Source organism: Castor canadensis, chromosome 3, assembly GCF_047511655.1.
Source record: "Castor canadensis chromosome 3, mCasCan1.hap1v2, whole genome shotgun sequence".
NCBI lineage: Eukaryota > Metazoa > Chordata > Mammalia > Rodentia > Castoridae > Castor > Castor canadensis.
Window position 1 is genome coordinate 152,403,203 of NC_133388.1, and position 72,089 is coordinate 152,475,291.

The 72,089-nt window shown below is 36.6% G+C and overlaps 1 long non-coding RNA gene and 1 pseudogene across 1 annotated transcript; both read left to right on the forward strand.

The window, feature by feature from the left end:
• Window positions 1-15,029: 15,029 nt before the first annotated feature.
• On the forward strand, window positions 15,030-34,994 carry LOC141421684 (uncharacterized). The gene is made up of 3 exons (XR_012446354.1): window positions 15,030-15,243; window positions 33,296-33,589; window positions 33,719-34,994. It is a non-coding gene; the product is annotated as an uncharacterized lncRNA (long non-coding RNA).
• Window positions 34,995-56,629: 21,635 nt separating this feature from the next.
• On the forward strand, window positions 56,630-56,729 carry LOC141421801 (small nucleolar RNA SNORA51; annotated as a pseudogene).
• The last annotated feature ends 15,360 nt before the right edge of the window (window positions 56,730-72,089 follow it).

Here is a 72,089-nt window from a genome sequence, read left to right on the forward strand (position 1 = left end):
TTATTATTTCTTTTCTTATCATTAATAAATCATCTTTGTATATGTAATTTTGTGTGATGTTTCTTAAAGTTTCTACACCCAAATTACATGTCTCAGGTACCACATAAATTGGATATGTCCTTGGTTTTCCTGAACATGAACAAAGAAAATGAGGGCCCGAGGGTACAGACTATTATTTCCAGCTCAATCTTTTTTCTATTAGTCTTCTTGGCAAGGTCCAGTTAAAAAGATGCTATGAAAGAGGCAGGAGGATTGTGAGGTTGAAGACAACTCAGGCAAAGGTAGAGAAACCATATCTCAAAACAAAACATGAAAAAAGGGGGAATTAGGGGGCAAGGTTCAAATGGTGGAGCACTTGCTTAGCATGTACAAGGCCTTGGGTTTAATTCCCACTACCACAAAAAGAAAATGATAGGAGTCACAATCACACTGCTAGCAGGGATATGAGGAACCTGAAGAGAGGAGACTTCATTTCCAGGTTCCAGTCTCCATTGAGACTATTCTTAATGTTGGCTTCTCCTTACTCCACAAATTACATTCTCTGGATTGGTTCCTTCACCATGGTCTACTTTTGTTCAACCCACAAATGATATTGAAAGTAATGTAACATTACCAGAAAACAATGAAAATGTAAAGTGTTGTAGAAGTTATGACATCTTTTTTTGCCCCAAAGTTTTCTTTATCTGCCTGCTATCTGCAATAAAAATAGGGGTGGTGCCACCCATCAAGAAGCTCTGAGTCTAATAAAGATGCAGAAAGAAAAAAGGCAACTTCCTCAAAGTCTTAAGCACGCACAGTTGATACCTAAATATACCCTAACTTTATAATGGTTTTCAATTTTTGCTTATGCAAAGCATATTAATTGAAGGCACATTTTGTAGATAGAATTGTACCTTTAAATAGGAGATGGATGAATGAAGTGTTCAAATGTGACCTTTGCCAAAATAGTATCTGATTTAAGTTGGAGCCAAGAGATACCTATAAAATGTTAGTTGACAGTCTTCGGGCAAATCTCACCATTGCTAATTAAAAGCAGAGAAACAAATTCAGTTTCTGCCAAAGAGCCTTAGTGATAGTAGTGTTTAAATAAGTCAACATGTATAAAATTATCTAATGTTGGAAATATTCTGCTTCATAATCAAAGAAAATGAAAAAAATTCTCAGAGGAGATGGAAAATTGTGAGCCTTCTGCCACCTTCACTAAAGTGTAAATCCAGTTTCCAAATAAGCAATTGGCTACTTCATGTTATTCCATAGAAACACCACTGTTTTCAGCAGTGAATGAATAGCCAGGGAGAGGGAATATTGTCATTGTTTTTAGGAAAGCTCAGGAATGTAAAGAAAATATGCTCTGTCTTAGCTGTAATTAGCTCCTACACCAACTTTCTTCTCCTTCTTGTCTGATTCTTCCCCTGATGGAAAGGAATGTTTTATAAAGTGAAGGAAAGAAAATGATGGTCTCCACAGTGGAGGTCCCATTTATTGAGGATCTGTTGTTTTCATTTACTACCACATTTAACTCGTATAAGAACCCTGCACAATAAATATCATTATCCCCATTTTACAAATGAGAATTCAGCTAGAAAAAGTTTAGTAACAAGACCAAGACAACTAGGAAGTGGTTGGGTCATAATTTAAACTCATGTCTTACTGCACCAAGCCATGCTCCCTCCTATACTGAAAAGTGTTTAGTTTTAAATGTTGAGGATTTGCTTGTTCAGATGTCACAGGGAGTGGGTCTACCAGATTAGGAAGGAAGTGGGGAAGAGCTGGCAACATGGCTTTGTGGCTGGTTCTGAACACCATGGGGCATAATGCATGTCTACTGCATAGCATTGGCTCCTACTTCTGCCAAAAAGGGAGTCTAGAGAAATGATGCAGGAGATGTTAAGTGGTTTCTCTGGAAAACATGGAAGAATTAGGAATAAAAGACCTTTTATTTTCCACATTTCAGACACCCACTGAAAGAAATAACTTTTCTCCTAAAGTCATCACATAAATATACCTAATGCCATGCAAAATAAGAAAATTTCATCCACATCCTTCACAGGATTAGAAGGTCTTCCTTAGCCCATCCATGTTTCAATTCTTAGCTATCTTTTGGCTACAGGATAAATTCAAGCTCCCAAGGATAACAAATTTTCAGATAATTATTCCTTACTCCAATTCATGTGCCCTCTTCACACAAGAAACAATTCAATATTTTCAAACACTTCTTTGTACAATCATCGTTCTTAGTGCCTTTGCTCACTTTATTCCATCTGCTGGATATGCCTCCCACACCTGCCTCTCTGGTAAACACTCTTGGTTCTCCAAGATGCACTCCGTGTGTTTTTGAAGTCTCTCTTGACCCTTTTAGGAAAAATTGATTTTAGGAAAAATTGATTTTTTCAACATCTGAGACTCTTCAATAATTAGAATATTGATGACAACACAGGGCTGGAAGTGTGGCTCAAATTGTAGAGTGCATAACCTAACAACCGTGAAGCCCTGAGCTTAAACCCCAGTACTGCTTAAAAAAAAAAAGAAGGAAAGAAAGATTATTTAACTGTTTACATGCCTTAATCCCCTACTGAATTACAACTAATTTTATTGATTTTGCTATGTGAGTTTGATCAACAAATGGGTAAATTAATGTCCTGATTTGCTAGGTTTCATCTCGTTTAATTTGAGGTTCTGTGGCATATTTATCTTCTTTTCTTTTGGGTGATATAAACTCAGAACCCTGGATTCCAGGGAAATGTATAATTATATTCCAGAAACCAAAAGAGAAGAAGTAGGAACAGAAGTAGAAGGGGTGGTTAGAGAACTAGAGGAGGCATTCTGCATGGGAATCATCTGTTTTTAAACAAGTGTTTTTTTAGCCTCCCCTGTCAGAATGCAGTTAGACACACCACATTTTAAATGTTACCAGAAGAAAATGAATTCAGCACATGACAAAAGGTCTCTTTCTAAACCATCCAATATTCTTCAGAGATATTTTAGTTCAACCAAGGTCAGGGTAAGCAGAGATTGAAGAGCGGAGTATAGCATGGCACCCTTGCAATAACATGAGGTTAGCAGCTAGCAGTCCTGAAATTTCCTGCCAGCTCTGCCCTTTATTCACACTGTGTAACTTACATAACTCCTCCACGACTCACTCTGCTAACAACCCCATGCTGTAGAACAACAGTTCCGAATAGCGTAGAACACTCCAATGTCTGGTTCAAAGTAAGTGCTCAGTAATGTTACTTCTCTTCCTTTGAAAAAAGTACAAGGTGCAATTTTGCATTAAGAATCAAGCAACTCCAGTAGTTCTCTCAAAATTTTAATGATGTAGCTGGAAATTTTCTTAGTTCCTCCAACTGCTTAGTTTATGACTTAATGTAGAGTGCTGCTATCTGGTTGTACTGTATATGAGATGGAATGTGGTATCCTTGGTAGGAAAGTAATCAAAGTACTGAGCTAGAATGCTACTTAATGAAAAAAGAAAGGTCTGTTGCTTGGATCTTGGCTAAAAATGTTTTCAGAAAGAAAACTGTACACATTTCTTATGCTGATGGTATGACTGTTCTCCATTTAGGTACCAAAGTATTATTTAAATACAGGCCATTCTAGGCATTTTCTTAATATTTACACAATTGGAAGATTTCAAACAATATTTGTGCAGTTTTCCTTTTTCCTTTCAAGATAAATAAATACATGTGTAGATAAAACTGAAATGCGTCTGCAGTAAAATATCTCAGATTATTAGTGAATGAGTCTATTCTGAACTTTTCCATTTCTAAATAGTAAATGATATTGCTGAGTGGCAGTAATGTTAGAATTTACCCTAGAAAAATGTTAGTGATGATATAACTTGAATATCATCTTTATGTATATAATGTTTTATTAAGGCAACACTGGCAAGAATGATATTAGGTGGTTTTCTTCACAATTCTGAAAGGTTAATTAAATTGTTGAGCAATATTTTAATTTATTCTAATTTGTCTCATTGGGATTCATCCTTCTAATAGTTTTGAATATCTTTGCATGCATTAAAGTCTGTTAAGGAAAAGTCTTTTTATTTTTACCAAATATTCATTTATGGCCAGCATTTAAAATTTGAACCCCATTGTAGCCAAATGTCAAACATTTTAGAAATCTTTGCATTAAAGGTCATTTTTCTGATAGCTGAAGTCATCTTATTTTCCTGGAAAAGAAAGTGTTTGGTTATTCAAAAGTCCTATTCCTATCTTCTAAATAGGGTGCAGATAAAGACTATAGTGCTTTTATGGCTGTGGAAGTGTTGCCAAATAAATTCCTAGGATTTCATTTTCATAAGGGCTAGTCAGACCTCATTTTACCTCCTAAGAGGAAAATTTGCTGAACTGCAAATGTGGAATCAGAAGGCCATATGTTAAAATAGATTGTTACTCTATAAGCAAATGGCACACTGCCATCACCATGGACATTTTCATTATTTCTCATTCACTGAAGACTTCATGAACCCCTGCCCCAGTTTATAAAGTTAATTTTAAGCAAAGAGCAACACTTTCAGAATGATATGCTTTAAAAACATTTCATGCCATTATGCCAGAGCTTAGTGGATGAAAGAAATATCACAGTGAAGAAAGAAAAGAAAGTCTCACTCATGAGTTGTAAAGTCAAGTCCATGTCAACAGTCAGCAGTTGTACTTTTTCTTTCCTTAAGAAGTACAAACATCAGAAAGTTTCAACCAAAGTACATTTTTAAATGTCAAAGTATAATTATCAGAGGATAAAAATTATGATTCTACAAGATTTTATTTAATTAATTAATTAACAAGGGAACAAATAAGATATTATGAGTGATTCAAAAGATGCTGAATTCCACAAATTGCTAAGATACTTATGGATGATTTAATAAAGAAATGTGGGATCTGATTGATGATTCTGATTGTTTTAAAGAGGGTTTCATTGTAGTTTAACAGGAAATAAGTCTTTAGCAACTCTTTTTTATCAATGAGCAAAAATTCTTTTCAACTTTACTAGATAAAAATCTATCAGTTAAGTAACTTCATCGAGTCTGAGACCTCTAATTAGTAATAAACAATGAGGAGAACTAAATACATTGTTCTAAAAAATCCCTGAATGGCCTTTGCCCCATATGATATTATATAAAACCATGCTGCAACACTCTTTTTTCCACATTCCTGACAACTGTTCTGACAAAAGTAATGAATTGTGCAATATATACTACCTCCTAATTTTAAAGTAGTGCAGTAAATGGGTATATATTTTCATATATTTTATGAGTAGTGAATCCTTGTTTTGTTTTCCTGCTTATAAAGAATGATGGAAATCCTGCTGAACATGCTCCTAGCATATACACAGTTGCATTTCAAATGAGCAATCAGCACAGAACATCTGACAGACGCTGTATTATTTATATACTGTGAAGCACTACATGCTTTCCAGACTTTGAAAAGTGCAGAGGCCATAGACACTTTCTAGACTATATATCATGTACATGAAATGATCTTCTTCTGAGCTACACAGACCTACTAGTATTACATTTTCTGTAGGTTAGGGAATTATTCCTGCAAGGCACATGTCTGTATGCTGTGCCATTGTCTATGTATAAGAAACTTTCCATGTGTCCCCTGAAAGTGCTTGTCTGAAACTTTTTACCACACATGCCTGGCTGAAGTATGACAAGATTTCTACTGCATGAAGATTTAGGCTCTGAAAGCTATATTCATTGTTTTGAGTCTGATTAAGGGGCTCTTGGACAAGTTACTCAACCCCTCCAAAAATCTTCTCATTCCTAAAGTAATTCAATAAAATTACCTTCAATAGGGCTGGGCATGGTGGAGTGTCCCTGAAAAGGTAGAAAATCCACAATCTGAGGCTGGTCATGGGCAATTGTGGAAGATTCTGACAAGCAAACTAAAAGCAAAAGGATTGGGTGGTGTGATGCAAGTATAGAGTGCTTAGTTTAGTAAGCATGAGACTCTGAATTATATCCCCAGTATTGCCAAAAAAATAAGAAAAAAGAAATTGCAAAATATGATATATTTGATTATTATAAGAACGTTTGTAAATGCCGCAATGTACCCTTACCTAGCACAATAATAAAACTGTTTCTAAAAAATTACCTTCCACAGTGAGTTCCTATGAGGACCAAATGAGTAAGTTTTTGTCACTTACATAGAAGATTGCCTATGACATAGCAAGTACAACAGTTGTAATATTACATATTAGTATTTAATACTAATAAATATAACATCATGTTTATAATAATAATAATGAAGTATCTGTTCTTTGTGGTCAGTTCAGCCTCATCATCTTCTCTTCTGTGTTTCCTTCTTTTTCACTTTTGTCTCTCTTCCCAACTATAAAATTCTCTCAGTCTAAGACTCCCTTCAAAACTCTACCACACTCTGCAGTTTCTCTCTAAAACTTCTAAATGGACATTGCAGTAACTATATGCTGCCAAACAACATTGGCTGCTACTTCACGTACCCAGCTATTACTGCTATTAGACATATGCGTCTTGACGTCTTGAGAACTGAGTGACTTCCAGTGTGTACTAATTTTAGAAAACCCTTCTTCCTAGGAAAAGGGTCTCTGGCCCAAATGTCCTAGGCTTAGAAGGAATTAAGATGAGGGAAAATTAGGTACAGTGCCATTAAGTCAAATCCCTCTTTCCATCTTCCCTGATTGTAACTGTGTTTTATTGACTTGCTTATGAGCACAAGGTGTGACAAGGAATCAGTGCTTATGAATGCTCTTGGCATTCGATTTTGCTCTTGGTGTAGTGTCATGAAGATCAGCAGAGGAAAGCACAGATTTATAAGATCATGGGGAGAGATAGTGAAACAAGGCACACCTTGCATCCATCTTTAAGGAAAGCTTTGGATTTCCCCCTGAGCGCCAAACACTGGGGACCAGTGGTGGATAAGACATTGTCCCTTCTCTCAAACCACATACAATAACAGTTTTACTAATTTGGCTTTTTGTAGATCCATAATCATTTCTGTGATCTCTGCTAATTTTAAATATGAAACATTCAATCTCAAATATGGATTATTTATTTGGTTCCGCAGCCTTCTCTACTCTTTAGGTCTTTCTATTGCATGGTAAATGTCTGAGGAATTTAAATAAACTCTCTTACTGCCCTCTTCAGCAAAGCTCACACCACAGCCTGCTGAGGCCTAAGCAGTACTTAGGGCATGTTCTGGGCTCCTCCCCTAACAGGTTCCACTGCTGCTGTTTTTGTTGCTGCTGCTGGAGTCACAACTGAAGTCATGTCTGCCCTTGCATTTGTGTCACGTTCCTCTGTGGAAAGTGATAGTGTGTATAGACTAACCAACTGTCCAGTTTTGCCTGGTACAGTCTGAACTTGAACATTGAAAGTCCTGTATCCTGCACTCTGGGAAAACTGGGACAGTTAGTCACCAGGACATTTTTGCCTCAGTTGGATCTTCTCCCAGGAAATGCATCAGAGATTCTGCATCCACCAGTGCCTATGCCAGGCTCTAGGTTTACTCTGTTTCTTCCTTCATAGCACTTCACACCAGCATTTGGGTCAATTGCTCATGCTAGAACTCTGTATCACTCACAGACAGTTTCCTGGAGAAAAGAGTACAGGGCAATGGTTCTTCTCTGCCTCACTCATGACACCTTGGGTTATTATTCCTTCCTCTTTCCTCTCCCCATCAGCAGCTTCAACCCTTCCCTTTCTTTCTCCCACTGTTCCTTCCCCCATATATTCAGCCTTTTGAAAAGAATCAACCATTACCTCTCTGAAAGTTTGCATATTTAAGCACAGCTCATTAGTTTCTTCTTATCACCTCGGAACCAAGATTCTTACCTTGATGTCTTTCTCTAACCAGAGATGAAAAATACACCTGTCAAGAAGGCTTTATTTAAACATCTGAGGCTGGAATCAAGGCCAGTTTTCCCTTGGCCAGACAGTGTATGTTTTTCATTTGGTTTTATCAAATGCTATATTTGAATACAAAAAACAAAGCTACCTTAAGAGTCTTAAGAGTAAAAGATAAAAGAAGTTGAAGAGCGTCCCTGATTGAATATAATCCTCATTTGGTTAATGAAGAAAAATCAAATAGTAATATAGTCCTTCAAATACCTCTTTTTCAGAATAACAGCCAGATATACGTTTGATTCTCCTAAAACACATTTATCAAAGTTCTAATTTACTGAAAATATGAGTAGGTAATGAGCCCTGAAGGATTCACAATTATAACTCAGCAATAGTTGCACAACAATATGCTCAAAACCAATGCTTAGATAGTCCTGAATGTAATTGATAGCTAAGCATATGCATTTTGTGGTGGCTGAGAAGAATCACACATAAACATTTGTATCTTGGCTTAGTTGGAGGGCTAGGAGGTAAAATGATTATTTCACAGGAGAAAGAAGACACCCTCATCCTACATACCATATATCTGTCATATCCTATTAAAATCCTTGAGGAGTTTCTCATTATTCTTCATATGAAATATTTGGAGCCCAAATCTCTATATGGGCTAAAGAGCTCTGCATGACATAACCCAGTGGTTGTCACCTAGAAGAGATTTTGTTTCCCTTTGCCCATGCAGGGGACATTTGGCAATATCCAATATTTTCGTTGTCACAGCTGAAAGGGAAGAAATGTTACAGGCACCTAGTGAGTAGAGACCAGGGATGATGCTAACATCATGCACAGGACTGCTCTCCATAATAAGAAATCATCAAGCCCCATGCCAAGGTAGAGAACCTTGCATCTAGCCTATTGCTACATCCCTGGTTTCCCCTCACATCCCCTGTTGTCTCCTGTGTTGTATTCCTATTGTACTGGTCTTTTCTCCATCCCTTGAAGAACCCCTCCCTATGCTTCCCATACCTGTGTGTGAGGTTCTGGGTTTGATCTTTAACAGTGCAAAATTGACAAAAGATTCTCTAATATTGTATCTTATCAAAAGAAAGGCATTTTTTTGGACAAATGAACATCTAAGCACATGCCTGGGATGAGTAAACAGAATCATAACAAGTAGTAAAGGGTGGCCCATGTTTTTCTTACATTTTCACTTGCAATCTCAAAGGAACTAATTATTAAAGAATGGTTGTAGCTTTGAAATTTGTTACATATTTTCAAGCTTTGTTATAGAAAATGGAAAGATCAAACTTTTAAAGTGGTTAAACTTTTAATTTGAACCCAATGACAATATGGACTGGAGAAATTCTACTCAACTTCTCAGCTAGTTTTTAGCATCATAGATTCTATGACACTAATGATTTCTGTCCTACCTGCATGATGCATCAGCCTCAAACATCCACGTGCTATTCTGTCCATAGCAAGATGAAGGCTGTATTGAGGACTGGCAGCCAGCTCCCTACCTGGAATCACACACTATAAAGGGAAAGGAGATTTGACTCCACAGGGAGCTCCTCCCCCTGAAAACCTGCTGCATGCTTATGGCTCATAAGCATTCTTCTCAGATGGAAGAATTGGACTAGCCACTACATGGACGCTAGACTGCCACATTCTCTTCCTTTCTGCCTTTCCATGGGGATTGTTTCTTAAACCAAGTAGAGGCAGCACCCACTCCCAGTGTTATCATGTAATTGAGGGCCAGAAGATCAGTCTGGGAGAGGGGCTTAGACCATGGCTTAAGAGAACTTAAAGGTCCTTGCATTTTGGTCTGGACTTTGTCATTATTACTGGACATACTTGCTGTATTTCTGACATCAACATTCAATGAAAATGCCACCTCATGTCTTTCAACTTCCAGGCCTCTCATTTCGTAGTGGAGTTTTAGTAGAACAACAACAAAAAAAAACCAAACCAAAACAAAACAAAAAACTTACCTCATGGCTGAATAAAATGTGAGCTACTGATTATAAGTCTGAAAGGACAGGAACAAGACCTCAAGGAAGAATCTCTTTGATTTTAAAAATGTGGGTTACATTTAAATATGATAAATTAGTTAAACCAAATAAACCAATAATTCTTGGAATTAAGTAACAGTGGGTGAGAGAGTAGGCAGTGATAGCAACTCTACTGGCTGATCCTAATTTGAGGGAACCTGGAGCAGAGGGCTTCCATCAACTCTCTCTGAAGTATCTCTTTTGACCTCACTTCTCATCATGGCCTGAAGTGACCATTAGCAACACTTTTGGGTTAATCCAGCAATTTAATATAAGAGAATTGGCATTTGGGGCAAGAATTTCCTTGCTGTTGGAGCTGTTCATCTTCATAGCTAGCCCACTTGTGACTGTGACTTAAACTCTCCTTGGTTTCCCATTGCTGGTATTGCTGATGCTCAGGAATTGTCCTTAGCACGTCTTAGATTTTTTTCCCCATGTTTTAAGGATACTATTGCTTTGGTTCCATGGCCACATGTTCATATATTTCCCCTATATTATGAAAAATATTTAACATGAAACAGCACTGAAAGAATGTTAGAGTGGACACTTGGTAAACCCACCATTCATCTATCATTAACATTCCATTTATCTATTCCTTTTTTCTTTCCTCACATCAATCCATTCTATTTTTTTCATCCACCTCACAGTAAATAACAGACATTATTATGCTTCCCTTAAGTACTTAATTATATATGCACTATACAAATTTTTTCCTATTGAGGTTAAATTGATGCATAAATCTTGACAAATGAAAATGCTTGCATAACCCATTCTAGAAAGTTTCCTCACTCCCTTTCCCAATCCTTACCCTCAGAGTCCACCATTGATCTGATGCTTTTTTAATCAATAGATTTGTTTTGCTTGTTCTAGTACTTCATATAAATGGAATGATACAGTATATGCTGGTTTTGAAAGACCTTTCATTCACTCTAAGCTTATTGGGTTAATTTTTTCTTTTTTATCATACCATTGTTGAGCTGTGGATATATTGTAACATTTACAAAAGTGCTTATAATATATCTTAGTAAAATTCACTCCCTCCATCATTCTCTTTCATACCCCCCTATTCTTAGAATAGTTTCAACAGGTCTTATTTTCATACATGAGTACCTAATATTTCTGCCATATTCTCCCTCCTAAAACCCTTTCCTTTTCACCCTTTCCTTATATCCTCCCCCCTCCCACTGATACTAGCCTCCACACAGGATCTACTTTACCTTCCTGTCCTGTTTTTGGAAAAAAAGACATTTTTGTTTGATTAACATATCTGTACAGAGAGTTTCATTATGACATTCCCATATGTATGTGTTATAATTTTTTAACATTTTCTGTGAAGAAATCTAAGCAGGTCAAAACTATGTGTCACTCCTATACTATGAGCCAATATTCTTTTCAACTGGGGCTGGAAGGGGTGGGTGAAGGAGCACACTCCTGACATTTACGTAGCCAGCTTCCAGCTGGCATTTCCTCACTGCTGAGGAAAAGTGAGTATTGGTATGGCCAAGCACATTAACAGTTCTTCCCTCTGTCCCTTTCAGAAAGTCCTATTTTCATGCTTATTTAATATCATGAAAATTTGTAAGTTAAAACAAAGGTAGCTAATTCATAAAATGTTGCAGAGATGCTTTTGCTGAGTGGAGTGCAGCCCACTGTGGGAGTGTTATGGAAAGTTTATGTCTCTCAACTATGTGTTGTACACTTAATCTCCAATTCAGCAGTTTTGGAAGATGAGACCTAATAGGAGGTGATTAGATCAGGAAGAAAGTCTGCTCTCATGAGTGGATTGAATTCCTTCTCTTAGAACCCAGGGGGAACCTGAATAAATCTTCTTACGTCATTCATCACTTATTTTAGAAATCACTTAGCTAAACAATAAAGTAGTAGACTCCTACTAGCTTTCCTACAAACAATGCTTCTGATATGTGGTTACCTTGTTAATGTTGGTTTAAGTTGTTTTTCAAGACGGGCATAGACTTGTCTGTTTCAAACCTCTTGAAGTCACAAACCCCTTCACTTGAACCTGCAAAAGGGTCCACTTTTGATGTAGGAGAACAGAAAATAAAAACACAGATCGTAACACTGCCATGTTCTGAATATGTGTTCTCTGAAGAGCTATAAAATCTGATTGTGCATGAGTAGGTCACCTATTACTTCACGTTCCCTACCTCCAATCACCTTTCCCCAAGTCCCAAAACCACCTGCTCCTTAAACCATAAACTCTGGAGGTGGATTTGAAGCTTCTCCATCTCTACCTAATTCACATCTCATGTATAAACTCTTCCTCTTTTGTAAAAACTCATCCATTCAATAATTGGTATACTGTGTTGTAAGCAAAATGAATCTGGTTTAGTAACAATCTCAGAAAAGAGTTAATTATGGAGAGAGTGGGTTGGTACAAAATCTAGCCTGGTGGCTTCTTCCTCTCATAGCACAGGATGCCTTCCAAAATTATCTCATTGTTATTATCGAGAAGCCTCACCAAAGCTGACCTTCCATCTTGGACATCTCAGCCTCCAAAACTGTGAGCAAAATAAACTTCTTCTGTTAGCAAATTACCCAGTATCCGGTATTCTTTAGCACTTCAAGATGGACTAAGAGAGAGGACAGTTACCTGGGTCCTGCCCGCTCCTTCAAGCTTCACATGTGATTTGTAGGGAAAAAGGTACAGTGAATCTAAATGTCCTCTTAGACTGTATGGGGCATATGTACTGTAGTCAGCTGTCCCTGGCAGAAAGCATGGCCAATGCTTGTGTTTTAAAAGTATTTTGTGATGAGAGTCCATGTCCTGTGAGTTTATGGAAAAATCCCCAAATCATATTACTGAGAGACGAAGACCAAAGAAAATGTACTCTATCATCTAAGTGCCTGAGTAGTGGTATAATGAGATCTATTTAATATCAATAGGAAACTAATGAGCTTATCTAAAAATATAGGCAGCAAATGTCATTTTGTAAACCTAGATGATGAAATGCAGGCTGAAGGAATGAGGCTGGTGGCAGTAACCCACTGCTTCCTTCAGTCTATGAAGGAGTTCTGTAAGCAAATCCCTATTTAGTAAATTGGTGTGAACTTTTCTCCTGCATGTCCTTGTAAAGAAACAACTTTACACTTGAGGTGAAGAGGGTAGTCCATTGGCCCCTTCAGTTTTAAATACTGAAGAAATTTATGATAGCATGCTTGTTTTTACAACACAATTTTTATATTTCAGGATTAATTTTGCTTACATGAGATAAAAATAGGGACACTGATATGATATTAAAACCAGAAAATTATAGCTTAATTGAAACTCTTGCCCCTATCATCATCTTGCTTTAAAAGAGGTGTTATATGAACACCTGGAATAAAATTACAAAGATTAAAGTTATATATTTTTTCTGACATACTTAGCTCTTTTGTAGCTGTTTGCTTCGGTACTTGAAAAGAATGATCTCCAGAGTTCACTATAAAACAATTAGAAACTTCGCCTTGGGTGCTGATGCCCAGCTTGACTTGCAATAGAAGCAATAGAGGCTCTTTCAGTGACACATAATTACCTGTTTTTAAAAGCTCTTCACTCTTAGTATTAAAAAAGTTATTATTTTTCCTTGAAGAAAAATTAGACAATTCACATTTGGAATTGATGCTTAGCTCAGCTTGCAATGTAGTTTTAAGCTGTTTGGTTGAAGGGACTAGATTTTGCTCAGAGACAAGCTGGAGACAGTGCCTTAGACTGCACATGGGGATGGCTCCAGATTCAGCACTGCCGGAATTAAAGGTTGGATTTAGGTGGTATCTACCCCCTCAGCACCTTCTAATTCAAGTGATTATAGTCATTAGGATAATTGCCATAAACTACTACTGATTTTATATCTTCATACACAGTAAAGGACCTGGAAAAGTCAGCCTTCAGTACATATTCACTAGCTGGCTAAGGTTCATCTGCAGATGTGGATTGTGACTTTTAAATTGTTGCAGTTTATGGACTCCACAGATTTGAAACTCCATAATGGATTACATTTGCTTCTTCTTATCAAGGTCTATTATTTGAACTTGGGACTCTTTATCAAAATCATACTTGTATACCATTTAGTTTCAAAGAGAATTCTCCTTTCAAAGAATAAAACCATTTCAAATCCTGTATAGTTCTAACATACAGCATCTTTTAACACAGATGGTTGCATTTTGCATCGTGGTCTCCCATAAATAACATACTGTTTCCTAAGGTCTAAGAAAAGTTGCTGCTCTACATCACTAAGATTTCCAAAACCAATGAGGAGTTGCATTTTTTTGGACCTGAGAAAAAAGCGTATCTCCAACTTCCCTAGTCTATCACACCTGTGTCTTCCTCTTTTCTTTAAGAATCTCCTGGGATTTGCATTGTGTATAAATTTATCTTTTACTTCACCAGCATCCTGTGGCTGTGGATTCTTGTGGTTTCCAGTCAAATCTTCTCAAATTTGCACAAATCCACAATGATCTTTGGGGTGAATTCCTGAAGGTGCAATTGCACATTTGTGTGCGTGTGTGTATGTGTGTGCATGCACACACACACACCATGTCTTTAAGATAGATTACTTTCCCAAAAGATTATGCCACGCTACACTCACTGCCATCAGATTTTGAGAAGAGTGTCCATTTTAATGTTCTTTCTTCAAAACAATAGCAACTCTAAAATCCACAAACCTTGTTCAATTTTTAAATAAAATTTTCAATTTCATTCAGTTTTGGCTGACGTTATTTTGGGGGGGGAGATTTAGTATTGAATGCTTCCCCTTTAAAATGTTATATTTCTTTGTGAATTAATGAACATATTCTATATTCATTTTCCTTTGCAGATTTGTATTTGCTAGAGATTTCCACCCACTCTTTTTAAATAAAGGATATTAACTTTGACCACTATTGACAGCAAAATGTTTGATTCTTTGTTATTTATCAAGAGTTGGAACTATGAACTCATTTTAGTAAACACTGAGGAGAACATAACTTGAATTTTAATGCTAAATAAACATAATTTTAGGTAGTTACAAAGTTGTTTTCCTTCATTTGGTTAATTACTAAGTATTGGTTAGTCATTATAAAACATCAGGGTTCTTTGAGGTCAGAGTTCAAAATAGCAGTTTTTACATTCTTGGAACTTTTCAGGTGAGTGGTTACAGTCTAGCATAAGGCATAGCCCATCAGATATTTTGAGTTCTTACATAACAATATACTCCTTCTTCTTAAAAGAATTAATGACTTGGGGTATGTTTTATGTAAGTTTTTGTTTTTACTATATTTATTTATTTATTTTTGGTGCCTCCAGCTTTAGTTATTTTTTGAGTAGGGTCTTGCTCTATGCCTGGGCCAGACTGGACAAAGACTGTATCGTCTTCCCACAAAGCTGGATGACAGGTATGCACAACTATACTCAGCTATTGGTTGAGATGAGGGTCTTAAAACTTTTTACCTGTACTGGCCTCTAACCTCAATTGTCCTGATCTCTGCCTTCTTCATAGCTAGAATTACAGGCTTAAGCCACCATGCCCAGGGAGTCTTGTTTTCAGATGCTGCTGTTTCTTTTGCCTCTTAGAAAAATCAGGGTGTGAATTAAAATATTTTATACTACTCTATTGATAGAATCCCAGTTATACTTTACAGGAAAAGATGGAGAGGGAGATATTTATGGTGAGATTTTTGACCTCTAAATTTGTCTTCATGGTTGAATTTGGGGATCAGTTATAAAGTCATATTTATCTTTGGTCTGGTATATATTTAGATTGATTCAGATATTTATTAACCCAGTTATTGGTGGAGGTTATTATTATTTTAGTGCTCCTTTTGAAAACATGCCATTTTAAAATTTAGACACTTTGTTTGAAAAAAAATGTGTAACATAGAAAACAATCTTTGTCTTAATATTTTCCAAATGAGTAGACTAAGAGTTGGAATGACTATGGATTAATAGGGAGTTTGTTTTATCAGTTTTCCATCACTGTACAAAACACCTCAGATAATTTTTAAGGAGAAAAGATTCATTTGACTCACAGTTTTGGAAGCTCCAGTCCATGATTGGTTGGCCCTATTTTCTTTGGCCTATGACAAGACAGCAATCATGTTGGAACTCACAGCAGGACAAAATCACTCACCTCAGGACCAGGAAACAAAAGAAAGACGACAGGGCCTGGGACCCCCATATACCCTTCAAGGGCATACCCCCCCACCACCAAATGACCTTAAGACTTTCTATGAGGCCCTACTTCTTAAATGTCCCTTTGCCTTTCAATTGTACCAAGGAAGGGACCAAGCTTTAACAAGCCTTTGGGAGACATTCAAGTTCCAAATGATTGCAGAGTAGCTGAAAACTCATTGTATGAGAATTTGGGTGTACTTTCCCTCAACACACCCACAGCTTGGGTAGGAGGAAAGACACAAAAATAAACAATCTCCTTGGGATTTCAACTCCAGAGAACATTAAGATCCCATTCTGTAGACTTTAGTGTTATTAGCAGAGCTCTTCTGGACTGACAATGGAATCTGTTGGGATGACTTCACACATGGATTTCATGTCTTTCCTTAACAAATGAAAAAGTGGCTCCCATCAGCACTGAATTTTATTTGAAAGGATAAAGAATCATTAGTGTAGAGGGTAGTTTCTTGGATGATACCTTCAGCTCTCATATTTAGCATTATTGGCTCATACATGGTGGTGGAGTAACTTTTATTATATGTGGACTAGGATCCTAGAAACTCTATTGCATCAGTGTTTTTTGAGGGTTCCTCCCATTTGGTCCTTATTTTTGTTCAGTCTGAATGACTAATGGTGAGGAAATTATGAGTTTCTTCATACGAACCAGTCCTATGCTTGCCACATGACCCATTGTTAGCAATTTCTAACCAAAATTGTGTTCTTTCTACCTCTTGGAACCATGGACCCAATAACAAAACTAAGACCTGATTGTGCAGTAAAGGGAAATTTATTCTTTTCCCAGAGAAAAAGGAAAAGTAGGAAGAATACCTAACAGATAATCTTCTCATCTGAACAAAAATAAAGGTTCTTTTTAAGAATAAGGGTTTCCCATCCCTCTCACCCTTATTTTTCACAGCTTTCAGTGAGTTGCCTCGTGCCACCTTCATACCTACATATAATGTACTTCAACATTGTTCCCTCCCTATCATCCTTTTTCCCTCTTTCTGATCACCATTGTCCCCAGACATTTCCCTGATTATAGTCATATTTTTGTATATATTTTATGTATATATATGCATATATATTTTAAGTCTAGATTCTGCATATGAGAGAGAACATTCAACCTTTGTCCTGAACCTTACTTTACTCATTATTTTTTAAATTAGCTAATAAAATAGATTAGATGTGCAGAGAATGTCTGCACCACTCTCTTATAGTGGTGCTGCTCTCAAATAATGTTTGTGGGGATAACTTTTTCCAGAGTCTAGGCTCCTCTATCACTCTATTAAAGTAGTGCTCATATTAGGACAAAATAACTTGTTGTGGAATAGAAGGTTGCATGGGGTGGGGATTCCAAATGCATCTGGAAAACTGGAGTTTTAGTTTTAGCTCTACTACTTAGTTTGGTTCTGCACTGTAACTTTAGGAGCTATTTCACCTGAGCCTCAGTTTACTCATTTGTAAAATGAGAGTACCAACCCCACTTTCCTCACATGACCATAAAATTACAGGAGGTAATGCTTTGGAAACTTGTCAGGTTCCAAAGAGTAAAACACAAGTCTTTGAAAAAACTGAGAACACATTACAGGCTTAGGCCTCTGTGAGCCCACTTCTTGGACTTTAGAGGTTGTCTGAGCAGAACACTGTTGGGGGGGCGGGTCTTCTATTTATTGGGTACCTGTTGGGAGGTCTTAAAGCTCAGCTCAGTTTGCCAGCAGTGTGGAAAGGACCAGGTGGTGGTTCCTTCCCTGCTGCTGTGTTCCAGTTTGTCTGCAGGCGAAGCTTTACCACTTGAGCTTGCCCCTCCTACCCCAAGCTTGCCCTCAATCATTTTAGTGGACAATAAGATTTCCCTTGTGAGGTGCCTTCCCTCATTTGTTCAGCTTTACTGGCATGGTTTGGGTAAGATGGAGCCCTTTACATATAGGGCCTCTTTAGAATCCATGCCGTTAGAATGAAAGCAGACACAAAGTAATTAAACTCAGCAGTTGCTTTGCTTAAGGAAAAAGTGGTGACATACTACAGAGCACCCTATGAAGTTCTGGGTTAGCCTTTCAATCATTATGAAGAATGCAAAATTCTGGTCTATTTGGGAATGACTTACTGATAAATAAAAATTCCATCTGCCCTTGCATTTCTGTGGTCATTGACTCACCATACCCCAACCTTCCCTCTACCACTCAACAGACTGGAGAACCTAGGACTGTGTGTTGCAGAGCACTAACCCAGTGCACATCTCCCTGATAAATGCTAGGAAGTAAGGCATAAGCAAATATTTTTAAAATGTTTAGAACTACTTATGGCTTTTCCCTGGTGTTTTTCCATTTGTGCCATTGTAGAATAAACCATTTAATTTTTTACTTTAAAATAAGCCATTTAATTCTTGGCAGAAAAGCAGGAGCTGAAAAGTCGTTGGAATTATGGATTAGAGCAGATGCTGTAGGTCTATGAGTAACTTTCTAGAAGAGATCTAACTCTAGGGAGAGAAAGAGATGCTGCATCCAACAGAAGAAATGCACAGCCTCACATTTCCACATGAACATAGGCAGATGGTGCCAACAATCTGTCCTTCTGGAGTGGGATAACATGGTAAACGATTCAGTGATTGACATTATGGTCCAGCATGGTGGAAGGCATTAGATAAAAATGCTCCTTTAGAATTGAATATGTGGAAGAGGTGAGCTTTTGATGACAGGAGATAGTAGTTTGTAGGATCCCAAAGGAATCACAGAATCTTAGTGTTTTATAGCTGGAAGAGGCTTAGATAGTCAAATTCAGTTAAAGAGAAATAAGCTGAAGTTCACCTAGCCTGTCAATTCAAATATAATTTTGCTTATCTTGAAGAAGGTGAAGACAACAACCAAACATTTGTGTGTGTGAAGTACATTATCTTTCCCACATGTTTTTACTTGCTAATTATTGATGAGCCCATTTATACTGTCATTGATCCTTGGGATCTCAGCTGTTCTACTTCACTTGGATTTACAAAATGTTTGTGTGTCTCTTGGTTTTACTGGCAATATGCACAAACACATTCCTCCACCTTCTTAAAAATTCAACATCCTTTTTTAAATATATTTTTTGTTTTTATATATTATATATATATATACACACACATATATATACACACAAAAAAATCACATATATACATATATATAAAATTCTCCTTTATTGTTGTGCTGGGTGGGGGTACATTGTGGCATTTACAAAGGTTCTTACAATCTAGCAAACATATCATGTTTGCATTAACCCCCTCCACCACTCTCCTTCATCTCCCTCCTGTGATTCCTGAAACAGATTCAACAGGTATCATTTTTGCATTTACATATATGTGCACACATTATTTGCACTGTATTCATCCTTCTATCACATTTATCTGTGACCTCTCCCCTCCCACTGGTGCCATCCCCCTCTCCCAGAGCCTGTTCTACCCTCCTGTTCTCAGATATTGCAGAAGAAAAAAGATAAAAAGAAAAACATGAAGTTTTTGCTAGTTTGAGATAGCTACACATGGAGTTTCCTTGTGTTGTTTCCATCCATATATGTATTACAACCCCAATTGGTTCCTCTCCTCTAGTCCCCTTCACTCCTCCCAAGTCCCCTTCCCATGATGGCCCCAGCCAGATTAAGATTTCTGTGTTCATTCCTATACAGAGAGCACATCAACCACACTCAAGATTTCAGTTTCTGTCCCTTGCTCTTCCCTCCTGTGCACAGCCCTCCCCTTAGTGTGACTTGTGTCCCACAATATTGCTGCATTTGTGCTAGGTCTATAATCCACATATGAGAGAGAACATGCAACTTTGGGCCTTCTGAGCCTGGCTGACTTCACTTAAGATGATGTTCTCCAGTTCCATCCATTTACCTGCGAAAGACAGAATTTCATTCTTCCTCGTGGTTGAGTAAAACTCCACTGAAGCATGTCCCTTACGTCTCAAGTCTGCCAACCTGTTTCTTTCCCTTAATAAAGAACCTACTGGAATTTGTAAATTGATCTCTTAATCCTTCAATGCACCTCACTTTCAGCTGTTTTCTTGAGGACATGAATTTCTTGTTGCCTGCATGGTGAAACCTACATTTCTTCTTTTCTTATGCCTTTTAAGTCTTGTGGGGGAGGGGGCAGAATTCTCCTTTGTCCCCTCAATCCTTTCTTCCAGCAACTGTTGCGTGGATGGTGGCTCTCTGATCTTCTGTCCCACTCAGCCCACCATCAATATATGTGGCCATCTCCTACCATGGACTGTTGCTGCTTGTTTTGTTTCTTTTGTGTTGATACTGTAAGGTGTAGACCTCAGGTCTTGGATTCTGCCTGTGTCTTTGTCATTCCTAGATCTGGTTATGCCTGGAATTCTCCATCCTTCTTTAGAAAATCAAATAGCTTCTTTGCTTTATGCAATTATGAAAACAGAGGGTTACTTATAAACACAAATGGTTCAGGAAAGGACCAAAAAAAAAGTAAACTGTCATTTGAAATCACACTGCAAAGTGGCTCTTCTACTAGTAGTTTAGTGATTATTTGGAGTTTAAATCCATAGAAGTATGAATATATTTAAATATGTACATGCTTTATACAATTTTAGCTAAATGAACTCACACAAACTGTTTCCTGACATTTCACTCAACAGTTTCTCATAGGCATTTCACCTAAACAAATACAATTTTAAAAACTATTCTGGAACATTTTAGACAGAGACATGGAAAGATTACACTGCTATTAGCTGTTAAGTGGGGCAAACTCCTTTATTAACACATCTTCAAAGCATCCTTTCCTCTTGTTTCAGCTAAGACTTCTTGGAGAAACCAGAGAAAATTCTGTGTACCATTTTAGCCTTTTGAACAGATTCGCCATGACTTGAACTGAATATATCCAAAGTTATGTCCCCTACTTTTCCTTCTTGAATTATAACCTTAAACCAATCATTCTCAAGAAGGCAGTCCTTAATTGAGCCTGCTCAGGAATGTGCCCACCCTAAAGTGCTTTCCTATATGACTATGTATGTGCTTTCCTATATGGTTGTGTCTATACATATTTCCATGCTTTGTTTGGGGGGCATAATATCACATTCTCCTTACCTGGTGCAGGTAATATATCTTTCTCCACTCTTATTTCTTGACCATGCTTATTTTTGGCTTTCCACTCACCAAGATGCAAATCTATTGCAAAGAGCACTGGTGCCCCTTGTTGCTGTCACCATTTTGGATAGTTAACCATTTAATTAAATGATCCTTAAATATTCTAGGATATATATCTCAAGGATAAGACTTTCCAAGGTTTTTTTTACATATTAACTACTTTGTGTCTTTTGTGTATTTTCCTTTTAGGTCTTTGTCTTTTAATCAAAGTATAGTTCTTATCCAAGGACAAGGTTTGATGCTCCTTTTGGGTAATAACTTTCTACACTTTTTAAAAACAATATAATCTTCAGGAAAGTTTTGCAGCTTCATAAATGTATACCTTGCATATAGGTTTATTCTTAGGTATTACATATTTTTTAAAATAAATATTGTTAATGTGTTTTTTACTCACTGTATTTTCTAACTGGCTATTATTGCCTAAATGATATTTGTTTATTTTTTCCAGTATTCTTACATCTTAACAAATTTAGAGAATGATAACATAATACAATTGAGGAAAATAAAACATGGAACCAGTTAAATTTAACAAAATTTACTTGAGCAAGAAAAGGCCCTAGAACCAGGCAGAATTCCAGATCAAATATAGGTCAAAATAACTCCACCTGCAGCATGGTAAGCTGTATTTATAACCAGAAAAATGAGAAGTGACATTCAGAGATTACTTGCTTAGTGGCACTGTTCCTTCAGCCTAATTTGAACATGATATTGCAGCTTTTCTGGGTTAGCTGAGCATTTTGCTACTATGATTGACTTAAGATCAGGCACTTGGTTATGAGGGATAGATTACAACTTGCCTGCACATCAAGCTATGTTGTAATTCACAGTTTATGGAGGTTACTTTGGGCCAGATTTTATCACCAGGATGTGGAAGCTTATTTAATACTACAAAATGCACAAATGCTAAGTATTCAGCTGAACATACAAACAAAACATACACATTTGTGTCAGTACCACCCAGGTGACATTATAGTCCATACAAGTACCTCACTTATACCACTATGAGTAGTGCTCTCCATCTATGGGATAATTTGCTTCTCACACTTGATCTTAGCCAAAAGACTGAGAAGCAATGTAATTTGGTTCTCAAGCTCAAAGTTAAGCCAATTATACTGCTAGTAGCAAGCAATACTTTGTTCCCAGAACATACCATCATTTATCTGTTCTACTATTAATGACATCTGGTTATTTTCCATTTTTGACAATTATAACTACAAATAATTTTGAGCATCGTGCACAAGTCTTTGGTGTTCATCTCCATACAGATCTGGAGACATACATAGATGGCATAGGGCGTCACAGAGTAGGTGTTGTACTCACAGGGTCTTGGTCCTACTCCTAACAGTTTCCCAAAAATGATTGTGTCATGCTTCTTCCCATCAGTGTGTCTGAGCATTCTGGCAATTCTGCATCCTTTTCACCATGTAACCACACAAGGCTCACTTCCCTGCCATCCGTGAATAGAGATGCAGAGTGACAGAGAAAGAGAGAAAGAAAGAAGGAAGGAAGGAAGGAAAGAAGGAAGAGCTTTATTAACAGTAAGCCAGCATGTTAGAAGATGGTAGTTTCTTGTCTGTCAATGACCATCATGGCCATCTTCCATATGACTTTTCAAGGGAAGATATGTGGGTTCCAAACAGGTAGGTGTCTTAGCTGTCCAGTATTTCAAAAAGTAGCCTCTTCTGGACATCTTACCTTGTTCACAGACGTCAGCCAAAGTTGCAGAACAATAGCTCTAAAGAAGACATAAATGATCAACGTCTCAGTGCTGCTTAAAGTCACTTGTGTATGGTTTTTGCTGTGATCAGCACTTCTGAGGATAACCTTCTCCCATAAGCTGGGACTATGGCATGCTCAGAAAGGGAAGGTTTGTGTATTCCTAGCTAACTTTAGTGTGCAGTTAATTAATAACGGATAGACATGAGTGGACAGTTAATCCTCAGACATAGACCAGGCAGGGCAAGGAGAAACTTCTAATAATTGAGTCTCAATATGGGGGGAGCATTCAGGTTTGCTTTTAGTGTCATCATTTTGCAACAATTTTTTTTTTGGCTGTTTTATTGGATGTGTGTTGATTAGCATTGCGGTTTCAACATACATTTCTCCCTCCCACCTCCTACCACATGGAACTGTGGTTTGAACCAGGGCTTTTTACCCAACATGCATTTCTTTTTAAAATTATTCAATTTTATTTTGATTAATGATACATTAATAATATGAGGGGGGTTTCATTGTGACAATTCCATACATGTGTGCAGTGTACCTTGCACACACAAGTTCACCCCTCCAGTATATTCCCATTCCTCCTCCTCCTCTTACCTTTCCAAACAGCATTTGATGGATTTTATGATGCTGTGTTCATATGTATATGTGTAACTTATTTCCATCCTCTTCACCCCTCAATATCCTTTCCTTTCCCCCTCTCTCTCCCTCTGATCCCCCCAAGCCAGTCCCCCATATTCATTCATGTCCTATTATTATTATCATCATCATCATTTTAGGTCTAGGTTCTACAAAAGAGCAAGCATATGCAGTATTAGGTCTTTTGAGCTTGGTTTATCTGGTTCATCATGATGGTCTCCAATTCCATTCATTTACTTGCAAATGACCTAATTTCACTTTTCTTTGTGTTGTATATATATAATAATTATATGTAATAGTATATATATAATAATTATATATACTAGTATATATATATAATAATTATATATAATAGTATATACATATATAGCATTTTCTTAATCCAGTCATCAGTTGTTGGACACTTCAACTGATTTCCCAGTTTGGCTATTGTGACGAGAGTTGCAATAAACCTGCAATGGTTGTGCAGGTATCTCTCTTGTGCACTGATTTACGTTCCTTTGGATATATGCCCAAGAGTGATATGGCAGGCCATAATGTGGGTCCATTTTTAGTTTTCTGAGAAAATGCCATACTGATTTCCATGGTTCCACTACTTTACATTCTCATCAACACTGTCTGATAGTTCTCTTTTCCCCTTATTCTCACCAGCAGTTGTTGTTTATTTCCTTGATGATTGCCAATATGACTGGGGTGAGATAAAATATCAGTGAAGTTTTGATTTGCATTTCCTTTATGGCTAAGAGTGTTGAACATTGCTGTATTTATTTTTTATCCCTTTGTGTTTATTCTGAGAACTATTTAATTCATTTGCCCATTTATTAATTTGATTATTTGTTCTTTTACTGTTTTTTTTTTAGTTCTTTGTATGTTCTGGATATTAATCCATTATCTGTTAAATAGCTGGTGAAAATTTTCTCCCATTCTGTGAGTTGTCTTTTGATTTTGGTAACTGTTTCGATATTCAGAAACTTTTTAATTTGGTGCTATCCAGTCTGTCAATTTTTGGCTTTATTTCCTTGGAAATGGGGATCTTATTCAGAAAATAGTTACCTTATGCCTATATCTTCCAGAGTTTTCCCTACTTCTAATTATTATTAATTTTTTTTGGCAGTACTGGGGTTTGAATTCAGGGCATCATGGGTGCTAAGCAGGAGCTTTACTGCTTGAGCAACTTCACTAACCCTTTTTTTTTTTAATTATCATTATTGTTGTGCTGGGTGGGGGTACATTGAAGCATTTACAAAGGTTCTTACAATATATCAAATATATCATACTTGAATTCACCCCCCGCCACTGCTCTCTTTCATCTCCTCTCCCCCCTTCCTGGAAGTTTCTTTTTTTTTTATATTATTATTCATATGTGCATACAATGCTTGGGTCATTTCTCCCCCCTGCCCCCACCCCCTCCCTTACCACCCACTCTGCCCCCTCCCTCTCCCCCCTACTCCCTCAATACCCAGCAGAAACTATTTTGCCCTTATTTCTAATTTTGTTGTAGAGAGAGTATAAGCCATAATAGGAAGGAACAAGGGTTTTTGCTGGTTGAGATAAGGATAGCTAGTTTCAACAGGTATCATTTTTCACTTACTTATATGTATATATGTTATTTGCACCATATTCATCCTCCTACCCCTTTCCCTGCCACCTCCTGCTCCCCTAGGTCCTGTGTCCTCTCCTCACAGCTCCACACCTCCAATCCCCCTCCTCCACCCTCCAGGCTGAACCTGTTCTTCTGCCCTCCTGTTCTCTGATTTTGTAGAAGACTAACCCTTTTTTGTAATGGATATTGTGGAGATAGGGTATCAAAAACTATTTGCTCAGGCTGGCTTTGAACCATGATCCTCCTGATAGCTGAGTTTTCCCTATTTTTTTTCCTATAGTAATTTCCATCCAACTTGCATTTCCTTGTGTCTGAGTTTATTGAACATTTTTTCTTGTACTTGTTGTCCTTCAGAATGACCTCTTCTGCTGAAAGACTATTCAAGCCTCTTCTTTAGAGAACTGGGATGTTTGTCTCTTTATTGTAATTCTCTATTCTGGACATAGTTCTGGGTCAGATCAATGTGTTGCAAATATGTTCTCCCACCTGGCTTGCTTTCTCAATTTTTTAATGGTATCTTTTGATGAAGAGAAATTTTTATCCTATTGATTTCCTCTTTAAATGTTGCTTCTGCCCTATTCTCTTTTCCTCCTTGGATTCAAATTTCACATTTGTTAGGTTTTTCAGTGCTGTTTGCCTAGTGAGTTTTTTGTTCCACTTTATTTTCCATCCTATTTCTCTTGCTTCAAACTAGATATTTCTTAGTTATGCCTATGATATTATATTTTTATTTTATTTTTCAGTTCTAGAACTTCCTTTTGGCTTCTTTTGTAGTGTTTAGTTCCTTGTTGAAATTTTCATTATTAAGTTTCAACTTCTTATAGACATTAAACACACTGTTTTAAAGTTTACTTCTGGTGATTTCATTATCTTGATCACTGTGAGCCTGGTTCTGTGATCTTGATTTTTAGTTAGACTAGACATCTTTTCTGCTTGGATAATTTTTCATTGGACAATTTTGGATAATTTTTCATTGCCAGTTGGAACTTTCTATCAAAACCTGTACAGGAAATTTGAGGCTCTAGATGACAGCCTCATTCATAAAGGAGTGATTTTGCTTTTCTCAGCAGCTGGGCTGTGCACTATGGCAATGTCAGATCCTTCAGTCCTGAGATTACAACATCTGGGCTGCATTCTTGCTGAAGGTCCATCTCTTTCCAGTTTCTAGATGGGGAGATCCCCAGCTAAGGCCATTGCATGGAGTCCTTTTTCTTGAGGAACCTCAACTAGCTTAGTTTATTAGTGCCTGCTATGCTGGCTTAAGGCTGGTGAGCTCCAGGGGTTGAAGTGCGGCCCCAGCTCATTTCTCAGTTTCCATCCCCTCCTTCTTTCTCCCTGCTTTGTTTTTAGCATCAGGCTTGATCTGAAGCTACTTGTTCTATCATTGCTAGCTTAACCTTTTTTCTTTTATCTAACTGGGATATATTTATGTGATAAGCCTTAGCTGTGTTTCCCATTTCCAGATACAAAACATTCTTTCATGCATAATCTAGTCAGATCCTATTCCTTTGTAATGGCACTGGTGAACTCTTCCCTAAAGCAGAGACTATGTTAGTATTTGTAACTGAGAAGGGCAAGGGCTGGACTACCACTAAGTTTCTTTCTACTCTGAAACTTAGTAGTTTGAAATAACACTTCTCACTTCACAGTTTCTGGCATTTAGGATTCTGGGCTGCAGTCCAAAGCCTCTCACATTCTGCATGGAAGGCATTGACCTGCATGTGTTCACTGCAAGCACCACTGCGCAGTTCATTTGCCTGATATCTGGTGGAATTTGGTCTCTCTCAAGCTGTTGGCTCAAGGTTGCCCTTAATTGCTTATGGCATGGAAGAGAGATAGAGAGAGAGAGAACAGTCCTAATCTCATTTTTTACCAGATTTTGGTGTTTAGAAGCAATTCAGTAGGTCTTACAGGATAAAAGCAGGTGTCTGTGGAAAGTAGTCTAATTGAAGTTTGAAGTGTACCTTTAAGTGAGCAGTTCTTGGGAGAAGCTGGCTTGACCACCATAACAGAAATTCAAAACAAGAAAATTCCATTAATCCTAGAACATGGTGTTGATGGGTAAGGTTTAGAGATTAGCCCTCAGGTTAGCAGGATATGGACCTGTTACCATCTGAGCTCTCAAAAGTACCTGTCAAGCTGTTGAATGTAGGATTTGAAGTCTAGTAGTTTAGGTCAGTTTCTCACATGTGAGGAGTTCAATTTGGTGTTACATAATATTCCTAAGAAGAGAATGAGTTCACTCCACATTGGGGATCTCATGAGAGGGTTAGCAGACTATATGCCAAAATACCAAACTATCAAGTGTTTGGGATAATTTCAAATCTACCTAACAACTCATCCTGTGATTTTGAGTTACTTACAATTTAAATTACATTTTTTACATGTTTGCCCTCAAGCCAATTTAACAAGAAAAGTACCCAGAATCAAGCAAATAAGCATGATAACAGATTCTTTGATATACTATTTTATGCATATAGTCAGAAAAAAGAACAAAATTGATTTCTTGACCACTAAAATAGAGTATCTTGCCAAATTTTTTCCAAGTGAATAATCAGCTTCCCAACATTCCTTGGGGTAAAAGAACTCATTGTACGATTCAAAACATGCTCAGTGAACATACTATCAGAATTTAGAGTAGCCATAATTTTTGAAAATTGTGTGCTTATTTCTTTTCTAGTATTTGTAAAGATTTTGTAATTTAATATTTTTCTGACTAAGGTGTTCATTAGTTTAATTTAGCTGGCTTAAGGTTTTATTGATATCTGCATTTTTGATACTGGGTGTTTTCATATGTTTATAAATATTTTATTTGTAATTTTAATGATTCCTTTATCTTATAAGGGTTATGGTATGCTCTAGTTTCATATAACCATGTAACTCAAAACGTTTGTATTTCCTCCATTCCAATTTATCACATCAGTGGGATTTTTAAAGTATGTAATCAGTGATCTGTTGCAAAAATTATAATTGATAGCAGCATAGGTATTAGTGCTGTGGTCATAGGTACTTGGACTATTGATATTTTAAGAGGTCTTCGGGTTAAATTTGTATTGTAATTACATGAAATTAATAGAAAGCACAGGGACATTGTATCCATTACTGAAGATAGAAACTTGAGTTGTCTGCAGACTCCATTCTCCTTTTTGATATTGGGGAACTGGAATGTTATGATACCCCAATGTCACATCACTTCCATTAAGTGTTGGAATTCTAATTTTATATGCAACTAAGAATTTTATATGGACTTAACATACATTTAATGGACTTAACATATCCATTAAAATATGTTGAGTCAAGTTTTGGTCTTGTGAAATTATCAGACAGACCTGACTGGTATGCTCCTGTGATCATTGCTTATGTTCTACTTATATCCCTCAACTAAATCTGGAGCATGTGACATTAATTCCTAAAATACAAATCTATAAGCAACTGCTTATGGTTTATAGCATTTTCTCTAAAAACTTCATAATGGGTATTAAAGACTTTCAGAATTTCTTGTTCAGAACTTTGCAGGTTGGCAGTGGAAATTTGAAGTGGTATTAAGTTGGATTGCCACATTTGATAAAGCTGTCATTGTGTAGATATTAAAGTTTCTTCTGTTTTCTCAAAGATTTTAAAACCAAGAGTCAGATCACAAAAAATGAGAAAGCAGTACCTTGTAAGCCTTTAATTAAGCTACCCACAATAGCACCTGGAGTGAATTACAGACCGCTCCTTCCTTACAGAATCAATTCTGAGAATAGGTTGTAATTCAGAGATAAAACTAGGGTTAGAAAATTGTAGACATGTAGGTGCTATTTTCAAGGCTTGCAGGTCTGCTTCATGGAACCTTAGAACTTGAATTACAAGTCTCAGAATTTACTCGTAGTCATTGGTTTCCTAATCCTTGGATTGGAAATAGATAGAGTCAAATAATAACCTACTGTAAAACACTATGGATAATGTTAGGAAAAAATAATTTTTATCACCAATTTTGACTTTACAGGTTTTACAAGGCTAACCAAATCTTTTAAAATCACTTCCTAAAGCCCATGAATTTACATTTAATTTTTGATAGGAGAATATAATTGAACATTGCTGATTATGAATGAATTAAATGATCAATATCTAGTCTATGTGTCACTAGAGATGCTTCATTCCTCTTTTTCATGTGGTTGTATGGCCATTACATCAACACCAGTGTTCAAACTGTACTAATGTCATTTGGTATCTGATACATTATGGAATGTGAGATAAGTTCGTATGCCTGTGTAAGCAACAGAACAGAAAATGTATTCCACATGCTATCAAATAACCTACTATATTTCTTTCTAGGGTTCCAATCAATAAGGTCAGTTATAATAAAATTCTAAATCATTCAGAAAGTATTTCAAGGGAGAATGCTACAGAGGTCATTTTAGCCATAAATATCTGTGCATGACGTACTGTGAAAAATATTATAGTAGACTTGTCTGACAATATTAAGTTTCATGCTTTAAAAGTGTGCTGATATTAGAATACATGCCTTAAACAAAATTAAAGCATCTTTTGGCATGCTATTAAAGACTGTTCCATGTGTAAAATTTAAAGTTGTGTAAGACACAAATGTAAATGGCCACCAACATGTTTGAACATTGTAAGGGTTAGTCTTTCAATGATGAAGTAAAAGTCAAGAACTATTTGTACCGCTGATTCAAATGTATTGATACATGTTTTATTATAATACCACATGTTTATGACCACTATACTTAGATATAAAGGCTCCCAGTGTGTCAGGTCCTAGGGAAGCATTTAGTACAGAATCTTGCCATGTAGAAGCAACTGATTCTTGTTCCAGGAGATTTATAACAAGTATTATATTCACAGCTGTGTTGCCAAAATCAACTTTCTGGCACATGCAATATTTTAGAATCCTAAACTCATTTTGTCTTGATCATATTATGTATGCTATATATGTATGTATGTATATGTACATACACAGGTGGATTAAGATACTGTGCTTAATTTTGAAAGTGATATACCTGTGGGCATGCTATGGATATCTTGCTAGGCATGCTTAAGTGTGGCATTGGTTAGAAGGGGAAAAGATCTACTTCAGAGTATAAGAGAGGATGTTTAGATGGCAAAAAATGTAGAGGGGGTAAAGTAATCATCTGTAAAAATGACTAAAACAGTTGAGAAAGCAACTGAGGCCAATAGGAAAAGGGGACCAGGAACTAGAGAAAAGGTTAGATCAAAAAGAATTAACCTAGAAGGTAACACCCACGCACAGGAAATCAATGTGAGTCAACTCCCTGTATAGCTATCCTCATCTCAACCAGCAAAACCCCTTGTTCCTTCCTATTATTGCTTATACTCTCTCTACAACAAAATTAGAGATAAGGGCAAAATAGTTTCTGCTGGGTATTGAGGGGTGGGAGTGGGAGGGGGCGGAGTGGGTGGTAAGGGAGGGGGTGGGGGCAGCGGGGAGAAATGAACCAAGCCTTGTATGCACATATGAATAATAAAAGAAAGAAAATTAAAAAAAAAAAATAAAAAATAAAACAGTTGAGAATAAGTGAGACCATTTTAGTATCAGCAAAGTAAGATTAGTACCATTTGTAATATAATCCCAGGGAATACTTAAATGAAGGTTTTGTATGTATGGCAAATGTAAAATGTTCATGATAATAAATGGTATATTTTAGTGGAATTAATGAGTGTTTTATTATAAAATGATATTGGTAATATTGCTTATTTGTTATGATGGAAGTGTATTGTTAGCATATATTAATTGTAGAAAATAATGGGTTTTATTATAACATTTGCATACAGACATATATTTAACTTTGATCATGTCCATTCCCTCAGTTCTCTCTCTTGTCCCCACTCTACCTCCCTCTGTTATCCCTCCTCTTCCCTAATAGTTTCCTGATAGAAGTGTTTTGAGTGCTGATGTCTATACTGCTATCCACAGTGCTCCTTTTCTCATAATAATAATAATAATCGATACCAGTATAGTCTTGTTCTCATGTGGACTCATCATGAAACTATTGTCTGGCTCAGTGCCACATGCCTTTAGAGGAAAGTTCAAGATAACACTCGCTGCTTTTATTTGGCACAGTCATCATAAAACTTTAACATTGATCCAACTCTTTCAGTAGAAAGTTGACAGTCTCTATCTTTCACTGGAATTTTCCAAAGTAAATCAGAAAAATAAGCTATAATTTATCTAGCTATGAACTAGTTATTTTCTTAAGTTATTTTACAATATTAATCTAATACTTAGCTGTGTTAGAGTCCTTTCTGGTTGGAACTAGGTCAATACAAATTTTGAGAAAGTTTAAAACTATAAACATAAGAACAAAAGAAAACATTGTGTTCATTCTTTCTAAAACCACTAAGCCAATACTAATATAAGCACCATCTGCTCTACATTGATTCACATCTCCACACTCAAAGCAGCCTTGCATATCGAGTATATGCCCAGCTATGAATGACAAATGATACAGTACCTAAAAGGGAGAAAAAAGACTTAGACCAAAAATCATTAAGTCTTTCCCATTAGAGGAAGAACAGAAGGCCAGCAGAAAACTTTCTGATGACATTTGGTTCAGTTCCCTGGTGATTCTTCCATTTTGTGCCAAGGGAGCTATATGTTTTTGCTTCATCAGTTCAGCAGCACCCTAAAAACTTTCAGGAAAATCAAGTAATTTGTTACCAGAAAGAAGAAAAGCACTTGATTTTAGATTTATTTTGTGATTCAAGGACGGATAATAGTGCTAATACACCAAGGAATTCTTGTCCACCCCCCATTAGGAGTTAAATCAGGCAAACAATTGTCAATTTATTTAGTGAAATGGAAAATGATCTAAAACTAAGAATATGGTTGGTGTATTTTCTACACATGTATAAATATGGAACATTGAAAGCTCTTGAAGTCATTTTAAGAAGGAGGAAGGAGAAAGGGGAGAATAATGGAGGGGATGAATCAAATCAGGTACATATATATGGACGTATCACAAAGAAACCCCCTCTACCACTATTATATACTAAGAAAAACATTTTAAAAAGAAAATAGAACCAAGGATCCAGACCATAACTGTTTGGAGTCTCATCTTCAAATGATAATTTTCCAGATCCTAAATCTGTTTTGTGTCTTATGCAGAATAAATACCAAAGACATTCCCTCAAAAAAAAAAAAAAGAATCTATAGGTGGTCAAAAAATGTGAGACTAGAGCAAGGAAGGCCTTGAATACTACTGAAAACTGGTACAGCCAACAATTTTCCTGCAGGCAGTGACATGGAGTCACACAATTGCATGAGAGCTTTGAACAGGAAAGCATCTCATTGTTTTCCTCCAGACATTCGTAGATATTAGTGTTAATGTTCAGAGTGGATTAGACATATACAAAGAGGCTACTGCAGTGTCCAGATGTGAGCTGATTAGAGTATAACCAATATGGGTAGCCATGGAAATGAAAAGAGTTTGGCAATTAGGAGGCAGGCTCGGGAAAAGAACAGGTATCATAAATAAAGGAGAAGAATGGGGTATACAGGACTTACCAGCAATGCTAAGTAAAGCAAAACCATTTCTACCTAAAAAGTATAGCCCCTCAGGTTATCATGTTTCTTGTCTATATTTAAGCCACCTCAATTAGGTTGCTCCACAAAACAGGACCTAGGTCTCTTCTATTTCATTTGTATTTGGAACATCCATCACTCTGAGCTGCTTAGCAACAGGGGCTTGATTACTGGTGAACTAACTACCCGCTGGGCTTGGGCAGACACTACTATCCGTTCAAGTCAATGAACATTGACTTAATGTCCACTCAGTGATGGGTACTCTGAAGAAATTAGGAGAAAATCCATGCCACAGGAAATGTCTTGTGTGATAATGCAATTGTAAGTGCAGGGAGCTGCTGTGCATTAGATGAATAAAAAAGTCACTACAAGATAAAGAAAAATTACCAAGCCCAGTGGTTTGCTGGCCTAGGAGAGAATATGAGACTCTTGAACGTGACAGCATCAATGCGAGTTCACAAATTTGGTTGAGCTAAACAAGTGTGGAGTTTCAAAGTAGAAGAGGCATATCAGGAAGCCAGAAATAGATCAAAGCAAGGAAAGGTATCGGCTCACTGCAGCTGAGAGTTTCCCAAAAGCCTATTGGATATTGCTACACTCTTGACGGTCAACTGGCATTTTATTGTTATTGCAGGAATGTGCTGACCATGGAAATAGAATCATTAGCTGCAAGGACATACAGTCTGGCCAGCCAGTTGGACAGCAGTGTCAACTGAAGAGAACTTACCAGGAGGGTACTCAGAAAACGATTGTTCAGGAAGTCCATATGAGGTGCAGCAGGGTGCGCTGTTGCTAGGATGCAAATGAAGTTGAGAGGGATTTCTCACCAGCCTGGTTTGCTGCAATTTGGAGTTGGTGGAGGCCTCCTGAGGAGTCTAGACCCTGAGGCACTCAAGGCTATTCCTGTCACATGGAGCAAGCAATAAAGGTACTTGGTAGAGATTTTGTGACATAACCCTGTGCCCAGTATTTTGAATCTTTTATTTTGTGTGATAAAATTTTTCATTTTACCTACCTAAATCAACAGAGGATGTATTTTCTGTGCTGTGTATTATAGCCACCTGGGTTAGCTGATGATCCACCACTATGAATTCCCACGTGGAGTGGAAGATGGACCAGCTGGAAAGTAAAGATTTCTTCTGACTCAGGATTCTGTCTATGAATTTATAGATATTGGAACATCCAAATATTTCCAACAAAAACAGTTAACATGGAACCCTTCACCAATGACCAAGTTGTACAGTCACAATAAATTTTCTTTCTAGAAAGAGAAAGGATGTGACTGACTATAATTATGGCTATTTGAATAAGAATCACACCCAGGTCCATGAACGTGACACAAAGTTTGCAAAAGTTGATTAGGCTGTATTAGAATTAAATGATTTTCTCTTGTGTAATATGTCACAGAAAGGTAAATCAAAATCAGGTTGCTGACAGAGGCCCAAGACTATGATTAAATGACATTCGATAATCAACATTAGACTAAATGATTTTCAAACATTAAGAAAAAGTTTAAATTTAGGATGCATCTTAAAATCAATGGCATCTTAAAATAGACATCAGCCATGAGATAGAAATGATATAGTTGTGTGAAAACATTTTAGTAAAGAAAACACCAACATCAATATATATACTAAATTTGATGAAATACAGTTTAAGTGCCCAGGACATAAAGCGGCAATAACGTGAGCACTAGGTACAATGTTCTGTCCTGCCTTCTCTTTTCTGGATTGGATTGGCTTTATGGGGAGTAAAAGAAGTCAGGAAAAATTTTGGTGTGGAGAAAACACAAAATAAACATAGTGGTTATAGTAAGCTGGCTCTGAGTCCCTCTCTTGTCATTCATCAGCACTACATACTCATCATACTCCTTAATCTCTTTACATATTGGTTTTCTTTTATTTTATTTTCAATGGATAGGCTAAAAATATTATCTGTCTCACAATGTGCTTAATAATTAAATAATATTCATTTGGGAGTTTAGCTTAGTGACACACAGTATAAATATAAGCTCTTATTATTGCTTCTAGTGCCTTTGTACAAAAGCCATATTTAGGAAAGAACGGTCAGGGGCTGTGCCACTTTCTATCTACACAGTCAACATTTATTAAGTCTGGAAATAAGAATGGAAAGGCGAAGGCAGAATTTATTCAAAAACCTGATTGAGCTTGTGGCCTGACAATCTATGACATAATTTTAATAAGTGACCATTGCCTAGTCAATGATTTTTACTCTAGGAAAAGAATGTTTTCATCAATCTATTGTTAAATAGCAGCCGTTAACTGTACTGAATTTGTATTCTTTCTGCTAACCCAAAAATCTAAAAGTTTGTTCCAGACCAAATATTTGGCTCATATATTGTGTCTCAGGTGCCTTTAGATCAGGCTTGCTGCATCTTGCAAAGGCCACCATTGATCTAGGCCCTTGCACAATTTTAAAATCAAACGATTTTGAATGTACATCATGAAGACAAGTTGTAAGCACCATATGGAAGCATGGGATTGATATGCTAATATTTTGAAAGTTCATTTGAATGTTCTATTTTATTCACAAATCATATTCATGATGGCTAGGAATGCTTCTTTACTGAAAGAGCACCAGTTGGTGAATATTTCCTAATAATATTTCAGTAACTTCCTGGAGAATCAGTATGCTTATTTACAGGATGCTTCAAGTATGTGAAAAAAGAATGATGGCTTTTTAAGACAAGTGAATTGTAGGAGAACAGAATTGATTACCCATGTCATTTCACCTAATCTTTCCCATTTGGGTAATTTCTGTTTCAAGGAGCTGTCTTAACTCTAGTGAATGCATCATAGCCATAAAAAACCCAAATGCTTGTGATCAGTAACTCAAATTTAATGGAGCACATAACAATATTAGCTGGAGAGTACTTTAATAAGTTGAAAAATCAAAATTAAAGGTGCTTTATCAAAGATGTCACATAGTGCAGCCTTTGTTGGTTATTTCAGTGTCAGAGAAGTCATTCTTTAGACAGTGCTCCTGAAAATGCATGGTGCATACCGGAAGCAGGTACACTCTGTTACCAGATTGCATGCACATCACCGGGCAGACCTCTACCTGATTTACAAAAGATAGTATTTAACAAATGAGAACTTTGCTAATTTTCACTCTATGTTACCCATCAGAAAGGACGAACCAGAGCCTATATGAACCAAACTCTAAAAATATCATTTTTATATGAAATTAGTCACTTATATGAAATTCATAATCTCTTTCCTCAAGGCTATTAGGTAATTCCAAAGCTTCATTTGCATGTATTCTGTACCCTATGATCTCAAAAGAATGCTTAAATTTTTATGTTTGAATATAGCAAAGGAATTTCTTTTTTCTTTCTTTTATTGTTGTGCTGGGTAGGGGTACATTTTGGCATTTACAAAGGTTCTTACAATGTATCAAATATATCATACTTGAGTTCACCCCTTCCACCCATCATTATCTTTTATCTCCCCCTCCCCCATTGGAGAAATAGTTTCAACAGGTATATTTTTTCTGTTCACATTCATGTGTACACATCATGTGTACCATATTCACCCTCCTATACCCTTTCTCTACCTAATCCCCCTTCCACTAGTATCAATCCCCCACCTCCTACCAGACAGGAACTTTTCTTTCCTCCTGCTTTCTGATTTTGTAAAAGAAATGACATTTTTGCTTGTTTAAGTTAGTTACCCAGGGAATTTACTTGTGGCACCTCCATGTATGTATGTATTATGTGTTGGCAATAATGGCGCCGATAGGTTTCAGTTCTTACTGCACCCTTAAGCTTCTGTTTTCCAGGGTCACAGTCCTGCCTCAAGTCTAGCTTGAACCCTCCTTCTGCCCCAACCTCCAATCAGTCTCCAAAACACCAGGATAGTTGGCTGATACCCACCATGCAGAGGTCGGAGGATTGGCTAGAGACTCTTTATGACCTGTGGCTACAAGGGACCTTCATCAACTTCAGGGAAGAAGAAATCTTCATTTTTGGAGTCTGGGTGTATGCCATCATGGGGTGCACCACTCCAACACTGTTTGCCAACTAACCCTCCCTTCCCCTACACCGCCTCTTGCCAGCTCGAAGAAGCCAGAGCGAACACAACGCCCCCCTTCCCTAACAAACAAAAAAGGGAGGAATGTTGGCAATAATGGTGCCGATAGGTTTTAGTTCTTACTGCACCCTTAAGCTTCTGTTTTCCAGGGTCACAGTCCTGCCTCAAGTCTAGCTTGAACCCTCCTTCTGCCCCAACCTTCAATCAGCATGAACCATAAGATCCTAACCAATCAGATCATGCTGAGTCCCACTGAGGTGTATTTAAGGCCCTGCCCCTCTCTCCCTCTCTCTCTTGGCTCTCTCTGCTCTCTCCCTCTCCCACCCAGCAATAAAGAATCTCTTGGCCAGATCACTCCTCTCCACGTGGTCACTTTGGGGCCTATATTTCCTTACATTTGGTGCCATGCCTAATTTAGTTCATTTCCTCTGTTTTTCTTCTTTCTACTTTAGTCCCTTCCTTATGATTGTTTCAACCAGTTTAAATATTCTATATTCATTCTTGTATAGAGAGTACATCAACCATATTCACCTTAACTACCTTTTACCCTCCCCCTCTTGTGTGTGACCTCCCCTCTTTGAAGTATATGTTTCCTCTTCTAATTCAATGTGTGTTGATATACAATGTCATTTTTGTTGTTTAAATTTATCATTTACTAAGAATCACATGGTAAGTTAACTGTCTAACATATATATTCACTCATATAATCTCCTCAATAGCCCTAAGAGGTGTTCATTAGTTCTTTTATCAGATGAAGAAAAATGAAGACAATTTAAGAAGCCTGTTCAAGACCAAACACGTGACTATAACTGGCAGAACTTAGATTCAGTCCTAAGCCTGAGAAAGAATTTGGATTTTTTTTTAAATTTTGTGCCAAAATCACTAGGCAAGTCCCTGAAGGTTTTCGTCAAGAGAGGAAGGATATATCCTGAACATGCCCAAACACCCCATCTACAGCAATGACAAACTCTGGCCTAGAAAACCATGAAACTAGGTACTAAAAAATTCCACAATGGCCATCTTCCCAAGTCCTACAGTCTCTTATTGTCATTATTAGGACAGTAGCAAGATGATGTAGCCCTTGGTTTCCCAGAACACGCTGATAAGATCTTCATCCTACCTGCCTTTCCAGTACTGTTTATAGCAGCTCCAGGCCCCTCTAACTGCCTCCAGCCACTTGAGCTGCTTCTTAATCCTCACTGTCCATCTCTTCTACATTTCAGAGTCTGAAAATGCAGACCTCTGTCTGTAATTGGGAACTTTTTTCTTTTTCCTTTCTCCCTCTTTCTATTCTCTTTACTGCAGTCTTGGATGGAGTTTCTTAAAAACAGAACCTGGAACAAGGGTTTGATGCACTTAGATTTGTGGGGAGTGGGGAGTGATTCCAGGAAGCAGTAATGAGGGAGCAGGGTATGAGAACAAGAGGTGGGGGAGCCAGTAATGGCTACCTCTGTCGGCAATGTGGTTTCTTCTTCATGGTGACTCTCTGAGTAGCCATGTAGAAATCATTTCAGAATTCTCCCTCTAAAGTATGGAAGGCTTGACATTACTCTACTAGCTGGTTTCCCTTTGATTGAGAATCACCCTCTGGGGCCTTAGTTGCTCTGCATTTCCATGCAGAGCCAGCTCCTGGGATGGTCACTGAAAGGAAAAGCCATCAGCAGATATGAGAAGTCCCCTAGCCCCATGCTCTTGCAAAGTCAGAGGAGACTCAGGAATCATGGTACAGTAGGGCACTGAGAGCATCTCTTACACAGCCAACTATTTCCCTGTTACACTTTGTCACAGGCTGTGATTATTCTATTCAGTTTTTCTTTATTCATTTGTTGTCGTCTACCCTTTACTAGCCTATGAGCTCAGTAAGGGTGAGAACCCAGGGGTTTGCTCACCGTGTGTTAACTTAGTGCTTTAAGCCCTTTTCTTGGAGTACAGTCAGCATACAATAAATGTTGCTGAGTGCAAAGGAAATTGCTCTGGTCTTCTCCACCAGATTTTCCTGTCATGCTGATCCTGAGAAGTCTCAACAGCTCATCCCTAAAGTAGACGTCTCTCTAAGAAAATCCTTCTGTTTTGTGAATGCAGCCTTCAACTCTAAGAGACTCAGCTTTCTCCAAGTTAGGGTTAACCCACATAAGAATATTTTTGTGTCTTCTGTGTCTTCTCCAAGGTGATACCCCTTTTCTTCTGGGATTCCCTTTACCAGTAGAGATTTGTTCACTTCCCAGACATTAGGAATTCCTTGGGCAGAGTCAGAGTTGTCACCCAAAGGCACCTCTGATCCTTCCATAACTTACTGTTGGATTCATTGTACAAAATTAAGAAAACAGAAGAACCAAACAATAATCATGGTTCTCACTGTCTTAAATTTTAAGCACAATAATTAGGTATGGGACACTCTTGCTATGTCCCTTTAATGCCACTAAATGTTTGACTCTTTGAAAGCTAGGATGACTTGCCAGCCTCCTCTTCTTTGTCCTCATCACTATCTTCACAAAAAATGATGCTTACTATGTTTAGCACCTATTATGTAAAAAGAACCATATTAAAGTTGAATTCATTTCATTCTTACAACAGCATCAGTCCTCTTTGAAAATAAAGAGATTTAGGCTCAGCAATTGGACTAAATAGTCTGAGATCACTCAGCTAGCACGAGAAAGGCCAGGCTGCAGCTAGCACAATGCCTGACATATAGCAGTTGCTCCTTCCATAGAAACTGGATGTTTTACTACATGCTGGGGGACCCAGTGGAACTCATAGTATGTGCTCCCAACCTCTGCATATAATTGGCAATTTTACATGTGCCTAGGGCCAGTCTAGGCTATGCTAGACCTTGTTAACTAGAGAGTTAACTCAGGACCTATATTATTGCCACCAGGACACAGGACATAACATCAGTTGGATAAAGGGAGATAAGAAGAGATACACAGGGAGAAATAATTGGAAGATGATGCATTCTGTTAATCTCTTATTGCTGCAGAAAATCCTCTGTATCTTTGCAGCAAATCTAAAATACAGATCATTCATCCCCAATGTTACCAGGACTATACTTTCCCAGAAATAGCTCAAGATTGGTGAGAACACATACAAAACAAGAAGAACATATTATGGAAGACTATAAGAAACAGGGTTAGGAAATGGCAGTATAGTTTGGCACATTTCTTTGGGAAAAAGTTGAAAAGTACAGGGTGGAGCAATGAAACATTTGATAGTGACTATTGCTTTTAATTGGATTTTTGAAAATAAGTTTTCAGTTCACAGAAGTTTCTACTTATTCTCATGACATGTTGAATCATTTCTCTACATCAGTTCTTTTATCAGGTTTGCTTTCAGATGTGGATATAAGATTTGGTTTTAGATGTGAAGCTCGATGTGAACTAGCTTCACCATGGATTTACTTCTTCTTTTTTTCCACTTAAGAAATTGCCTTTGATTTTGATTGCATAATAGTTAGGTGCAGTGCTAAAATAGAAAAGCTCACATAAATTGGAAATGAGAAGAAAATCAGAAGTTGTAATCATTTTCTTCATCTTTGGAAAGACCCCAGAGAGCTCCCAGTTTAAACTTATTCTGAGCACTCTAGAAAGAGGTTTTGCCCAATTCTATCATTTTTGACAGGTGCATTTTTCTCAAAGCCCTTTAAAAATGAGGTGGGTATTTTCAACATAGTTCTCAGCTGTATCAGAGTAGAAAATAAATACTTACTGAATAAATGAGGCATTGTTAACAAGGGGTGAAAAATAAGATAATAAAAAGAGGATAATTGAAAAATCATCATATCATCATGTTTTCCCCACTCCCTCTCTCCCTTCCCCCTTTCCCCCTTTCTTTCTCTTTCTCTCTTTCTTTGTGTCTTTCTTTCCTTCTTTTTCTTTCTTTCCAGGGCTGGGGATCAGACCTAGGGATCCCCTAGGTCTGCACAAGCTTCTGCATGCTGCACAAGCATTTTACCATTGAGCAACACCCCCATCCCTGAAAAATCATTATATTTAATTATTTGATATTTAATCATCCATCCAAAGTCTTATGAATCAATGACTGTGTATCAGTCACCAGTATTGTTGAGGCCAGTATGACAACTAACACCAATATGGGTGTCAGGCATGTTCTAAGCACTTCACATAAGTTAAGCCACTTACTCCTCACAACACTGTGAGGGAAATACAATTCACAAATGAGGACACTGAGGCACAGAAAGGTTAATCAACTTGCAGTAGTCACACTGAGAACCCAAGCACTGTGACCACAGTGTCGGTGCACTGCTCTTAACTGTTCATCATTACTGTCTCCACTGAAGCCATGAAAATAGAGAAGTTTCTGCTCCTAAGGAAATTACATTTTATAGAAGAGAAAGGCTAAATGCATAATTACAAGTGAGCTTGTAAGAGGATCTTACAGAAATGTCAAAGGAGATACCAGACCTGATCCAGGGAATGAAGTAAATGGTGAACAGGAGTTAAATAGTCAGATAGAGGAGAAGGACTGGTGATACAAGTGTGGAAGAAACACTTGCAGACACTGAGGTAAGAAACCTGGAAGGTTGAGGGAGAAAAGTGCTTAAGCAAAGTTGCGATAGAGATGAGGCTGACAGTCCTGAGAGATGGGCTGGAGAATTAAGCAGATTCCCAATCATGCACAGCCTTCTAAGGCACGCTAAGGATTTTAGGTCCTGCTCAGGACGGCTGCCATCAACCTTTGAAGGATTTTCTATAAGGACCAGATTCAATGTTATTTTCATGGAGATGTATTTAGAAAAATATCCCTTAGTAATGTGGAGAACATGTTGGAGGTTTTTGCAATAATCATGAGGAAAGTAGTGAGGATACCAAGTCTTAGAAGTCTTACTTTTCAGTTGGACTGTAGAGAAGAGTCCATTCCAGAGTAAAGCCCACATTTCCTATGTGTTCTTTTGATAACTTTTAATAAAAATGTTCTTCACAATGAAATTTATTATACATCAGGTTATTCTGTAAATGGCTCTATGGTTACTCATGGATGGTTATGTGAATATGCAAATACTTAGATTTATGTACTTTACACAACCATTTCCTTTAAGTAGAAGTGTTCTTAGAAGTCTCATCTTGGAAAAATGGAGGAGCAGTCAACAGAAAAAATGATACTGCATGATAGAAATAAGTTTGAGTGTTCTATGGTGCAGAAGGGTGAATATAATTTAAAAAATTCATTGTATACCTTAAAATTCTTAAAAGAGAAGAATTTGAACATGCTTACCATAAAGCAATAGTTAAAAAGTTTAAGGTGATGTATATGTTAATTGTCCTAAGTTGAACACTAGTCAATATACACATAAGTCAAAACATCACATTTTATCCCATAACTGTGTATAAATATTAGGTGTTAATAAGAAAATGTGATGAAAATCCAAAAGGTAAGAGTAAAAAGAGTAAAAAGAGTATGGGATTATTATATTCAGCAACAAAGTTTATATTTTTGAGCTGAGGGAGTGTTAAATGTGGAAAAAATCATTTTTGGGAGAAAACAGATTATATAAACACCTTTCAGATCAGTTGGTCCATCGTTTTTACTGCTCTAGGTTCATAATGAGCTCACATCCCTTGATATTTATATCTCAAGAGCAGAAATGAGCCCTTTCACTGCTGCATTTAGTATACCTCGGCAAATACCACGTGTTTTGTTCCCATACTGAGTCAAGCTCTGGGGAGAGAGAGAGAGTTCTTATGAGCATTGAATTCAGAGAAGAATTTTTTCAAATTTTTATTTTATTCATATGTGCATACAATAAATTTGGGTCATTTCTCCCCCCTTCCCCCTGTCCCCTCCATAACCCCCTCTTAACCCCACTTACCCCTTGCCTTATCTCTATTCAGGCCTTATCTCTAATTTTGTTGAAGAGAGAGTATAAGCCATAATAGGAAGGAACAAGGGTTTTTGCTGGTTAAGATAAGGATAGCTATACAGGACATTGACTCACATTGATTTCCTGTGTGTGTGTGCTACCTTCAAGGTTAATTCTTCTTGAACTCACCTTTTCTCTAGTTCCTGGTCCCCTTCTCCTATTGGCCTCAGTTGCTTTAAAGTATCTGCTTTTGTTTCTCTGCGTTAAGGGCAAGAAATGTTACCTAGATTTTTGGGTGTCTTACCTATCCTCATACCTCCCTTGTGTGTTCTCTCTTTTATCATGTGATCAGAGTCCAATCCCCTTGTTGTGTTTGCCCTTGATCTAATGTCCACAGATGAGGAAGGACATACAATTTTTGGTGTTTTGGGCCAGGCTAACCTCACTCAGAATGATGTTCTCCAATTCCATCCATTTACCAGCGAATGATAACATTTCGTTCTTCTTCATGGCTGCATAAAATTCCATTGTGTATAGATAGCACATTTTCTTAATCCATTTGTCAATGGTGGGGCAAATTATGGCTGTTTCCATAATTTGGCTATTGTGAATAGTGCTGCAATAAACATGGGTGTGCAGGTGCCTCTGGAGTAACATGTGTCACAGTCTTTTGGGTATGTCCCCAAGAGTGGTATTGCTGGATCAAATGGTAGATCAATGTTTAGCTTTTTAAGTAGCCTCCAAATTTTTTTCCAGAGTGGTTGTACTAGTTTACATTCCCACCAGCAATGTAAGAGGGTTTCTTTTTCCCCGCATCCTCATCAACACCTGTTGTTAGTGGTGTTGCTAATGATGGCTATTCTAACAGGGGTGAGGTGGAGTCTTAGTGTGGTTTTAATTTGCATTTCCTTTATTACTAGGGATGGTGAGCATTTTTTCATGTATTTTTTGGCCATTTGAATTTCTTCTTTTGAGAAAGTTCTGTTTAGTTCACTTTCCCATTTCTTTATTGGTTCATTAATTTGGGGAGAATTTAGTTTTTTAAGTTCCCTATATATTCTGGTTATCAGTCCTTTGTCTGATGTGTAGCTGGCAAATATTTTCTCCCACTCTGTGGGTGGTATCTTCAGTTTAGAGACCATTTCTTTTGTTGAGCAGAAGCTTTTTAGTTTTATGAATTCCCATTTATCTATGCTATCTCTTAGTTGCTGAGCTGCTGGGGTTCCATTGAGAAAGTTCTTGCCTATACCTATTAATTCCAGAGTATTTCCTACTCTTTCCTGTGCCAACTTTAGAGCTTGGGGTCTGATAGTAAGATCCTTGATCCATTTTGAGTTAATATTGGTATAGGGTGATATACATGGATCTAGTTTCAGTTTTTTGCAGACTGCTAACCAGTTTTCCCAGCAGTTTTTGTTGAAGAGGCTGTCTTTTCTCCATCGTATATTTTTAGCACCTTTGTCAAAGACAAGTTGGTTAGAGTTGTGTGTCTTCATATCTGGGTCCTCTATTCTGTTCCACTGGTTTTCTTGTCTGTTTTTGTGCTAGTACCATGCTGTTTTTACTGTTATTGCTTTGTAATATAGTTTGAAGTCGGGTATCATGATACCTCCAGCGTTGTTCTTTTGACTGAGTATTGCCTTGGCTATTCATGGCCTCTTGTGTTTCCATATAAATTTAATGGTAAATTTTTCAATCTCTTTAATGAATGTCATTGGAATTTTGATGGGAATTGCATTAAACATGTAGATTACTTTTGGAAGTGTAGACGTTTTTACTATGTTGATTCTACCAATCCATGAGCATAGGAGATCTTTCCACTTTCTATAGTCTTCCTCAATCTCTGTCTTCAGAAGTTTATAATTTTCCTTGTAGAGGTCGTTCACATCCTTTGTTAAATTTACACCTAGGTATTTAATTTTTTTGAGACTATTGTAAATGGAATTGTTTTCATATATTCTTTCAGAGAAGAATTTTTAAACTTCTCAAAATAGCAGTTCAGAAAATGTGGAAAAGGTTAGTGAAGAAAAATTGCTCTGACAGTAACTAAAATTTGGAAAGAGGTGTCATAAATGAAGTAATGATTCCTATGTACTAAAAGAGATTTAATGTCTTCCTAAATGTCCAACTGATTCTGATTACCCAGGTGTAACTGGGGAAGATCTGGTTTTGAAGCTCGGAGCTCTGTCTGTTTTGTACTATTTCATCTGCATCTTAGCCAATTAAGTCCTATTGTCATCGTGATTACAGTCATTTGTTTTCTATAGTTATTCTGGAGCAGTAATTTCTAATTTTTTTCAATTAAGGCCATCCATCTAAAAAAATTAGCACTCAAATCATTCATGGCATTAGGGACACACACACACACACACACACACATGCACGTGCACTTTGAATAGGTGGGTTAATGAAAAATAAATTATCTAGAGGAAGATCATATCACATGTTTTCTAAGTTGAGCCATTTGCTACCTGCTCCATTCAATATTTCTAATGTCATTAACATGCCCATTTTAAATGATGACTGGCTTTGACTTGAGAAGGGCGGTTACACAGATTAACTCCGCCGATCATTTAGTTCTGATTTAAGAATTGTAATATGGAGAAATAAATGTTGCAAATCTGGGATGAAAGTATTTTCACATCACTTTGCAAAAGAGCAACTGATTATTTTCATTAACTTGTCTTTTATATTTTTGAATATTTTCATAGCTTTCACAGAACTATTCTAGTAACTTGGCTTCTTTAACTGATCCTTTTCACTATGTGTCCTAACTGTACTATTGTCATCCTTTTTGAATCTTAACACTTTAGAGATCTTTTGTTGTCACAGAGCTGGGTATAGACATGAAGCAAGGACATTTCTTATAAAACCTAAGCTGGGTAGCCAGCCTGCATATTAAGAGCTTCTTAAAAGAATAATTTATTTGTTAGCAATTGAGATGAATGACAGTAACTTACAGAATTTTCTAATTTTTGATGTACACCATACCATCTCAATCTCAGCAAAATTCAGAAAATGCTTTGCATGCAATTTTATTTATTTATTTTTTTGGCAGTACTGGGGTTTGAACACAGAGCCCCATACTTGCTAGGCAGGCACTCTACCACTTGAGCCACTCTGCCAGCTCAGATGCATGCAATTTTATTTTAGCACTAAAGAGCATGTAAAAAAAGAAAAAAGGGTTTCTGAAATTTTGTACATTCACTTCTAAAATATAAAAATGACTGTTTATTTGGATCATTATGCATGAAAAAAATCTAAGTAAACACATTCCTTTGTGAGACTATTTCAGTCTCCCTCCATGCTTAGAATACAGAGAATTTCTAGGGCAGTGAAGCTATAAGAGCTGTTAATGGGGAATACATGCCATTATATATTTGCCAAAATTCACAGGATGTACAACACAATGAATGAATCTTAATGTAAATGATAGACATTGCTAGTAATTTATCAATAGAGGCTCATCCATTACAACACACACTACACTGATGAAAGATGTTCACAATAAGGGAAAATGGGAAATTGATGGGGAACTGGGAAGGACTCCATGGGAAAGCCATCTTTCTGTCTAATTTTTCTGTACACCTAAAACTTGTGTAAGAAATGAAATCTTTTAATTAACAAAGAAATTTAAAAAAAAAAGAAATCAGGTCAGCTGGATATGGTAATGAATGTTATAATCCTAGCACTTGGGAGACTGAGGCAGGAGGATCATATGTTTGATTGGGCTACATAATGAGACTATGGCTTAAAAAATAAATAGAACAAACAAAAAAGAATTGGGTCAAAGAAGGTGGAGATTCTAATTATTAGGATTCAAATAACAAACTATCATGGAGAGCATAGAAGCATAACTACTTTGACACCTTTCCTTATTTATATCCTGTTTATTTCTTTCTTTGTTTTATGGCTCTGGGTAGAAACTCCAGCACTGTATTGAAAAGTCGTTTCTAAGTCTAAAGTCATTTCTAACTTTAGTGGAAACTATTTCAGTTTTTCTCCATTTAGCATGATGTTGGATATAGATTTCTCATATATAGACTTTACTGTGTTGAAGTACATTCCTTCAATTCCTAGTTTGTTCAGGGCTTTTATTATGAAGCAGTGTTAAATTTTATCAAAGGCATTTTCTGCATCAAATGAGATGATTGTTTCATTTCTGTTCTTCATTCTATTTTTGCACTGTATTACATTTATTGATTTGTGTACATTGAACCATCCTTGCATCCCTGGAATGAAACTAACTTGATCATAGCATATGACCTTTTTAATGTATTGCTGAAATCAGTTTGAAAGTATTTTATAGAGAATGTTTGCATCTATGTTCATTGAGGAAATTGATTTGTAGTTTTCTTCATTTATTGTTGTTGTATCCTTGTTGGTTTTGTTATCAGGGTAACACTGTCTTTATATAATGAGTTTTGATTCTTCTCTTTAAGATGCATGTACATTCTAAGTAACTTTTCCAGTTTTGGAAGCAGGATACCCTTGGTATGTATGCTATTTTATACGTGGTGAAACTCATTTTCAAGTCTTAGTATTTTAAGTATTTTAAAAGCCTTCTTTTGATAGGGCTTATATGATTTGTAATTGCATGCCTATAAGCTATGAATTTGACTTCTCCATACTCAAATGCTTGCCAGTGCAACAATACCTGTTCTAACTCAACACTGACTCCTTATTCTTAAACAAATGTTATCCAAAGTACAAAAAAAATAGAAAATAAATATGTGGTAAAGCAATCACGATGGGAGTCATATTGCATTACTCAAACAATTCTATCTCCTCCTTTAGTTCAGAAGATCAGAAGAAGAAGACTGGCAATTCTTCAGAGTTCTGAACTAGCCTTGAGTGGTCTCTATGAGTCAATTTTTGGATGGTGTGAAAAACATGGTGTAGAATCTTATGAACCACATAAACTGATGGTATCTTATCTACTTTCACTTATTAGAATTTTTACATTTTTGTTAGCATATTATTGTTATATTGGGGGTACACTGTGACATTTATAAAAGTATCTACAAAATATCTTAGTTAGATTCACCCCCTCATCATTCTTCTTTATCCCTCTTCTTAGAATATTTTCAACAGGTGTTGTTACATTTTAATACATGAATACATAATATTTTCACCATATTTTCCCTTCTTCACCCTATTAGTTTTTAATATGTAAGAGTTTTCCTGTGGTTTACTATCACATAATTACTTTCGTCATCTGTATACCTTCCATTCACAGACAACTTGGGGAAGAGAGTGGGGAAGTCATATTTTATCTTACTTATGTGCTTCTCCTATCTGTGCCAGTAAAACTTGCTTCTTCACTCAAATTGAAAAAATGCCCTAGCTCAAGCAAAACTTTAATCACCACTAAAGTTGTTAGTTCACACTATCCTTAAGAACAGACCACTATTTTGACTTAAAGAGAATAATATCCTAGGATACGCAAACTAAATAAGGATTTTGCTTTTACCATAAAACGCCGAGTTAAACTGTTTGCATGTTATTATATATCATTTATGGAAACCTAAGGGTTAACTTTTTCAATAAAATATTTATATCAAGTACTGATAAAAAAGAATTACTATCACTGTGACAATGTTTTCTTCTTACTGTCTCATTGAGCAGATATTCTTTGAAATGGTTTTTCTAACTGCAGACTCGAGGGGCTGGAAGTCTACAACAGCACAGGCCGACTCCATGCTCAGGAGAACACTACTGAGAAGACACAGTGGATGCTACTTTTGATATTAATGTTTCACAAGGAAGTCAATCCTCATTGTTTTGGGCCTAGGGAGCTTTTGTTTTTTTACCCACTTATTCTTTAAGAGAAGGTCAAATTCAAGGACAAGGACATTTTATTTGACTCCAGCATTGGAAATAATACTTTCGTTTTAATAAGCAGGTCAATCTGTTAATTTGGAGTACCTGTGAGGTATCCTCTGGTCTCCTTTAGATTTCTTCTTTTGTGTGTAGCTAGAGAGGTAACAAGACACCACAATCTCCCTACTTGTTTGCAAAAAAGAATGAGGAAAAAAACCCTTTTTTCCCATCCTATACCATCCTGTGCATGCATACACACACATAACACACATATACACCCATGTCAAATGCAAGATATAGAGGGTAGAGATTTGAAGGGCAAGGCAGTGAAGGAAAGGAGAGTTCTAGACTTCTTTTGGCTTTAGATTACTTAAATATAACATTTGTCTGTGCACCAGGAACCTTCCATGAAATCCAGCATAGTTATAAATCTTTTTCTCTGATTGCTCTTCCTACATCTACTGGGAACCACATATATCCTGAGGTTCACAAGAGAACAGTTTAACTTCTCTAGAATCCTGTATTCAACTCTTAATGTGAACACTGTATTTAAATAGGAATAATATAAGATCAATTTTGCAGTGATGTACATCATTATGGAAACTACTCAGCCAAGAGCGTCTTTTTTCTTAGACCCTGAGTTCCCTGAAGGAGGAGCCATGTCTTTTCTGTACTCTGAGGTGATTTCCAGCACATAGTGACTAATAGGTCATAGAGACTTGATATAATATTTATTGAATTAATAAGATATTACATAGAAGATGTAGGATTTAAAATTCAAATGTTTCAATCGTTCCACTCCACTCTCCTGCCTGTAACTGATGAGCCCTTCAGATAACTCTTAAATGTGCCCTCTTCACAGATCTTTGCTGGACATCTTTTTCTAAAACAGCTATTTCTCCCCACCTTCTCTACCACCCATTTTCCTGTCTTCTTCCCTCCAAGACATTTGCCCACTTGTTTGCACCTTACTCCTTCCCTACTTCCTTTCCTAACTCTCTTATTATCTTCTCCTCCCTCTTACTTTCCTCATGTGATGTGTTTCATCCTTTGCTACCAGGGGCCATGAGGATGAGGGCAGAGGCTTCTTCCCTTTTGTTCTCTGTAGCATATCCATCATCTAACACAATGTAGATGTTCAACTAAAATAATACTAGAAACTACTTTCAGGCTAAATTACTGAAGTATGAATTCAATATTTCTGGAATCAAGAGACACACCTGACCTTGGAAAGTGTATTGTTCTTAGTCCCAATTAAAAAAAAAAACATGACATCTGCCCTTATCGATCTCACGAAGGGAGACACAATCTCAGCAGCATCTCCCTTTCAGTTTCAATTACACTAGGAAAAGGTACCCATCAATCTGCCTTCAGCAAGAATGCAGTTATATGAGACCTGATGCTATTAAAACAAGTTTTACTTTCCCCTGCGTGACAACTAAGTTTTGTTATATTATGTAAAAATAATGTAAGTTACCCTAGTACTATTGAAAAAAATAACTTATTGAGTAAATCACTAGATGTTATAGATATAAGTATGCCAACTAAATCCTTTTTTTACTTTTAAGAACACCAAAAGTTATCCTGTGGTATTCAATTTAGAATAATATCTCTATTAATTAAATTAATAGAAATTAAATCTCTATTTTTTGGAGCTCTCAAAGAACCAGCACTTATCTACCAAACATATAACTCACTCTCTTGCACATCCAATTAATGTTAAATGTGTTTTCTGTTTCTCCTTTTGACACAATTTGACACATTCAAATGTGACAAGGATTTTTCCTAAGCCAGGTTCCCACTCCATATCTTGTCCAGGCTAATGAATCAACAACCAGTAGCCTAAACCTCTAGAGAAGATTTTAACATGGTGTTTGAAGACTCTGTCAAGTCCATCTTTGAAGTTGTCTCCTCTAATTACTAGAAATTTACTGCTGGTTTCAGATACAATCACTATGGGAGATAGAACGTATTGCACAGCAGTTTCAGTTCATGGTCAGTAGTCATGGCAACACCAGAGGATAAATCTTAAAATAAGGAATAATCTCAAAGGGCAAGCAAGAGTTCTTGCTTCCAGATGTTTGCAGTTTCATTTTTGGAAATAAACATGCTATTTGGGTTTTGAAAACCTTTAAAAAATCTATTTTAAAGGTACAGTTTTTTTTTAAAAAAGTACATCAAAGTGAAAAACTGCATCATGTTTTCTAAATAGCACCATATGCTGAATTTCCTTTACAGCTTTTGGATGCTTTTTGAATTTTCTCACTTGGGAATTACATGACATTTTTTCCTAATTCATTCACACAGTCAATAAATATTTATTGAGCTCTTAGTTTGTGCCAGACACCTTGCTAGATATTGGGAATTGAGATAATTTTTTCTTGCCAGCTTTGAGTATAGAAGAAGGACGTTTCTGTGTATGCAGAGTTAGGAACCATTAATGTTCACCATATGTATGTTGTGACTCCTTGAGAATCACAAACATTTAATAGGAGAAAAAAGTATTCTTTTTCTATGATACATGTGGACTGGGAAGCACACTAGATATAACCACATTTTTAGTTTAAAAATTGATACTTAAGTAATCATTGTAGTTTTATATTAATTAGCATTACTCTTATAGATTAGCACCTTTATGCTGGGAGAAAATAGTGCACCATATTATATTATTGACCATAGTGAGGCATGGGTACTTAATTCTACCCGTCTACTCTTCCTGCCATCTCTGTTGGTGATCTCATTCCCTTTCTGGACAGAAAAACAAATCTATAAAATGGTTGAGCAAACACTACACTGTCTCTAATGCACAAGTCCTCTATATCCAATTTCCTGCTGAGCATTTTCATTTGGAATACTACCAGCACCCCAAATTCTACAAGCCTAAAACTCAAGGGACTGGAACATCAAAATTAATCTCTCTCCTGTGTTTCCTAAGAATGGCCTTATTTTTTTCTTAGAAGCTTATCAATTCCTTTTTCACTCATATTTTCGATTATTTTCCACTTCACTCATTCTCCCACTCCATCTTTTCCTCTATGTGATCATATCAGCCACGGTAATTTTAGACCTTCTTTCTCATTTCATTCTTACATTATGAATTTTTGAATGGATCTTCCTGCTTCCCTTCTTTTTTACCTCTTCTCCATCTGTACACTACTACCTGATTAGTCTTACCTAGAGGAATTTCTGGACAAAGACAATGGAAAGACTGCATACTTGAAACTTTCAGACTTGGTCCATTTTCCTACCAGGATTATGTTTATATTATGTGTTTGGGACAAAGTTTGGCTGAACAAAGAGAGAAAATTCTTGAGACATAAATGGATACTGATGTGGGATGACAGATGAAGGAGAAGGATCTACACTGAATAGGAGAAAAGCAGGATGCTCATTACTTTCCCATCTGCCCCTTATATAAGAAAGAGGGAAGGAAGACTCTATGAGGTCCAGTGGGATTTAGGGTATGAACAGTTCATTCCCTCAGCATCTGAGTGACAAAGTTCCACACATATTTAAGGAGAGGACACTTCTTAACCAAGAGTCTCCGGGTGCCCCCATGAGAGTTTAGGGAACTCACCAGAAGAGGAAAATTTGACCTGCTGGAGTAGTCATGGAGAACTTCAGTTGGCCATGGACAGACCTATTGGGGTGCTGCTCCCCATTTTGTGAGCAGATGACCTACACAAAGCCTAGAATAAAAAACTATGAACAAATTGAATGCAAAACATACACAGTTTACTCTCTGGGGCCTCCAGAACTAAGTAAACTCAGATTGTGGTTCTTGGGTTTCTAAAGAAGAGATGGTAGAGACCCTGTACTTTTGGAGATCAGCTTTTGTTCTTAATGTATACATTTTGATTAAAGGCTGGTGATGCCTGGGGGAATTCATTTACCAATGATTTTTGAAACCACTATCCAATTTAAAAACAAAATGCCTCAGAGTGGTATCACTGGATCATATGGCAGTTCTGTTTTTACTTTTTTAAAGAAATCCCCATTCTGCTTTCAATAATGGTTGTACTAATTTGCATTCCTACTAATAGTATATAAGGGTTCCTGCTTAGCTGCATCCTCACCATTTATTGTTGTGTTCTTCATGATAGCCATTCTAACTAGGGTAGAATGAAGTCTTAGTGTGGTTGTGATTTGCATTTCTTTTTAGGCCAGGAAAGTTGAGTGCTTCTTCATGTATTTATTAGCCATTTGTACCTCTAACTTTAAAATTTTCCTATTCAATTCACGTCCCCATTTCTTCATTAGGTTGTTGATTCTTTGGTGGTTGAGTTTTTTGAGTTCCCTGTAGATTCTAGATATTAGTCCCTTATCAAATGAATAGCTGGCAAAGATTTTCTCCCACTCTGTGGGCAGTCTCTTAAGTCTAGCAAGTGTTTCTTTTTTCTGTGCAGAAGATTTTTAGTTTGATGCAGTCCCATTTATTCATCTTTTCTCTTATTTGATGAGCCATTGGATTTCTATTTAGGAAGTCATTGCCTATGCTTATATGCTCCAGTGTATTTCCTACTATTACTATAGTTGTTTCAAAGTTTCAGGCCTTACATTAAGGTCCTTAATCCTCCTTGACTTGATATTTATATAGGGTGAGAGACATGGATCTAGTTTCAGTTTTTTGCATTCAGATATCCAGTTTTCCCAGCAACATATGTTGAAGAGTCTATCTTTTCTCCATCATATATTTTGGGTGCCTTTGTCAAAAGGTGGACGTAGTTGTGTGGATTCATATCTGGGTCTTCTATTCTGTTCCACTGGTCTTCATGTCTGTTATTGTGCTAATACCATACTGTTTTTATTGCTATGTCACTACAGTGTAGTTTGAAGTCAGGAATTGTGATACCTCTAGCGTTGGTCTTTTTGCTCACTATTGCCTTGGCTATTTGAGGTCTTTTGTCTTTCCAGATGAAATTTAGGGTTGATTTTTCAATCTCTGTGATGAATGTCATTGGAATTTTGATGGGGATTGCACTGAACATGTGCATTACAATCACAACATTGATTCTACCAATGCATGAATATGGGATATCTTCTGTCTTCTATAGTCTTCTTTGATTTCTTTCTTCAGTGGTTTATAGTTTTCATTGTAGAGGTCTTTCAATTCCTCAGTTAAGTTTATTCTCAGGTATTTCATTTCTTTGAAAGTCAGTATACAATAGACTTCTACAATGATGTTTAATTCAGCACTGTTCACAATAGCCAAGCTGTGAAAACAACTCAGATGCCCTACAACTGATGAATGGATTAAGATAATATGATATATAAATGCATATAGATCATATTTTATATATATATCACATATATGTATATATATATTTATATTTATTTGTATACAATGGAGTTAAATATATAATTTTATTTATTCATATATATATTTATATTTATTTGTATACAATGGAGTTAAATATATAATTTTATTTATTCATATATATATATATATATATATATATATAATGGAGTTTTATTTAGCCATGAGGAAGAATGAAAATACATGGTTTGAAGGTAAATGAGTGTAATTAGAGGACATCACATTAAGGTGAAGTAAGCCAGGTTCAGAAAGACAAAGGTCTCATGTTTTCTCTCATATGTGGAAGATAGATCCAAAAGATAAATATATACACAAAAACAAACATGATCATATACAAACTTACATGTAAAACATGTTTGTAATTGTGGAACTACTCTATGGAACTTAAGGGAGGAGGAAAAGGAAAAGAGAATGATAGAGAGTCAACAATACAAAATACATTACATGTATGCAGGTAGAGGATATAATGATATGTATTGAAAGCTGTTGAATAATGGGGATGGGAGAGAAGGGGTAAGGGAAAGTATGGAAGGGATTGAACTGACCGAAGTAAAGTATACGCACAGTGGGGACACTCTGAGAAACTTCTTTGAACACTGACTTTGTAATTAATAATGAAAGACAGGATTATAAAATAGCTACAGTTGGGGGGTTACTTGCAAAAGGAGGAGGATGAATGAAGGAGATGAAGAAGGGAATGTGGTTGATGGGCCTCATATACATATATGAAAGAGAACGATGAAACTTCATGCAATTGCTTTAAGTGGGGCAGGGAGAGGTCTGCAATGGGGAGGTGGAAGGGGAGGGGAAGATAGTGGTGGCAATCTAACCAATGTACAATGTAAAGCCATTCAAAATTGTCACAATGAATCCCCCCTGTACAATGAATATATACTAATAAAAATAGGAAAAAATGATTCCCAATTTACAAATTTAAATTTTTCCTTCAAAAAATTAAAAATAAAAACATAGAACAGATTTATTTTCTATAGTACACCATTCACAATTCTTAAATTTGTGCTTTTAAGGTCTTCTTCAAACTCAGTCCAATTTACTCTCCACCTTTATTCCTATTTTCCTACAAAGTGCTGATGACTCTGTTCAAGGTAAGTTTTTAAATGTATCTCCAATATGCCAGGCATGTGTAAGGACTGGAGATATAAAAATGAATAAACCAAATCAAGCACAGTGACTCATATCTATAATCCCAGCACTCTGGGGGCTGGATCATGAGTTTGAGGCCAGCTTGAGCTACAAAAAAAGACAGGGAGACCCTGTCTGAAAATGAAAATAACAACAGCAAAAAACCCAGAATATTTTCTTTAAGGAAGGCTCAGTCAGGCAGGAGAAACAACTATCTCACCAATAATCACACTGTAACACAATACATACAATGTACATAAGTATGCCCAGGACAGAGATAGACTAGAGAGAGAAGTGAGAATGGCCTTCTGTGGGTATATATGTATGGGACAGGACATTTAAAGGATGAAGGGCTTTTGGGATGACTTCTCAGAGTTGGTGGCTGCCACCAAGGACCTGAGGGATGGTTAGTTAGATGAGAAAATAAGAAGGTGTACCTGGGGGTGAGCACATGCTTAGCACAGGACAGGTGAGGCGCTAGGCTTCACTCCCAGCAAAAAAAGAAAAAAAAAAAATAGAGAAACTTGCAGAGAAGCCAAGCACTTATACACCTTTTTATTTGTCTCAATGGTTTCTTTTGCCTATGACCTCTTACCTCCCAACTAACTCTGTTAGCCTTTTCCATAGTTAATTGCCAACTTATATTTTTTATTGTTTTCATTTTCTTTTTGTTTCTTTTATTTATTAGCATATCATAGTTGTACCAGGAGTACCTTGTGACATAAGATACAAAAGTGCTTATGGTATATTTTAGATTCACTCCTTCCATCTTTCTCCTCTATTCCTTCTCCCCATTTCTAGGATTGTTTCAACAGGTTTCATTGCTCCATTTTCATACATAAATACATAGTACTTCCACCATATTCTTCCTCCTTCATCCTTTCCTATGCCCTCCCTTTTCCCCTGGTACCAATCCATGGACAGGATTTGTTTTACCTTCCTCTCCTTTTTTTTTTAAGACATTTTTCCTCCTTCACACGTTTTTCCTGGCCAATCCAGCTGTGTGTGCCCTTCTTCAGTGTCTGAAGGATGTATTCAGCAATCCATGATCTGTCATGTGTGTGAGTGGCAAGTATGCTCTCTTTTCATGGTCTTGTAATGTGATTTAAATATTTTATTTTATTTACATTATCTCACCAAAAAGCTTTTAGATTCCTGTAGAGGTGGCCATAATGCCTTCTTTCAATAAGAGCAGTTGCCTTGATTTTTAAAAATATCTGGTGGGAAAGTGAAGAAAAATTATGCAGGTTTTACTTAAATCCAGGGAAGTTCTGTTTTCTTAGTGGAGGTTTACTTTTTTAGGGACTGGTTCTATTCATAAATTTTATAGGCTTCATCAATTATTTTATAAATTAATTCCAATTCAAAATAACTCTGTTTCATAACATTTTGTTTAATTCTGTCTTTGAATTGGTATCTCTTTTCCTTTGCAGATTTTTCTGTTTTTATTACTCAGCAGACTCTGCACATACTAAAGTCAATGAATAAATCATATTTATATTTTATTTTGTTCTCTGTGGCATCTTGCCAAGTATTCTTTACTATTAGTCAGGTGAACAATGTTTATTGATGAATAACATATGTGCTTAAACAAAAATATTTATATCTAGGAACAGGATTATCAAATTCAGTTACAATTCCATGATCAAGAAGTAAAGTGTGATGATTATAACTTTTTAAAATCAATGACACATCTTTCATTCAGACCTCTTTACACTCATAACTTAGCTGATATATGCTCAATTTGAATAATAATTTAAAAATTAAAAGTATTCCATGTATTTCAAAATTATGTACATATAAGTATAACTATACTTGCATCACAGGCTGAGTTCTTTCAGTGGTAAAGTAAGTCTGTCCCATATACACCTCAATCCAGGCCCTGTGCTTAGTCTGTATTGGGGATGGGGAGACATGGAAAAAGATAATAGTCAATTAATATTGTCTATAAAAATGACAAATCATAAATTACCTCATTATCCTTTATTTCCACTTTGATCTGGATTTCCTTAAGAACTTTTGAAAAAGCCTCCTAAATACCTCTCATCTGAAGAGTTCCAGGGAAAAGGGCAAGCACAGACACCAAGTGTTCTCATCTCCAAGCTACAGAATGAGGACATTAGACATTTAGAAATGAGTACAGGTCAGAGGAAAAATATGATATTAAAGAATAGAATGTGAGTTTGAAGATAAATTTTACTTGCTGCATACTTTTGTATGATAAACTTGATTATTTCATTAATATAAAATGTATTCGGAAAGAAGTTTCATCTTCATGATTTCTAGAACTTACATTTATAGGTGCCTAATAGTTTACAAAACACTTTCAAGTACATCAGCTCCTTGGAGATTTATAAGTCTATAAATAAGAAACTACAGCCTTCATTGCATCAGTATCTTGCTATCAGCAGTATTAGGCCATCAAGGCCAGGGCTGAACTCAAGAACTGCTAATACTTTTTTTAAGTAATTTGATCTTCTAATCTGAAAATATTCAAATACATGATGATCCACAGCTCTACTGCCAACACCAAAATATTATCCTCCAGACATACAAATGATGTCAAACCATTTTCAACAGTGTATCAAAAAGATCATATACCATGACCAAGTCAGCTTCATCCCAGGAATGCAGGGATGGTTCAACATACACAAATCATTAAATATAATACAGTATATTAACAGAAGCAAAGACAAAATCCACATAATCATCCCAATAGATGCAGAAAAAGCCTTTGATGAAATTCAACATCTTTTCATGATAAAAGCTCTGATAAAACTAGGAATAGAAGGAATGTACCTCAACATAATAAAGGCTATATATGACAAACCTATAGCCAATATCATTCTTAATGGGGAAAAACTGAAACCATTTCCCCTAAAGTCAGGAAAGAGACAAGGGTGTCCACTCTCACCCCCTTATTCAACATAGTCTTGGAATTCGTAGCTAAAATAATAAGGCAAGAAGAGGAAATAAAAGGAATACAAATAGGTAAAGAAGTAGTCAAACTATCCCTACTTGCATATGGCATGATCTTATACCTACAAGACCCAAAAAACTCCACCCAAAAGCTCCTAGACACCATAAACAGCTTCAGCAAAGTAGCAGGATACAAAATTAACTTACAAAAATCAGTAGCCCTTCTATACTCCAACAAGGAGCAGGTCAACAAAGAATATAGGAAAACAATTCCAATTATAATAACCCTCCAAAAAATCAAATACCTAGGAATAAATTGAACAAAGGATGTGAATGACCTCTACAAGGAGAACTACAAACCAATAAAGAAAGAAATCAAAGAAGACTACAGAAGGTGGAAAGATCTGTCATGCTCATGGATTGGAAGAATCAACAGTAAAAATGGATATACTACCAAAAGCAATCTACATGTTCAATTGCAGTTTCCATCAAAATCCCAATGACATTCATCACAGAGACTGAAAAATCTACCCTACAGTTCATTTGGAAATGCAAAAGATGACGAACAGACAAGGCAATACTGAGCAGAAAGAGCAATGCTGGAAGTATCACAATACCTGCCTTCAGACTATACTACAGAGCCATAGCAATAAAAACAGCATGATATTGGCACAAAAACAGATATGAAGACCAGTGGAACCGAAAAGAAGACCTAGATACGAGTCCACACAGCTACTTCCACCTTATTTTTGACAAAGGGGCTAAAAAAATACAATGAAGAAAAGAGCCTCTTCAACAAATATTTCTGGGAAAAATGGTTACCTACCTACAGAAAACTGAAACTAGATCCATGCCTGTCACCCTGTATAAGTATCAATTCAAAGTAGATTAAGGACCTTAATATCAGACCAGAAATCATGCAGTTAATATACAAAAGACCAGGGAATACCCTGGAAACAATAGGTATAGGCAAGGCCAGCAACTAAGAGAAAGGATTGACAAATGGGACTACATGAAATTAAAAAGCTTCTGCAAAACAAAAGAAATGGTTTCTAAATTGAAGAGGCCACCCACAGAATGGGAGAAAATCTTCACTAGCTACACTTTTTTTTTAACAACTGACTGGATTTACTTATTTATTTTTATTATTGTTGTACTGGGGGTACATTGTGACATGTACAAAAGTTCTTACAATGTGTCATAGTTAAATTCACTTCCATCATTCTCCTTTATCCTTTTTCCCCCCATTCTTAGTATGGTTTCAACAGGTCTAATTTTTCCATTTACATACAGGTATACATAATAATTTTTAAGTCAACAAAGAATCTTAATTTCCCAAAGAATGATGAAAAAGCCAAGTTGGTCATTATACTAAGTCCTAAATGAGTTTTCAATTTAATACATTAGAGTAAAAGCATGCCATTTTCAAAAGGCAGTCTCTTACTTTCTCATGGTATCATGAAAAGGATTTCCCTTTGCTTTTTTCCTTGATACCTTCCTTTCTTTTGTCTTAACTTCTTGGTTTTATTAGACTTCCAAATCTCTTTCTTCCTGGAGGGATTAATAAACTAATAGTTTTAATCCAACTATATGAACCACTAGCCTTTAAAGGTCCATACCATAAAATGCTGGTATCTTTCTTCTTGACCTTTTATGCTTGCCATGTAAATCAACACATAGAGTGAATCATCTGACTTGTTAATGTTATAAATCTCTTTGCTTATCCAAAAGAACACCAACATTTAATGGACCACCACTGAAAACCCCTTTTCAAGTTAGCCATTCAGAATGGCTCCAGCAACTTGCAGCACTTTAATGGTCATGTGTTCATATTGTGTGCTATGAACACCTCACAGGCTTGTCATTAAATCCCATATGTAACATTTATTCTTGCTTCCATCAGGCTTACGTAATGTTTCAGTAACATCCTATCAAGCAAAATGTTGATTCTAGTACATATTGCAAGTAGTGGAATTAAACTTGCTGTGAGAGTTAAAAGACATAGCAAAATGTCAATTCAAAACCAAAATAAGCTCTAGGGTACACTGAACCATATATAGAAGAACAGACCATGCAAGAAATAATTAGATTCAGTATAATACAGTGCTGAAGGGTCAACTCCAGAATTGGTGTCATTACTGTGCAAGCTTTTATAGCCACTGTAAGACACTGTAACTTGGTAATAGTGAATTATCACCATTATTGCAGGCTTGTTCAATGTTGTTTTGAGTGCCCTATCCCTTCTTACACTATTGAAATGCTAGCATTCAAATGTATAGTATACATGAAAAAAGTTTAAAGACTTATTTTAGAAGAGCACTAATGCTTCTAAAGAAATGGCACATTGGACTATTTGCAATTTTTGAATTGTGATTGCATATAGTATTTCATTCAGAAGGCCAGAACTACTCACCCAGTATAATGGATGAGCTTTGAAATATCTCTCCAATGACAATATGTTACTGCTGCAGTTTGTTGATGAATTTCCACTTAACTCTCATGATATTAATGGTATAGTTTTAATATATAGTTTCCTGAATTTGAGTTGCAGTAAATATTGCTAAAAATGCCCTCAATATTGAATTTCCTTCTTTTTATTCCAATAGTAGACTTCACTGAGTTTTAGCTGGGATCATTGTTGCCCAAGCCAGAAATGACATTTCTCCAACTCCCTTGCAGCTTGGTATGGATATGTGTGGGTTGGGCAGGGGGAGGGGAGGGGAGGAAATAAACAGCACAGGAGTGGTGATGTGTGGAACTTCTGCTTACTCTGGCTTCGTGTTTCCCATTTCTCATCTGGCTAAAATCTGCAAAGACTGGAGGAAACTTGAACACCGTGTGTCAAGGTTGGAAGATCTGCTGTACTGGCCCTAGACCACTCACTGATGAACTGTGAAAGAGAAATAAACTGCTATCCTACTTAGACCACTCAATAGGTATCAGAGCAGATTTGTCTGCACTCTAAATAGTGCAAGGAGACAGTCTTTGATTATGAGGCCAAATGAATCTTATGCATCTAAAGAGGTATGAAATCTATATCATTCTCAATGACCTTATTTATAACCAACAAATTCGCAAAAACTCACAAGGCTGGAAGAAACTCAATGAAATGCTATAGTTCCCAAGCCAGAATTTGTTAGAAGAAAAGTAACTTTTCTGAAGGCACATATCTTCTGCAAAAATACTTGATCCTTTGTTTTGAATAGCTCTATAAAGCTGAAGTGAGAATTGAGAATTCCTAGAGTAAAAAAATCAAGTGATTTTGACATGTGCCATTCTTTTCTAAACTTGAGTGTCCAGGGAACTATTAACTCACACAAATGCTTACAGTGAGTTACTCTCAGCTGAATATTGAAATCTGTATTGTGACCTACCATCCTAAGCAACCAGACTCATCATTAATTTGCATCACAGAAATATATGAATTAATGTTTTTCATTCACTTATTCTGCTTCTTATGATTAGAACATATATGATACTTTAAAATAAATATGATATATATTATACATAACTTATGGATATCTTCACATAAATATATTTATATTAATGTGCATGAATACATATATATCTATATACATAAAATATATAGTTCAAAAGCACAACATTTGAACAGAATATTTGAAGTATAAGTATTAAAGAAAGGCAAATCATAATATTTATGGACACTTTTCATTCCTTTTATCTTTAGAATGTTAGTGGGAAGGGTTTTTAAGTCCTTTCCTTTGATAACTGAAGTGTCTTATCCCTGGTTTATATTCCTTTTGGATTTTCTAATTATCTTGGTTTTTCAGGTGACAAAATAGACTCTAACTATCAATCTCAGCTCCACCCCTTGTTTATTTGTTTTTCTGGATGTTAACTTATTAAATTTAATTAGTAAAATTGTATCCTCAATTTTACTAACTGTAAATTTTACTAGCTGTATCCTTATCAGATGGTCTGCTCTTTCTCCACTGCTCTATTCCTCATGGAGGCTCCCTTCTAAACATGAAATCAGATGATCTCTCCTCTGCTCAACTGCCTTTACTAGCTTCTCCTATATATAAATTAATAACAAAAACCCCAAACATAACAGAAATATAATTATAATATATCTTATGATTACCTTTTCTCCAAAGAGAAAAGAGTCAAATTTTTAAATTTCAAGATAGCATCCTGCCCATGAAATCAAATAAATATATACAATATTTTAATTTTCTGAGTAAGGACTAAGTGTTCCAACTTCCCTATTCTGGAAAATAGAGATGTTATATAAAATCTTAGTCATTGAAACCCACTATTAAAAAATAGAGCATGAGATTTTAAAAAATATCTAAATTAGCCTCTTCATAGATCTATGCAAATAAATGTCAATTCATTTTTTTGGAAGTAGGTTAGAATGTACTTTGAGGTTGGTGAAAGGTTCTCAGAATTAAGGGAATGGAGAAAGAATACAGGGAGAGGAAAACAGGACCTAGTCAACGAAACAATTAATCAAATAAAGAAATCTCATTCAGTGATTTTTCAACAGGAATTTTGCACCCTTGCTAGGGGATATTTGAGAACGTCTAGAAACATTTTGGATAGTCACATCCCTCTCTGTGTATGTTTGTGTGTCTGTGAGAGAGAAAGACTGACGATACTGACATGTATTAGGTATAGGCTGAGAGTAAGGGATGTGAGATCCTACTAAACATCCTATTATACACAGGACAGTCTTCAGCAAAGAATTATACCACCCAAAATGTCAGAACTGCTGACACAGAATCCCTGATGATACCACCCTTTCAAGGCTTATAAGCAGACTTGGTCTCAGTCTATTTGTATTCTTACAGGATAGAAGTGAGCATCTGTTCTGATTGGCCTGAGTACTACTACTTGTTAAATATGTGAGCATCACTCCTGGCCATCTGGGTTGACTAAAGATTGGCCAATGACATAATGACAAAGATGGCACTGGGACCTACATTTTCAAATTCCAACCATCACTTGTCTTGCCATGATGCTACTTTATGCAACATGTCTGGAGCTTGGCATATTTATCATATGTTTCTTTTTTCAGGAAGATTATAGCTTAGAAGGGAAAAACCTTGGGAAAGAAACTCATTTTGTCTGTAATAATTGATCTCTGGTTTTCTTTATTACAGTGTGCTGCATAAAGGCAGAATAAAAGAAAATGAATGTTCTTCACTTCTCTGACCGCTGACAAAAATAAAGACTGCTCCTTCAGCTTTGTAGACTCTCCACTTAGATGGCTTTTTGTATGCTAACAGTGCTAGATTTACTTCATTACTTCAGTGTTTATTCTTTTCTTGACTTTAACAGCTGTGAAAAGGGTTTTATGTTCTTGTGTGGTTTCATTTTCTAGGTAACTCCGAGTCTAGAGCTGTCCTTCACAACTGTTAAGAGCTGTACGAGTGCCCACTTGCTAACTGACCCTCATGCCCCTTAACAATGTCTTGATCCCATGAGCAGTTGTTATTTGGGCTCAAATGGGAGTACTGTGTTTTAATTCAGAAGAATCAAATCCTTCTCTAAAATTTAAAATAAAATTTTACTACACAATTACCTTACTTCCTTGTTCAAAGCACATTACAATTCTTTTGTTATTAGTATCCTTGCCTCCAAAGGATCTCATTGGTAATGAAAAAATATTCAAGTATTTGAAAGAAAGAGAGTTAGGAGAGATTTGGGGTGCATGTTATGGGGGAGTATGACAGCATCTTATTATAGCCAGATATCTTTTTTTTCTTTGTTCAAATATGCATACATTGTTTGGGCCATTTCTCCCCTCTGCTCCCCATCCTCTTCCTCTCTCCCCACCCCTCTCACTTCCAGGCAGAACCAGTTCTGCCCTCTTCTCCAATTTTGTTGAAGAGAACACATAAGCAGTAATAAGAAAGACAAAGTGTTTTTGCTAGTTGAGATAAGAATAGCTATACAGAGAGATTCCTAGTATTGCTTCCATGCACAAATGTGTTACAACCCAAATTGATTCATCTCTACCTGACCTCTTCACTACTTCCTGGTCACCTTCCCTTATTGACTTCTGTCATTTTAAGGTTACTATATTAGCTCCTCTGCAGTGGGGACATCAAACACTTTCAAGAGTTGGGTTTCCTACCTATCCCCATTCCTCCCATATGTACTCACCCTTTAGTGTGTGACCCAAGTCCAAAAACATTAATGCCTTTGCCCTAGATCTAAAGTCAGCATAGAGGATCCAAGATGGTGACTAGAGGGAGGAAGCAGATAACATGAGCTCTGTAAATCAAAAATTTTGCTGAGATGCTGAAGCCACACTTGGCAGAAAAAAAAACACCAAGAAGAAGCAAAATTCTGACACCCCGAACCCCCAGCCTGTACAAAGCTTCCCCACACAATGTTACATTGAGAAAACAGGAGGGCTCTGGTGCCACCAGAGGCCAGTTCCAAATCTGCTTGGGAGACACAGAACAAAAGTGTTTGTCTTGTTTACTCTTTGTTTGTTCACCATATCTCCCTGTTTACTTCTATTGTTCTCTATTTTTTTTCTTTGTTTTTCTTTTTCTCCTTCTTGGTTTCATTAGTTTTACTATTGTAAGTTAGCTAATACTAAATTACACACAGACCAGGGACAGAAACAGCATCAAGTGGAACAATGGGAGGACAAAAAAAGGATGGAAACCATTCTCTCACAAAAATTAATTAGTACAGGAGTTAGAGGGAAATGAAGAAAACGGATACCCAGTTCCAGACTCCAACAAAACAAAGACAGACTAGCCCAAATAATGCAACAAAGCCCACAAGAACATCCTGAAAGAAGAAATCCTACAAGAAATCACTGAGAATTTCATGGAAATGTTACTAGACAAGGTCAAACAAAACATACAGGAGGCACTCAAGAAATTCCAAGACAACAAAAATAAAGAACATGAAAAGACACAGAAACAAATAAGTAAACTAATAGGAGCTCTAAATAAACACTAAAGTGAAACAGAGAACACCATAAATAGATAAATGAATTAAGGACAAAAATTAACAATATTAAAGAAGTGACCCATGATATGGGAAACCTCAGAAAAAAGAATGAAACAGAAACACAAAACAAAATGGAAGGCCACTCCAGGAGACTAGAACAAGCAGAAGACAGAATCTCAGAACATGAAGATGAAATGGAAATTAAAGGAAAAACTGAAGAACTATTACTCAAACAACTCAAAACATGTGAAAGGAATATGCAAGGACTCACTGACTCCATCAAAAGACCAAACTTGAGAATCACGGCCATTAATGAAGGAGAGGGGGGAAAGCAAAAGGAATTCATAATATAGTCAACCAAATAATAACAGAAAATTTCCCAAAACTAGAGAAAACTATGCCCATTCAGGTACAGGAAGCCTCCAGGACACCAAACAGTCTTGACCAAAATAGAACTACCCCATGACATATTATCATTAAAACAAGCACAGAGAATAGAGAAAGAATAATGAAGGCTGCAAGACAGAAAAAACAAGTAACGTACAAAGGTAAACCCATCAAAATCACAACAGATTTCTCAACGGAAACCTTAAAAGCAAGAAGAGCATGGAGTGAGGTTTTCTGGGCACTGAATGAAAATAATTTCAACCCTAGAATACTCTACCCAGCAAAACTATCATTCAAAATAGATGGAGCAATAAAAGTCTTCCATGATAAATAGAAACTAAAACAATATATGAACACCAAGCCACCACAACAAAAGATTCTTCAAGGAATTCTGCACACAGAAAATGAAAGCAAACAAAATCATAAAAAGACAGGCAGACAAAACCACAGAAGAAGAAAAGGCAAGAAAGTGGAAACATTGATTCAGCTGCACAAAATCAAACCCTTAAACAACAAAGAAAACTACATGACAGGAATCACCACATACCTATCAATACTAACACTGAACATTAACAGAATTAATTCCCCTATAAAAAAGACACCATTTGGCAAACTGGATTAAAAAGGAAGATGCAACAATCTGTTGCTTACAAGAGACCCATCTCATTGACAGAAACAAGCACAAGCTTAGGGTGAAAGGCTGGAAGAAGACATACCAAGCCAATGGCCCCTGAAAACAGGCAGGAGTAGCAATATTTACCTCAGACAAAGTAGACTTCAAACCTACATTGATCAAATGAGATAAAGAAGGACAGTCCATACTAATAAAAGTGGAAATACATCAAAAGGAAATAACAATTATCAACCTATATGCACCCAACGTCAATGAACCCAATTTTATCAAACATACTCTAAAGGACCTAAAAACATATATAAACTCCAACACTGTGATACTGGGAGATCTTAATACCCTGCTATCACCAATAGATAAGTCATCCAAACAAAAAATCAATAAAAAAATCTTAGATCTAAATCACACCATAGATCAAATGGACCTAGCTGATGTCTACAGAATATTTCATCCAACTTCCATACAACTTCCACACATGGACTCAGCAGCCCATGGAACCTTCTCCAAAATTGATCATATCTTAGGACACAAAGAAAGACTCAACAAATATAAGAAAATAGAAATAATCCCATGCATTCTATCTGATCACAATGCATTAAAACTAGAAATCAACAACAAAAACAAAAGTAAAAATCATACAAACAGTTGGAAGCTGAACAACACATTGCTTAATGATCAATGGGTCATTGATGAAATAAAAGAGGAAATTAAAAGGTTACTAGAAGTTAATAAAAATGAAAACACAACCTACCAGAACCTATCAGACAGAGCAAAGGCAGTCCAAAGAGGCAAGTGTATAGCCATGAGTGCATATATAAGAAGGACAGAAAGATCTCAAATCAATGACTTAATGCTTCATCTCAAACTCCTAGAAAAAGAAGAATAAACCAATACCAAAACAAGCAGAAGGTGAGAAATCATAAAAATAAGGGCCAAAATCAATGAAATAGAAACAAACAAAAAAATCAATACAAAGAATCAATGGAACAAAAAGTTGGTTCTTTAAAAAAATAAATAAGATTGACAGACCCATGACAAATCTGACTAAAATGAGGAGAGAAAAAACCCAAATCAGTAAAATCAGAAATGCAAAAGAGGAGATAACAACAAACACCATGGAAATCCAGGGACTCATCAGAGACCACTTTGAGAATCTATATTCCAATAAATTTGAAAATCTTGAAGAAATGGACAGATTTCTAGGTACTTATGACCATCCAAAATTGAACCAAGAGGACATCAATCATCTGAATAGATCTATAACACAAAATGCAATTGAAGCAGCAATAAAGAGTCTACCAAAAAAAGAGCACATACGGGAGATATAGGAATAGGTAGAAAACCCAAAACATGAAAGCATTTGATGTCCCCACTCCAGAGGAACTAATACAGAAACCATAAAACAACAGGTTATCATGAGCAGGGAATCAGGAACCAACGTAAAGATCAGTTAGAGTTGAATCAACACGGGTCGTAACACATGAGTAAACAAAAACAATAGTAGGAATCTCTCTGTATAGCTATCCTTAACTCAACTAGCAAAAATGCTTTGTCTTCCTTATTATGCTTATGTCTTTTCTTCAACAAAATCAGTGATAAGGGCAGAACAGGACCTGCCTGGAACTGAGCGGGGTGGGGGGGTGGGGGAGGAAGGGTAGGGAAGGAAGGCAGGATGGAGAAATGACCCAAACAATGTATGCACATGTGAATAAATGAACCAAAAAAAAGAGTTTCCCAAAAAAGAAAAGTCCAGGATCTGATGATTCTCAGCTGAATTCCCTCAGACCTTTAAAGAAGAACAGATACCAACCCTCCTTAAATTATTCCAAGAAATTAAAAGGGAAGGAAAACTGCCTAACTCATTTTCTGAAGCCAGTATTACACTCATTCCAAAACCAGACAAAGACACCTCCAAAAAGGAGAACTATAGGCCAATCTCCATAACGAACATCCATGCAAAAGTCCTCAATAAAATAATGGCACACTGAATCCAACAACACAAAAGAAAGATCATTCACCACGACCAAGTCAAGTTCATCCCAGGGATGCAGGGGTGGTTCAACATATGCAAATCTATAAATGTAATACAGCACATTAATAGAAGCAATCAATAGATGCAGAAGAAGCCTTTGACAAGATCCAATGCCACTTCATGATGAAAGCTCTGGGAAAGCTAGGAATAGAAGGAAAGTATCTCAACATTGTAAAGTCTATATATGACAAACCTACAGCCAACCTCCTACTTAATGGTGAAACACTGAAACCATTTCCCTAAAATCAGGAAGGAGACAAGAGTGCCCACTCTCCCCACTCTTATTCAACATAATACTGGAATTCCTAGCTAGAGCAATTAGGCAAGAAGAAGAAATAAAAGGAATACCAATAGGTAAAAAAATGTCAAAATATCCCTACTTGCAGATGATATGGTCCTATACCTTAAAGACCCGAAAAACTCTACCCAAAAACTCCTAGACACCATCAACAGCTATAGCAAGGTGGCAGGATACAAAATCAACTTACAAAAATCATTAGCTTTTCTACACACCAATAATGAACATACTGAGAAAGAATATGTGGAAGTAATTCCATTCAAAATAACCTCAAAAAAATCAAATACCTAGGAGTAAACTTAACAAAGGATGTGAACGACCTCTACAAGGAAAACTACAAACCCCTGAAGAAAGAAATCGAGGAAGACTACAGAAGTTGGAGAGCTCTCCTGTGCTCATAGATTGGTAGAATCAACATAGTAAAAATGGCTATACTACCAAAAGCAATCTACATGTTTAATGCAATTCCCATCAAAATCCCAATGACATTCATCACAGAGATTGAAAAATCTACCCAAAAATTAATTTGGAAACACAAAAGACCACAAATAACCAAGGCAATACTCAGCAAAAAGAGCAATGCTGGAGGTATCACAATACCCGTCTTTAAACTATATTACAAAGCAATAGCAATAAAAACAGCACAGTACTGGCACAAAAACAGACATGAAGACCAGTGGAACAGAATAGAGGACCCGGATATGAATCCACACAACTATGCCCACCTTATTTTTGACAAAGGCACTCAAAATATACAATGGAGAAAAGACAGCCTTTTCAACAAATGTTGTTGGGAAAAGTGGTTATCCGACTGCAAGAAACTAAAACTAGATCCATGTTTATCACCCTGTAGTAATATCAACTCAAAATGGATCAAGGGCCTTAATATCAGACCCAAAACTCTGAAGTTGGTACAGGAAAGAGCCGGAAACCCTCTGGAAATAATAAGCATAGGCAAGGGTTCCTCAATAGAACCCCAACAGCTCAGCAACTAAGAGAAAGGATTCATAAAGGGACTTCATAAAATTAAAAAGCTTCTGCACAACAAAAGAAATGGTCTCTAAACTGAAAAGACCACCCACAGAGTGGGAGAAAATATTTGCCATCTATACATCACACAAAGGACTGATAACCAGAATATACAGGGAACTTAAGAAACTAAACTCTCCCCAAATCAATGAACCAATAAAGAAATGGGCAACTGAACTAAACAGAACTTTCTCAAAAGAAGAAATTCAAATGGCCAAAAATCACATGAAAAAATGCTCACCATCTCTAGCCATAAAGGAAATGCAAATCAAAACCACACTAAGATTCCACCTCACCCCTGTTAGAATACCCACCATCAAAAACACCATTAACAACAGGTGTTGGTAAGGATGTGGGGAAAAAGGAACCCTTGCACACTGCTAGTGGGAATGCAAGCTAGTGCAACCACTCTGGAATGGGAGATTTGTTAAAAATCTAAACCTAGATCTGCCATATGATCCAGCAATCCCACTCCTGGGGATATACCCAAAGGAATGCCACACAGGTTACTCCAGAGGCACCTGCACACCCATGTTTATTGCAGTGCTATTCACAATAGCCAAGTTATGGAAAAAACCAAGATCCCCCACTACTGACAAATGGATTAAGAAAATGTGGTATTTATACAAAATGGAATTTTACTCAGCCATGAAGAAGAATGAAATGCTATCATTTGCAAGTAAATGGATGGAACTGGAGAACATCATTCTGAGTGAGCTTAGCCAGGCTCAGAAGACCAAAAATCGTATATTCTCCCTCATATGCAGACTTTAGATCTAGGGCAAGTACAGCAATGTTGTTGGACTTGGGTCAAATGATAAGGAGAGAGCACATAATGGAGGTACAGGGATAGGTAAGAAACCCAAAATAGGAAAATATTTGATGTCCCCACTGCAAAGAAACTAATAAAGAAACCTTAAAGTGACAGTGGTCAATATGGTAAGGGGATCAGGAACTAGTGAAAAGGTCAGGTAGAGATGAGTCAACTTGGGATGTAACACATTTGTACATGGAAGCAATGCTAGGAATCTCTTTGTGTAGCTATTCTTATCTCAACTAGCAAAAATGCTTTGTCTTTCTTATTATTGCTTATGTCTACTCTTCAACAAGATTAGAGATAAGGGCAGAACAGGTTCTGCCTGGAAGTGAGGGGGGTTGGGGGGAGAGGGAGGGGGCCTGGAGTAAGGGGGAGAAAGGGCCCAAACAATGCATGCACATGTGAACAAATGAATTAAAAAAAAGTCCACATATGAGGGAGAACATACAATTTTTGTTCTTCTGAGCCTGGCTAACCTCACTCAGGATGTTTTCCAGTTCCATACATTTTCTTGTGAATGATAAGATTTCATTCTTCCTCATGGGATTGTAGCCAGATTTCTTAAATGAATTCTTCATGTTAATTTATTAGATACAAATTTTTCTCCCAGTGGTGTGTTAACCAATAACAGTTTCAGAACCAAGGATAAATCCCCCGCTCAACAAAATCCAGACTACAAATTTGTATTCATTTGTTCTTTCCAGTTTTCACTGCCACTGCCTACTTAAGGCTTCTGTCACTACTTAGCCACAATAGTGTCATTTCTCCAGCCTGGCATTCAAGTCTTCCAATTTTAATCTCCAAAATTAACTGTTATATCAGTAGTACTGAGCTCTTGGCAGACAGTCTAGGTGTTAACTGTTGTCCTTTTCTCCATTTATACCATCTAGGGAGGCCCTGCCATCAGATACACATTTTTCCAGAATTTCATCTCTTCATAGTCCATGTAGCAGCACAAGTGATTCGCTTAAAAATACCCCACAAAAACTCAGTGCTCTCCAGGCAATGTAGTACTTGTCTTGCCATGAAACCATCTATCCTGGTACTGAAGGTCATTGTCTTCTTCAGTTGTGACCGCCCCAATTGGAACACAACTTTGCTTTAGTACCTTGAACAAATTTCCCAGAAATTATAGGGTACAGAAAATGTCTTTTATGCCTTGCTCATAGTGTGAAGATCATTAGATACTAATCCTGAATATAATCCATTCTCATTCTTTTTTCTTTCAGCTTTTGGAAAATAAAATTAAAAAATAAAAGTTGTACATATTTAAGGTATACAGTGTTGTATTTTGATATACATATGTATTTTTAAATGATTACCAAAATCAAGCTAATATCATCTCTCTTTGTTAACGTGTGTATGCTAAGAATATTAAGTCTCTACTGTCAGAGCAGGTTTTAAGTATATAGTAACCTGTAATTAACAGGCTGTACATTAGATCTCCAGATCATATTCATCCTGTCTACCTGAAACCTTATACCATTTGACCCAGCATCCCCTTCGTGCCTCAGCACCTAGCAATTACCATTCTACTCTCTGCTTCTGTAAATTTCATACATTAGATTACACATATGAGTGAGATGATGCAATGTTCATCTTTCTGTGCCTGGCTTATTTCACTTAACATAATATTCTCCAGATTTGGACATCTCACTATAAATATCAGAATTTCCTTCTTTTTTATGGCTGAATAACATTCCATTCCATTATATATGTGTGTGTGTTATATATACACACATACATATCACATTTTCATTGTGTCACATTTTTCAATGTGATATATATATATATACATCACATTCTCCTTATCCATTCATCTGTCAATGGATGCTTGGGCTGTTACCATATCTTGCCTATTTTAAATAAAACTTAAGACTAAAATCTGAAGACTAAAACTAGGGGAAAAACTTACTGAGCAATCTCAATAAGCCTGGACAGTGTCTTTGGGGGTCAGGATACGACACTAAAGGCATAGGCAACAAGAGCAAAAAAATATACAAATGAAACTGAATCAAATTAAAAGGCAGCAAAGAAAAACAATCAACAAAGTGAAGAGAAAGCCTACAAAGCAGGAGAAAAATATGTGCAAGCCATATATCTGATAGGGGGTAAATACCCCAAACATATAAGGAAATTAAATAACCCAATAGCAAGAAAACAAATTACCTAATTGAAAAAAATCAAAAATTGAATAGATATTTCTCAAAAAGAAGACATATCAAT